This window comes from Helianthus annuus, chromosome 8 (genome assembly GCF_002127325.2).
Source record: "Helianthus annuus cultivar XRQ/B chromosome 8, HanXRQr2.0-SUNRISE, whole genome shotgun sequence".
Taxonomy (NCBI): domain Eukaryota; kingdom Viridiplantae; phylum Streptophyta; class Magnoliopsida; order Asterales; family Asteraceae; genus Helianthus; species Helianthus annuus.
In genome coordinates, this window is record NC_035440.2 from 79,052,572 (window position 1) to 79,124,660 (window position 72,089).

The window sequence follows — 72,089 nt, forward strand, 5'->3', positions numbered from 1 at the left end:
GTTAAAAAAATGTAATCTCAAAAAATACAAGTTAAAATGAACGTCGTACAATCCAAACTCAATATGAAATAATAATAAAGTAAAATGGTTAACAAATCAAAAACCAAAGAGAGGCAAAAATCTTGATTTATTTGCAATAGTTAAAAACCCGATAACCAAACATTTCGGTCCAGCTAGCACCCAAAACCAATCGAATACACCTCTAGTTTAACCATATAAATTATCATATTACAACAGTTAAAACAAATGTAAAGAATTCTACTATGACAACATGACCTTATCCTACTGAAATCACACAATATAAATGTAATCGCATAGTGTAGAGCTGTCAATGACCATACTGATTTTGTCCAGAAAATTAACTCCGGCATTATTCTCCATGAGTGGTTAGTCGCATGTTGGTCTCATGAAAAATGTCAATTCAGCATCATAAGAAATAATCTGGTGTCCTACGCGTCAATTGTGTCACCTAAAATTAACCTTAAACAAAAACCAACTTATAAACAGATGTATATGACTGAAAATCATTACTCACAGTGGGATGAAGTCCAGAATGAGGCGGGTTCCACAATGACAACATTATTAAAATGATGCATCTTTCAATCTTCAGCATCTAGTGATTTGTCTACAGGTGCACCTGTTTCTTCTTTATTACCAATATTGCCATCTGGTTCCTTTATTAAGTACTCTTTTAGTAGAGATCCTTTCATATCCTCAGCCTATTGCAAAATACCCAAAACTGTTTAGAAAATATATCAAAGTATGTTCAATATAATAAAATTTTATAGTTTACGATTTATTATGTTTCAAAAAGGAGTTTGATTTAAATATAATAAAAAACCAGTTAAAAAAGCAAATGATATATATAAAAAAATAAACAACACTTGAGAGATTCGAACTCTTGCGGGGAAACACCATGTACTTAGCAGGCACAAGCCTTAACCACTCGGCCAAAGCGTTGTTGTTATCAAATAATAAATAATACATATATCACATGATTCTGTGTTATTTATCTTTACGTCAAACATATTACAGTATTAAATCAGCCTAATTATTTCATTATGGATAAATATAGATAGTTCCTTATTTGGGGGAAATGTACCGGGTTCGTGTGGCCTACCTCGGTTGAGGACCACATTGGGACTTAAGGATGTTGACTGGTTTGGTTTCATGTCGATTGCGTTTTGAGCAATCAAATAGCAGAACCATATAAGATTTTTGTGTCGATTATGTTTCGGGTTTAATGGAGTTTCTAACATGGGCCAGAGGCCCATAACACATTTTTACTTAATGGGCCTATACATTTTTGCTCTATGAGCCTCAAAGATTTTTACCGGTAACCTGCAGTAGTTAATGCATCTAGATCTACGTAACAATTTGATTTCCGAAACTATACCTATAAACTTCGGGAAGCTTCGGATGCTCAGCCGTGCTTTATTGTCCGGAAACCGGATCTACGGTCAGATTCCATACACGATATCCTACATCTTCCGTCTCTTAGATCTAGATCTCTCGTTAAACCGGATCTCCAGTCCAATTCCTGAATCTCTCGGTAAAATGGCGGTTTTAGCGACATTAAACCTTGACGGAAACAGAATTTTCAATAAATTACCGGTGACATGAAAATTACATGATAATCTTGAAGACCAACTGGAAAAAGAAACAAAAACTATTACATAGAAGCATCAAAAAGCATACCTTGCCTACAAGTTTATCAATATCGGGGCATATATCTTCTAGCGTCTGGCACATGTTGGTAACCCAAGTTGTAACACCCCCAAAATTCCACCTTCGGAAACCCCGCGAGGCGTGTTACGCATCAGAGTTCGAGCCACCAATCACATTGAACCAATGGTAAATATTTAAATAAATCATGACATTAATTTACTCACATAAGTTGTCAACATAATATTAATTCTCAAAAGTTGTGTAGCGGAAGCATGTATTAAGTTGTTTAGCAATCGTTTCATAATAACGTTTAAAACCAAAGTATCACATGTATTTTAATCCAAAAGCCTCGATCCATGACCACCCCAGCACTCCCAGATAGCAAGCTTCCCAATTCCAGAATACCTAACGACCTGCGAGCATGTAACACGTGTATCAGACAAAGCTGGCGAGTTCACAGTTTTAGAAAATGTTTATTACCCGTTGTGTGTAAAACCGTTCAATAACCACTGCAAGTAATATTGTTAATATCTCATTCCAAACACGGACGGCTCACGGACTGCCCTTCCCACGTACTCCTATCTAGTACTGGGCCAGACTGGGTCATTAGTTCACCTCCGTCCTCTACAGGCACGGGGTGAGGGTGCCAAACCTAAGTAGCGCTACTAACTAATACCCGATGAGGGACTTACAAAAGATGACAGGTGAGAATATTAACCAATATACCCGTTTTTACCCAAAGACTTATCCCCCCATGGGATACCCACTGACTGTCCCCAACCACTGGGACGCATGCTCGAATGTAGTGAACTCACCTCGGTTTTGCTCGGTTAGGCTAAAAGCTCGAGTCACAGTTGATTAACCAAGTCCTATCGTGGTTAAAAGAGTCGGTCAATTTTCATGAATTCATCATACACGTATCGAGTTACACATAATATTCGAACACAAGTTAGCCAATCACATTTTATCACGTATGTCGTAGTAAGCATTTGAGTTATAGCACATTCACGTCAACAATTCACAAAACAATCTATATAATAGACTTATGCATAAATCCACCAGACCCAATTATTTGTCACGATTTCATATTGTCAAATGTTAGCAGTTTGTGTTTATTACACGCAATTCACCCAACAGTCCAACCGGCCCAACATACCATTGTATGTTGGTACGATCCGACAGAAATAACCCAAATCAACTCGCCAATGGTGTTTCCCAGCCCACATATAACTTAGTCGAGTTGCTTGATTCACGAGGCCCACTAATTAGGCTGTTTTGTTTATCATTCTACGTATCCCGAACCGAGTACGTCAATGTGTGCGGCCCCACTGGATTCCAGGCCCAATTATTAAGTGAAATCGATTAGGACTTCCAGTCCAGTTTAGTATGTATGTATTACCCACTACGCAGCCCCAAATATTTGACATAACATCCCCAATCGTTCAATCATGGTTTAACCAGGAATTAAAAGAATATCTAAACAATCTCTTTGACTCCCTTATAACTCGGCCCACTATTCCAGGACAATATACTATCTAAACAACCTGTGTTAATTATCATTGGACATGGTTATCTTTATTCATAATTCATGAGTTCAAGTATTGTAACTATGTACATGTAATCACCCCCTACTGTTGATCGAGCCCATATTTGTTCCAGGTTCAGGTTCAAACAAATTAAACAACATACTTTAGCTAATTTACCCACATTTATATCATCACGACTCCAAACGCATAACACGTCCAGTCCGTTTCTTACTGGCCGATTAATATGTATTGACCTATGTTTCATAAGACAATCCTATATGCATAATTGATAACATACATCACACTCCTAAATAATTCACAATTCACAGCAACATATATCAATGGCACATTTGTCGCTAACATTTAGTCGATCTCGCGTACGGACTTTAATATACAAGAACAAATAACCAACAATAACGGATTGCTACCATAACAGTTTATCCACACAACTTCCACAACAATAACCCTAGGTCACATATACATTTTCTAATCGGTTGATCATGCGAGCATCTAAACGAGAATAAGCCATGAAAAACCTATCACACTGAAACAAGATTTCATAATGAATGTCATATACTAACCGGAATCTTGGTGAATTACTTTGCTATTCCGATCAGAGGGGATATAACTTCTGCCGTCGCAATATGTTGAGAAAATAGGGTTTAATGTGATATGTATTTTCTTTGGTGATAATACACTACGTTCCTGGGGTTATAAAATAAACACATGTGGGCCAATACAAGACATCTAATAACACCTAAGAGGGCCGAGTGACTAAGGTTTTGGGCCAAGATTCTGTGAGTCTGCATTAGCCCATGCGCATACCAAAGAACTGGGCCACTCACATTGCTAGACGGTCAATGCTTTGGGCCGATCTGGGCCGCTTATGATTGCTGATCTAAACGGTCATTTGGGCCGGTTGTTTATTGATGTTGCACGCCAAGATTGGGACAAGTCCGATCACTTACGTCAACGGGTTTCTAATTCAACGAGTATATTCATATCGCGGTCCGATTATACGCTACACACACACGCATCACACAACTACCAAGCATATACTAGTACGCTAAACAGGATCACGGGTTGAATGAATAGATTTAAAACAAGAACGGAATCGAAAACACTGACCTTGAATTTCGGGTTGTCACATCATCCCCAACTTGAAAGAAATTTCGTCCCGAAATTTGGCAAGCAGGTACAAGAGAGTGAAGTGACAATTCAAGATTGTTGCGGATTTTCCTCAGGTGTTACATCATCCCCAACTTGAAGAGGAATTTCGTCCCGAAATTCACCAGTGGTAACCATGGTTGGTTCAACCTCTTGAACCATTGAGGATATTAAAGTTTCAACAGATCCCTACATTCCTATGCAAACTCCAGTCCACGTATTGAGGTTTAACAAATTCACACGATTGTTATACAACTTATGCTAGCGAACCTTGACTCTTTAGTCCGTGTTTTCGCTAGGTTCCCTGATAAATACAACTGTTCCGATGACTTCAGGTTCCGACAAGGGTATCATAAGTGTTTCATCAGACAACACGGTCTTACATCCATGGCGTACATACCATTACGACAGTTATCCCACTCCGTTAATTAGTCCGAGTTTGTGAGCCATGTCACCGTTTCATCCTAGTAATTTGAACGTTCCCACGCGTCGAAAACTAAGATTACCATGTTTACTATAGCGTACCGCACCCCCCCCTTAGGGTGATACTTTCGATTATGACACGTTCGTCCACAACAAACTCTCAGAGTTTCCTAAGCTCATCAGTTTTCCTAGCAGTTACGCGTTGCCATCAAACAATTTCCGGTCTAAACAATCTTCAAGAGTTTGGAGCTCAAGTCCTGGACCTGTGATTAGATTATCACCCCATCTTAATTCAACAGGGAGATTAGCGTTACCGTCCAAACGATGCCTCAAACAAGGTTATATGCATACTAATACGGTAACAGCTGCTGTAGAACTCACCCAAGGATAAGCGTCCTTCCAGTTCTACTAAAGTTAACCATACACATGCTCACAGCATGTCTTCGTGTGCAAGGATGGTTCGTTTACTCTGATCGTTTGCCCCACAGTGATACGAAATGCCCATGCCTAGACGTAAGCCGAGAATATCGTGTATTGCCTGTCATAAATCAGGTATAGCTCCAATATCAGAAGTAACAGAAGTTGGCACCTCGTGCCTGAGACCGCCTCTCTCAGAAGAACATCCACAGCTTGTGAAGACTCGCTAGTTTTCTTGATTGTAAGAGAGTGAGATGGTTTCGTGAGGCAATATACGATCACCAGGTGATATCGGTTCCGTTCTGAGTTTTAAGTAAACCAATGACAATTTCATGGTGTTTGTTTTCGTTCCCATATGGGTGTTTCCGGTTACTGTTCAAACAAGTAGGTTTCCGGTGTTCCACCCTGACTCTCGCACATGTCCGACATCAGTTATATGTAGTATTATGGGGCCTTCATGCCCGGTTATTCATACGAGACTTAAAATCCTAATATCCCCTATCAAGTCCAGACTACCGGAACATCGGAGTCGGTGTGCTTCGCTCAGTATGAGTTCCATACGGTTGCTGTATAGTGGGATCCACATTTGTTCCATGAGGTAGCGAATGCCGTCCGTCCTGCCAATAGTTGCTTCTCCATGCCTCGCATGAACCCATCTTGTGAATCCTCTTCCAACAGGTCTTCACTTCGAACAAGGTGAGTCTGGTCAGGTGTGTCAGAGTGGATAGCGAACTGCAAGGTCGTGCACGTTCAGGTCTCACGGTCGTAATCATCCAAAAGTTCCATCCAGCGTTCTCATCAACTGATAAAGCTTCTTTCGTGGCCAGGGTACACGGGAGGCCCTTGTGATCGGTCTAAGTAACGCGTTCGGTACCGTCCAAGTAATGCCTCCAAGTGAATCCAAAGGCCACGATTTCTTCCACCGGTTGTGTGTCGTGATGTTCTTCTTTGTAACTCCATTACGTAAGTCGTCACTTTCTTGTGTTGCGTCGGCGTGTATCTGGGTCTCCGATTCAAACATGATGATATACCACTGTATTACCCACACCCTTGGGTAAAACGATGCTCAGCGTCTGGCAGAGTTAAAATTCGAAAGTTGGAAAGGCGTCCTCCTGTTCTGTCCTTCGCAATCTCATTACTCGGCTGTACTAGAGCGGTCTAAGCTACGCGACCTCCGGAATCCCTGTGATTAATCTGCGAGTATATTAAGCGGAACCAAGTAATCGTTGTATCCTCGAGGAATTCTTCAGTGTCGATCAGTTCCAACCGAAACGAGTCTTAGCGAGATTCATGTGCATCCCTGCTTCGTTGATTGTATGACTCACCAAGGACATCTCTCGAACCCATAAGTTACATTTATCGAGACTTCGCACGGTATGGCTCCTCCCTCAGGGTCCTTCTAAGGTAAGAATGCCTGTGATGTTCTTCTCCTTTGGGACAGATTCGGTACGTCATCGAAAATCATGGTTGGTTCACGTGATACGTAAAGCTGCGGGTGTGATGACTACTCCCAAGGTCATGGGTACAAAGTCGCATGTCTGAATTGCGTCTGATGTGTCGCCTTAACAATCTTTTCCCTTGAACTTTCATCTGATAAAGCTCATTCCTGGCAACTAGTCGTTGGGTCGTCAATACACGGTCATAGAGAACGGTTCCTTGTCTGTCACCTTGATGAGTTCCCGATAATCAGTGCACACATCAAAAAGTTCATCCTCCCGGATTTATCTGGGCTTTCCAAAGCGAAAACTAGGTCTGACAACCTTCTTGTCGAACAGTTCTCATAGTGGCTTATACTGCTCTTGCACCCATCCTGATGCAAAACAGTAAGAGTACGAGTATCCGGAGCTTCCTCTGATCGTGAGATCAACGAGTTTCTGACTAATAGTTGTGGCGATATGTCTAAAAGTTCTTCAAGTTGTACATTGGGATTAGTCACAGCAATTGATGGATCCTCGATCCTATCGCCCCTAGTCTGATCACTAGAATTAGTTGCTGCTACAGCGAGATCATCCTTTCATAGACGCTTTCGGGGCTATTATTACTTTCATGATGCTAACCTTCTCACCACTCTGGTACTTCAATGCATAAGGTGACGCTAAATTTCTTCTCACAGGGTGCGTCTAAGTGATTTGTCTAGTTAATGAACCATTACTGACTACTGCATCGTAATCACCAAGGGTAGTAGAAGTGAGACCGGTGTCGAATGCCCGTCTCTCGTAGGGTCGAGTTTGCGTCCCAACTAACATGTGCGGTCGCAGTTGACTTGCCATCAGCCGGTTCCATAACATGTTTGGTTTTTTTTTTTTTTTGCGAATCATCAAGTTTAAACAGAATTAGGGCGAAGCGATTTACTACCCAACCAAACCACTATGTTGTTATTTTCCTAACTTCCTTTCCGTGAGCACCACTGCCGATGCAATCGTTACAGTCAGGCGGATTCCTCCCGTATTGACCTCGCTCTCGTGATTGTGGTCGTTTTTGACTTATCAACGTCCAATACGTGCCGAAGGCACCTCCTTTTCCATACAGTAGGCTACTATTACAAGTACCTGGTTGTCACGAATACTGTTGCTCTAATGCTTGGGCTTGAAGCCGATCGCCACATTCTTTCACCACAATGTTCCTCTCTTCACACTTCGTGCCGAGTTCCAAGGTGTTACTCGTGGTGCTGGAAGTTACACATTCCACACTAAAATCTGTTATCACTTCTAAAGTCCAGATTGGTTTGTAACAGTTGACTCCCACGAGTCGCTGACCAGAGTTAAGTTTTAGATTGAAGTCAGTTCGCTGGTGTCCGTTGCTGGCAATCGGGGTCGTCCAAATACTGAACTCGGTAGGATACTACACTCATCCTTTTGTTCATCATTCCAGCAAGTGATTCGAATTATCCCCAGTGTGTTTCAAGAGTGTTGCAAAAGCGATCGCACTTCGAGGTTTAGAGCGTTAGTGTGTTGGGTCCAAACAAATGAAGACAAGTGAGGAAGGTAATAACCATTCATTCAACGCTATCACATCCAACTCAGGAACGTTCGCACAAGCACCTAGCATTCTACACAGTTTGCTAGGCGTTCTGATGAGTGTTCAAGCACTGTTTGTTAACATCGAGGTTCGTAAAAGTTTGCTGAGAAGTGAAAAAGTGCGTGTTTCAAAAAGTTTGTGTTCATGCAAGAGTCACTCACTGCCATGCCTCCTATAGGCTGTTGTGTGTCACATTAATCAAATAATAGGAGTGGAAAGCCGTGTACACATTATAAGTGAAAAACCTCGCTGGGACTCGCATTATGGAAGTGAAAAGTCGTGTACACAATACGGGGGTAAGGATGCTTGGTACATTCCGTACCAGCTTGATAGGCTGCTAAAGCCTCAGCCACGCGGGTGTTGATTAGGTCAGTCAACTCAGCCTGTGTCGTGGTGATGTTGCCTCGTCCGCGTCCTCGTTCACTCATGTTTCTATAGTTGGGAATTAACCGGTTTAGAAGTTGAAACGAGATGAGAGTCAAGTATCATACTGATATTTACGTACTACCAAGTTCACACATAGTAGGGCAGAACCCTCCTTACGCTCGATAAGTCTCACTGGGACTTGCATGCACCCCGCGTTATTATTAAGTGTGCACCCATAATAATAAGGCAATTTGCATGCTTATCTCAGTGCTTCTTAGCTCGCGCTCAAAGTTTCCCCCCGTTCAAACAACACAACAGATGATATCACAGTTCTATGGTTTACATGAGTCGGAGAGTAGTGTCACACTATCAAGTCACTATGGTGTTAAATGTTTCAGTTCACACATGTTGAGAGTGTGTGACTGCTAAGCAAGTAATGTATAAAGTGAGAGAGGAACGAACCTTGCAATCTGGAGCTGAGTGTCGTGATCGAGGTTCGAAGTTGTTCGGTTATAGTCTGGTTTTACTAAACGTTTTAAAACTCAGTTCACTATAACCAGTGGCTCTGATACCAACTGTAACACCCCCAAAATTCCACCTTCGGAAACCCCGCGAGGCGTGTTACGCATCAGAGTTCGAGCCACCAATCACATTGAACCAATGGTAAATATTTAAATAAATCATGACATTAATTTACTCACATAAGTTGTCAACATAATATTAATTCTCAAAAGTTGTGTAGCGGAAGCATGTATTAAGTTGTTTAGCAATCGTTTCATAATAACGTTTAAAACCAAAGTATCACATGTATTTTAATCCAAAAGCCTCGATCCATGACCACCCCAGCACTCCCAGATAGCAAGCTTCCCAATTCCAGAATACCTAACGACCTGCGAGCATGTAACACGTGTATCAGACAAAGCTGGCGAGTTCACAGTTTTAGAAAATGTTTATTACCCGTTGTGTGTAAAACCGTTCAATAACCACTGCAAGTAATATTGTTAATATCTCATTCCAAACACGGACGGCTCACGGACTGCCCTTCCCACGTACTCCTATCTAGTACTGGGCCAGACTGGGTCATTAGTTCACCTCCGTCCTCTACAGGCACGGGGTGAGGGTGCCAAACCTAAGTAGCGCTACTAACTAATACCCGATGAGGGACTTACAAAAGATGACAGGTGAGAATATTAACCAATATACCCGTTTTTACCCAAAGACTTATCCCCCCATGGGATACCCACTGACTGTCCCCAACCACTGGGACGCATGCTCGAATGTAGTGAACTCACCTCGGTTTTGCTCGGTTAGGCTAAAAGCTCGAGTCACAGTTGATTAACCAAGTCCTATCGTGGTTAAAAGAGTCGGTCAATTTTCATGAATTCATCATACACGTATCGAGTTACACATAATATTCGAACACAAGTTAGCCAATCACATTTTATCACGTATGTCGTAGTAAGCATTTGAGTTATAGCACATTCACGTCAACAGTTCACAAAACAATCTATATAATAGACTTATGCATAAATCCACCAGACCCAATTATTTGTCACGATTTCATATTGTCAAATGTTAGCAGTTTGTGTTTATTACACGCAATTCACCCAACAGTCCAACCGGCCCAACATACCATTGTATGTTGGTACGATCCGACAGAAATAACCCAAATCAACTCGCCAATGGTGTTTCCCAGCCCACATATAACTTAGTCGAGTTGCTTGATTCACGAGGCCCACTAATTAGGCTGTTTTGTTTATCATTCTACGTATCCCGAACCGAGTACGTCAATGTGTGCGGCCCCACTGGATTCCAGGCCCAATTATTAAGTGAAATCGATTAGGACTTCCAGTCCAGTTTAGTATGTATGTATTACCCACTACGCAGCCCCAAATATTTGACATAACATCCCCAATCGTTCAATCATGGTTTAACCAGGAATTAAAAGAATATCTAAACAATCTCTTTGACTCCCTTATAACTCGGCCCACTATTCCAGGACAATATACTATCTAAACAACCTGTGTTAATTATCATTGGACATGGTTATCTTTATTCATAATTCATGAGTTCAAGTATTGTAACTATGTACATGTAATCACCCCCTACTGTTGATCGAGCCCATATTTGTTCCAGGTTCAGGTTCAAACAAATTAAACAACATACTTTAGCTAATTTACCCACATTTATATCATCACGACTCCAAACGCATAACACGTCCAGTCCGTTTCTTACTGGCCGATTAATATGTATTGACCTATGTTTCATAAGACAATCCTATATGCATAATTGATAACATACATCACACTCCTAAATAATTCACAATTCACAGCAACATATATCAATGGCACATTTGTCGCTAACATTTAGTCGATCTCGCGTACGGACTTTAATATACAAGAACAAATAACCAACAATAACGGATTGCTAGCATAACAGTTTATCCACACAACTTCCACAACAATAACCCTAGGTCACATATACATTTTCTAATCGGTTGATCATGCGAGCATCTAAACGAGAATAAGCCATGAAAAACCTATCACACTGAAACAAGATTTCATAATGAATGTCATATACTAACCGGAATCTTGGTGAATTACTTTGCTATTCCGATCAGAGGGGATATAACTTCTGCCGTCGCAATATGTTGAGAAAATAGGGTTTAATGTGATATGTATTTTCTTTGGTGATAATACACTACGTTCCTGGGGTTATAAAATAAACACATGTGGGCCAATACAAGACATCTAATAACACCTAAGAGGGCCGAGTGACTAAGGTTTTGGGCCAAGATTCTGTGAGTCTGCATTAGCCCATGCGCATACCAAAGAACTGGGCCACTCACATTGCTAGACGGTCAATGCTTTGGGCCGATCTGGGCCGCTTATGATTGCTGATCTAAACGGTCATTTGGGCCGGTTGTTTATTGATGTTGCACGCCAAGATTGGGACAAGTCCGATCACTTACGTCAACGGGTTTCTAATTCAACGAGTATATTCATATCGCGGTCCGATTATACGCTACACACACACGCATCACACAACTACCAAGCATATACTAGTACGCTAAACAGGATCACGGGTTGAATGAATAGATTTAAAACAAGAACGGAATCGAAAACACTGACCTTGAATTTCGGGTTGTCACATCATCCCCAACTTGAAAGAAATTTCGTCCCGAAATTTGGCAAGCAGGTACAAGAGAGTGAAGTGACAATTCAAGATTGTTGCGGATTTTCCTCAGGTGTTACACAAGTTGTATTGCTCCTGTTCATCATGAATGTTAACTACTTACAGGAATGGAAATCAAGAAAGCTTGTAATCAAAACTCAGCCATTCAATCAACATATAATACTATTATCAATGGTGATTAAAGAAAAATCAAAGCAGCAGATATGATCTTCTAGAAATATCTCATAGGTTTAACCAAAACTCAGCCACAATTCAGCACATTCATATAAACATTAATCACATAATAATCTTCTGTCAAAATACTTTTTCTAGTCAAACTTCACATACAATGCTTGGTGGTGACTCGTTTAAATAGAATCACATTCAGATTGAAAAAAACCCTTATTCCCAATTTGGGGCTTTAATAAAACACATACACAACCAGCAACCTACTTAAACAAAACAGCTGTATACGTTTCAAAATTTTGATGTATTACAATAAATAGAAACAAATTAAATTCAGAGAAATTGATTAAAAACCTAATTTAAAAACTACCAATTCAATTTCAAATTACCTCTAGAACTCTTCAATGGTGGTGATTGAGACCGGTGGTGGAGAAGCGGTGGTGGCGACAATTTTTCCCCGTATACAATTTTTACCAAAATGAACTCTTCGGGTAGGAAAAGCTTCCAATAGCATTCCATCTTTACCAACATGAACCCGTATACAATTTTTCCCCAAATTAACTCATTATTTGAAGAACGGGTCATGATTGCACCAATAACCAAAAGCAAACACGCAAACACCATTTATCAATTGGGCCCAATAGAAGCTTCCCGTCCATATCAACCGGAAGAACCAATTTCTGATGTGAATTCATTAGCTGACCCCCCTCATTTCCACCACCATTCATCAAAGATTCCTACAAATCACAAAATCAAGAACCCTCAAAAATCTTTTTCCTTAATATTATCAAACACTGAGTTTAAACAAATCAAGTTACCCTGAAAGAACACGAAGATCCCGAACTGATCAAATGCGGGTGGTACAAACCTTGAATATAAATTCATCCCGTTCCTCATAGTTAACATCTAAGTATCAATTAAAATATTTAATTATCTATAAACATTTAATCAAAATGTACAATAGATTTCTTGATTTTGAGAACTGCAAAACCTGTACTCTGAGCTGAAGTTGCTTCATATATTCAATTGCTTCATCCAATTTTGATGCCTTATCAGTCTACAAAAACAAAACAAAAAAAAACCATAATTATGCACAGCAGGATACAAATTCACCGAGAGAGAGAAGGTCGGAAGAATTACACACAAACACTATCTTTGAGGAACCTAACACGTATCTGAAAGTATTACACACAAACAAAAAAGGTACCGTACCAGTACTGAACCGGTATATTCGGTACTGGTACCGGTACCCACTTTCTCCGTTTTTCGGTACCGTATCGTTACTGAACCGGTATATTCGGTACCGGGCTCATCCCTACCCAAATATTAACACCACTCAAGAAGCTTCGACCGAGTAATAAACAAAATCATGCCCTAAAACCTTGATAACAATCAATTTTTTGACATCAACATGATATGAATGAGGTTGGATGATCAAGGAAATCAAAGAAAAAGGAATTCTACTTAGTCTACAACAGTTCTTTTGAAGTTTTAAGGGTACCAGTTACAGTTAGAAATTAAATTACAGGTCTTATTGAGCCCCATAAAAATAAAATAAAATAACCAAAACATGCAAAAAGAAATCTACAATATTAAAACTCGACTAATATGTATAAAGCCTTGGTCTGAAGCCTGCTCCATTGCCTATAGATATAGAATGCACGTCTAAATAAAGCAAAAACCGACCCGATTTTAAGTAAACATGTCGAAATTGCTACGTCTAATGAACATCTGTTACCTTCTCAAGGCCAAAAACATAAGATCTGGAATGCACACTTGCAATATCTTCAAATAGCAGTTCTAAAATCTTGAAGTTGAATGATCTCAGATCCTCGAAACTGCAAGCATAAAAAAATGCATATCATTATAATGAAATTTCATTCTATCATGCATGTTCCGAATCCAGTTATATAGAAATTAAATAAAGTGTAAAAAAATGATTCTCGGAAACTACCTTAGGTGTGAGCTCCACCTTCTCGAGAGCAGTCACAATTGCAGGAACCCGTAAACTGCATTCTGGATGTGCCTCCTGTTACCAATATCATGCATGACTGTTGTGAGTGAAATTCGTTTGGAGCACCAGCTATGCTACAATACGGAGATCCATAGAGAAAAACACGATAAGCATGATTTGTCCATTGTACATATACAGAATGATAAACAATAATACATCACTAACTAAAGATCAACATCTGTACGGACTCGATTTCCAGTTCTAACAAAAACCAGAGCAACAAAACTCATTTCCCCTGAAAATTTATCACAAAACCTAATTCGCACAAAAAAATCAAACTAAAAAAGATCCAATTTGTTCAAAAATTAACAAAAACTCAATTCAATTAAACAGATACTTCACTAACTAAAGATCAACATCTGTACGGACTCGATTTACTCAAAAACCTACCAACATTGGTTCGATTTTAGGGTTTTAAACAAGGAAAAACACCAAATCGGAAGCAGGAGAACCACAATCAAAGTAAAATAGAGTAAGAATTATAGAAAAAAAACATGAGATATTACCTGAATTGAAGCGAAAATGCGGCGACTAAGGTGTCTCTAACATGTTACATCAGGAGGAAGGTGTCTGAAATAGTCATCCCCATCCCCCACCATGTTAACCATCTGAGAGAAGGTGTCTCGAATAGCGATGGAGTACTGGCTTATGGTGAACGCAAGGCAAAGACAAAGCACATCCAGATCCAAAATCGGAGAGAGAATGAAAAGGGAAGGGAGCTGTGGATTTGAATTTTGAAATGAGATTTGGGGATTGTAAGAAAGCAGGGATTGTATGACAGCTTTCAAAAGTGAATGCGCGGATCATGATCCGTGTGGAGTTAATGGACGGTAGGATAGGATCATAAAAGTGATGGACGGTAGGATCATTATCTTTGTGTTTTTGTTTGAGTTAATAAGGGTATAAGTGGAAAGTGATATTTTATAGTGTTTAAAAGACTTGTACTGCATGCTTTAGGGGTGTTTTAAGGGAATTTTTATGGACTTTAAGAAGTCCTTCCTATATGCTTTATAAAGTAGTAATATATATATATATATATATATATATATATATATACTAGTCACTTACCCGCGCGATGCGGCGGGAGTGGCGATTTACAATAGGATACTCGTTTACCGTTAGTTTATCCGTCGTCTCGTGATATATCGTATAGCACTTAAGTTAGTTTTCTTATTCGTGATCTTCTACAAGAATAGTACAAAACAAGGAAGTAGATGTAATTAAAAACAAGAAGAGTTCAAAACAGTCAAGTAGCTGGACAAAACAATAAAAACAAAATGCGGGGAGTCTCTTGTATCTCTTCCTGTTTTACCAATACATCCGTTCGCTTATGACTTTCTTGTATCTTCTCCTCTCCTGTACCAGATTTCGACACATAAAAAAATGTTACACGCTTACAGGTGCTTTAAAATAGTAATTAAAAAGTAATTTCTGGAAGCAAATAAGGCACAAAATCTACTAACTTACCTTCATTTTGATACGGATGCGATTAATTAATCACGCAACACTTCCTGGTAGACAACATTTGATGTGTAAACTCCGCGTTGTTTGAATTCTTTGGCGAGATGTACCAACACCTTCGTACTTTGTCTTGAAATCCCTCTTGATAACGCGACATAAAGTTGTCCATGTGAAAATACAGAATCCGGTAGATAAATACCAACGTTCGGAATTGTTTGACCTTGAGCTTTATTAATCGTCATGGAAAAGCTAAGTCGAATTGGAAATTGTTTTCTTTTCAGCTTGAATGGGAACATGTCATCTTCAGAAAGGGTTAGAGGGATTCTTGGCAAAAAAACTCTTTTTCCGGCATGTTGACCGACTGCAATTTCCGCATCAATAACATTTCGCATGAAACCCTTACATATCAACCGCGTGCCATTACACAGGCCATGTGATGGATCGATATTACGTAACAATATTATTGGGCATCCAATTTTTAAATGAAGCTTATGAGGCGGCAAACCACTAACATTTAGCGAATTTAAGAACTCGACCGGATAGAAGTTGCGCTGATCGTCTTCAGCTTCATCAAAACTGTAATAAACTTTTTCCTCCCCTTGAAAAATTTCAATCATTTGATTATTAATCTCGTCAACACTATCATTTTTAGTGGACAATATTGCTCTAGAGATTATATAATCTGAAGAATATACATTATCTTCAATTGATGGAAAGATGGCATGGATCAATTCTTTTATAGCGTTTTCTCTGTTGTTGCACTGAATTGTCATGTCATCGGGTATGCGGATATAGTTTCCTTCGATTGGTTCTTCAGTTCCATCGCCGACTCTTAAAAGAAATTTAGAAAACCATGGATCTTTCAGCGCTCTCATATTTATGGTCAACCGCATCTTCTTAGTCAAAGACCAAAGAGGTGACATTCGTACGCTGGAGTCTACAATCTGTGCTCGAGTGCCACGTTTAATAACCGGCAACACCTGTCTGAAGTCACCTCCCATAACCATTATCTTTCCACCAAATGGGAGACTAACACCTATAATGTCTTGGAATGTACCATCGACTGCCTCTATCGCTTGTCGTTTAGCCATCGACGCTTCATCCCATATGATTATTTTGGAAGAGCGAATCAGTTTAGCGGCCCCACTCTGTTTTTTAATATTGCACATTGAATTATTTTCAAGATTAAGAGGAATCTTGAATCTCGAGTGAGCCGTTCTACCTCCTGGCATATTATTAGCCGCTGCACCTGATGAAGCTGTTGCGAGAGCAATAAGACCACGTGACCGAATTTCAGCAAGCAAGGCAATGTACAAAAATGTTTTTCCAGTTCCACCTGGACCATCAATAAAGAACACGCCTGGAAGATCATTATCAACATGCATCATGATCTCATCAAACACGTTTTTTGGTCCGGATTAAGTGAATGTTTGGCACTCAAGTGTTCAGGTTCCAAAACAATCCCATACTCTTCTTGTAACTCACGATAACCTGCATCTTGTAAGTTAACATCGTCTGTTATCTTAGGAAGGTCGAATTCATTGAAATTTTTACCCATGGATTGTACCAAGACACTTATTTCGGTAAGAACCATATTTTGAACTCGTTCTATACTTTGACAGTGTAACCGATGATCTTCAGATAGTGAATGAAAGTGGTCATTCCATAACTTTCGAATATCTCCAGGTTGGCAAAAAATCATTATGGTCGCAAATAACCTTCTAAGAGCATTGGGAAACTGAAACGTAGAGGCTTCTTCGAGACATTGTGATAGATATTCATCGTCTTCTATTAAGCCTAACTCAAGAGCTGCTTTCCGAAATGTCGCACACCGTTGACCATTAACTGTGCAAAGATGTTCAAAAGAAGTAGGCCCTCTGACATTTGACAAAAGTAGGCGTAAGTAGTACCTTTCTCCTTCGGCTGGATTAGCGGAAACGATACGACCTCTTTGTTTTTTACCGAAACGACGACTCCAACGGCGTGTGCTTCCATTCCAAGTAAAGTGTTTTGGAAAATCTTTATACAAATGTACCCTTGCTGTTTCATCGTTTCTATTCTGATCAAAAAATGCTGTTAGCATGGTTCTCTTATCCCTTTCCCTATCAACAATATTAGGCATCAAGTCATCATCTCTAAATCTAACCATCTGATTATTTGGGAGATGAAGTTGTAAGGCTAGAACAGCAGGAAAGATTTGAGAAAGAGAGAAGGAAAAAATGCGCCACATAGCCTCTGGGGGCGATATGTAGCGTGCATCTTGAAATCTTTTTATCTCATTAATAACAACCCCTGGCTCACTTTGATCGACTTGAATAACCTGTTTGTCATGTCCTTTATAAACATATTTGAAAAGATATTTCACAGATTTTATACTTGAGCAAACTTCAACATTCATGTGGCAGTTAAACATCATCAAAAGCCTTGGGTTATATGGGACCACCCATCTATTATCAAGTGTTTGTCCTCGTAGGTCCACTTCTATCCCGGTGTCTCTCCTTCGATACAACGGATACGGATCTTCTCGTTGTGTCGTCTGTTCGTTAAATTGTCTAGGATAGCGAAAACGACAAATTTTAGGATCACCCTGCATACAAGGACTGCTTGATCGTAAATTGCCGCAAGGACCGTGAATCATGTGCTTGACAACCATCTCATGCAATCTGGGATGTGTTAGTTTGTTAGGAATTTCAGCACACACAACCTTATCATAATGGTCCGCGTTATTGATCTTGTGTTGCGGGTACATGATTAGGAGAAAATGTGCGTGCGGCAAACCCCGCTTTTGAAATTCAATGACATAGACGTATGCCTTAACTTCCCCGAGGACATGTTTCTTGAAGAGTTGATCCTTAAGATCTTCTAATTTAGCCCGGAACACTCTTGAAACAAGGTCTGGACGATCTGTAGCAGTTTGACCAACATGTAAGTTATCACATATCTCAGGCCACTTAGGATTACATGTCATTGTAAGGAATACATCAGGCTTGCCGTCGTCTTGAACTAACGTCATCGCATCTAGAAACCGACGTCGCATGTCGCGAGGCCCCCCGATGAAAGATGCAGGCAACACAATTCTTTTCCCGACTCTGTTTGCATGAACCTCGCCAGTATTGACGCAATCCACAATACCTTGGTACAATTCGGCCCGAATCTTATCCTGGTTTCTCTCACAAAATTCTAAGCGTGACGTCTCAATTTTGATGTAAACATCAACCACAAACTGCTGTAGCAGCCTACCACCGAACAAAAGCACATTATCGGTAGATCGAATCTGGAACTTGTAACAGTAGTACTCTCGCATAGCCACGGTTGTTCTACCACTTCGTGTGTTAGCCTCTGAACGATGAAGATGTATTAAAAACAAACAGTTAATAAAAATAAAACGCATTACGCTATTTTTATGATCTTCACTTAAAAAGGATAACAAATTGTTGGTACCTTCCATTTCTCCTTCGATGTTGTCATTGTTGCGAACCTCATTGATTGATACTCCTTGACGTGGTATGTTAGCATGCCAACCCGACTCACCATTAGGAAAAAATAGAGGATACGACAATGGATCGTAACAACTGAAGTACGGCTGAATAGTTTGTCTATATTCAAACCTACCGTACACTACAATACTTCGTTTATACGAAGTGATATTGTCATTACCTTCAACCCAAATACCAGCAACCTATATAATTGTGAACTATAAGTAAGTAAAATAAGCAATACTATTAAATAATTGCAATTAATATAATATTATATATACCTCCGATGTCATTGGTCGGTTGTACACCCTTTGGTCAAGTTCAACCGAAGTATTCAAAGTGACTCTATAGTTGTCCAGAGGTCCTAGTTCCGCAAGTCTTCTAAATGTATCGACGTATGGGTTTGTAGAAAGAACGCGTGTTAAAATCTGAGTAATACGCCGATCAAGATTTGGCCATCGGAGTCTGTGATCTAACTCAGTATCAGGATCGTAAAAATACAACTGCAAGTACCTAGGAGTCCCATCCCTCGGAACTAATTGGTCGATTCTGTGATATATTCCTTTATGTGCACGAAAAGTATATACGCCGTCTCTCATATTATTCAATGTATCATCCAATGTCACACCCATTGAGGCAAAAGAAAAATTGGTGTTAAAGCACGGATGTTTTGCCTAAACATATCTCCAATTTCATCTTGAGACGTGAAAAGTCGGTACAATTCCTCTGGAATTTCTAAGTTTGCTAACACGGTTTTCCCACTCATACAACAAAAGGTATCAAATTCAAATTGAAATCGTTTTGCTCCACAATTAGGACATGCGCCTCGTTCCTATAAAACACGATGCTCTCCAGGTACACCATTGTAAACAAAATTATAAGGATCATCTTCTACGCTCCCATGTTGGAAGGAAGGTTGATCAACTACTTCAGCAAATTGGGGTAATAAAGTACGCGGATGAATTTGAATACCTAAAAAAATTGGTGTATTAAGTAATGAAGGTTGTAAAAGATGTCAAGTTCGAAAAAGAAATCATTGTTAAATAAATAGAAACCTCGTGATGTTCTATGTCTGACTACGTCAATTACAGATGGGAATGTGGTTGTCGGCGTAACATCATCTATCGGGGTTTGCTTGACTTGACTGCCATTTGAAATACGCATTCCATTATCGTTTGGTGTATTAGAACATCCTTTATTGTACTCCTTGCATTTTGTAGTAGAAACACTTGAGGCGTTCTCATTTGTTGTTTGTGGAAATTGAGTAATATTAGTTTGTAAACTTCTTAACGGTGTCCTTTCTGTTGACCTATTATTCATTAAAGATATTGATAAAGCACTTTGGGGGGCATCACCACTCCCAAATTTAGATACTTTGTTATTTTCTTTGCGTGCAGCATAGTATCTTTTTTGATACTCTTTTCGTTTTTCAGCTTTAGTAGATGCACTCGAGCTAGAAGCATGATTTCGAGGGTTTGAGAGTCCATTAGTCATTGTAAATTGATAAAATGACAAATACCTTGCAAATTAAATAAAAGAGAGTTATCATAGATGATGAAATTCTCAAATCATAACAACATTCCAACACATAACTTAGAGAAAAACAAACCGAATGATAACATTGAAATACATAATGATAACATTAAAATACATGACTTAAACGGAATATCATGACTTAGAGAAAAAAAAACACAAATCCTTAAAACATTTACATGCATAATGATAACATTAAGTGAAAGCCAATCTAAATACTTGGTGAAATAATGGTCTGTACAAACACCGCACCCTTAAAACCTCGAAACCAAGAAACGGGATAAAAACATTTGAAGGGCTTCATATCCATTTCAATTGTAAACAACTTCCCTAATTTAGCCATCACAAACCAATTACCATTTGTCACATAATGTGTTATATCGCACCACAATGACAATGATATCGGGGGGATCGGAGGACATGATAAGACCTTAATCCAGTAATCCCCTTGTAGTGTCCATAGGTCAATTGTCATCTCAAACATGCCAGTGCTAGCAAACATGTGAAGCACATTTTTTACATTAACTAAAACACCTTGAACCATTCCTATAGAAGGAACGGGTGGAAAGCTTATCTCCTTGAACTGCTCCCAATTAACATCAAAACAAATCACCCTTTTCGTACCTCCAAGCCAACATTCGCAAACAGTGAAATATAGAGTACCACCACAAAATGTGCCAGCTGACCAATTGAAATGAGGGCTTAGGTACTCTTGTCTTGTTATGAAAGGAATATTTCTCCAAGAGTCTACTTCCCTAGAATAAATATAGACACCAAGTACACCACTCCTACGCTTTATATGCAAGACCTTGTAATCATCGTCAGCGTCAACGTACAAACCAACGGCATCAAGGTTATTTATATAGAATCCATGAGAATCAGGAGTTGACAAACGCTTGAAAGCAGTAGTTGTTGGATTCCAAAGAAGCAGCTCGTATGTATGATTCAAGCAAACACACAACAATCCATTCAAATGTGAAAGTATTGAGACATCATTATTTTGGTGATGGAATGGAAATGTAACTATGGAGCTTGGCCCATAGTCATTGGATTTAGAGATGATCGGACGAACAGAGCACGTTAGGTCGTCAATTAGTAGAACTCTCTGGTTAGATGAAACTAATGAGCGAGAACAATGTATCCTTACGAAATCTTGTGTTGACAATAACGCATACCATTGCTTACATACACTCTTAGAACGACCTACATCCTTTGCTGGCAGCCTCGTTAATATCTCAAACACGATTGTATGAATAGGAAGGTCAGCCATGGTTATACCTTCGTTTAAGACATATAATGATTATTTAGTTGTCCAATCTAAGAAGATTATACTTTGGTGAAAAATAGGTGTAACCATTACATGTAAATCAAGTAATATAACATACTTGTAATAACAAAGTAAAGTATACTTCTACAATTACATCAATATGAGGGAAACAAAAAGCAAAACACGAAACACCAAGAGAGACTTTAATATTCAACAACTAAACAAATAACAACACCAAATGTTTCTAACTTAAACACAAACTTGGATAACGATCCATAATTTACATATCCCGTGCCTCGACCATATCCGGTTCGTACGTAATCGTACTCAACTCCGTAGACTTCAAAATATTAACTGAAATAACAAATAAAATATAACTTTTATTAAACTACATGAGCCATTAAATCTAACTAATTATTAGAATGTTCATGTGTAAAGCGTAACATACTATCTGGTAGATGAACCAACTTGAGACGTGATACATATATGATAGACCTTTGTTGCACGGCTCGAATGGAACGTATAACATCGGAAGGCTTCAGGGCAGACAAAAACAATTGTATTGTGTGACCACTGTATATTACGATTTTGGGTTAAAGTTCTTCTAATAATAATATTTTCTTACATATAACGTAAATATTATGTTTGTAATATGTTAATAATAAATAATAACGTACGTCTTATCTTGAAGAGAAAGTTCAAAACAACATCGATCACGTTTGCCTTCTATTATTCTCCCAACCACATCTAAAACCAAATCAGTCAAATTGTATAGACCATATATAAAGTTTTATATATTTAATAAAAATTATAGATAGAGAATTAATATGTACCAACAATATCCATTTGAGGTCTCCTGTCATGCTTCAATTCTATAATGGAAGGGACTAATGGATATAAAGAAGCACCCCTTGGAATCGTAAGCATAAGTGAAGAAAGCTTTGTATATTCGTTGATGACAATTTTTTTCTCGGACCAAACTAACACGTAATTCTGGTACTTTGGGTACTCAAGATAGTTGAGATTCTCAATTTGGAAATGATTCAACGAAAGAAAACCACCCATCAATGACGCGTCATTATACTTGTGTATCAAATGTTGTGGGACGAACGCAACAATTTTTTGTCTCTAAAATGAAAAGAAATTTAGTGGTGGAAAAACGCTTACTCGTATAACACAAAGTAAATTAAAATAATGTTCTTACGTGTTGCTCAAGAAATATAACCACTAATCTCTTTCCATCGACGTCATGCCAAATAAACTCCACCTTAACAAAGATTATATTATACCATGCTCTATCATTTCTCAATGATGAAAATTCTTCAACGGAAAAATGATCAGACATATCCTATTAAGTGTTCAATATTAGTTAACTAAAAAAGTAAAAACTCCAGAAATAAAATTTAAACTAAAACATGATTAAAATTAAACAACAACAAATTTAAATTTAAACTAATACATAATTAAAAGTTACATAATTAAGATTCAAACTAATTCGAGAAAAAAAAAACTACAGTCATCATAAAAGTTGTTCTAAGGTTCCCAAACCATTTTTTCATCCAATGGTGGTTCGTAAACCGCCCCAGGGTCAGTTTCGCACCCTTTAGCCTAGGTCGGTAGTTCTTGTGTTTGACTATAGTTTTCCACATAAGGGGGGTTTGAAGGTGGAGGATGCATAGGCAGTATAGGAGTGTTTGGCACCGGACGATGGCACCCCTCAATTTGTAGTCCACCAAATTGTAGTTGAGCGAAGGTATAGTCATACGCCCAATTCAACTCTTCATCCATCCAACCAAATGGATCATCATGTTCAGGGTTTGCCACTGGAGGTGGGGTTGAAACCGAAGGTGGGGTTAAAACCGGAGGTGGGGTTGACACCGGAGGTGGGTTTGCCACCGGAGGTGGGTTTGAAGTTAGAGGGTTTGAATCAGGAAGGTTTAAATGGCGATGGGATGATCGTCCATGGTTTGTTGATCCTAGTGATTCAACGGGAATTGGATAACCACCGCCCATACCTCTCAATTGATATGTGTTTGGAGTGATTTGTAAACTGAAAAATACAAAAAGACAAATAGATAATACTTGAATTTAGAGTATCCAATTTATTTGACTACTTACTTTTTAGACTTATATGGTTAGAAACTAATGTTGTTAACGGAAGATTATGTTGTACCGCTAACTATTCTATCGCTTTGTACTATAAGAAAAAACCCCTATAGGGACGACACCTATAGGGATAATACAACTTGTCCAAAACCATTTTCTGAAATTTCTAGGCATGTAGAGTGCAGAAAGCTTTAAAAAAATAAACCATATCTTGTAATAGTAATATAACTTTAAAAAAAATAAACCATATCTTGCGTGTTATTAATCCTTAATTAACTTTAAAAAAACTCATGTAACAGTAATATAATATATTAATTTTAGTAAATCTTTTCTCTTTATTTGATGTGATGTTTTTTCCTTTATAAATTATGAGGTGTAAAGTTGTTATCTGATCATATAAAATTGTAATCTTTGAAAATTGTGAAGATGACATATGATTATATCTCATGCGAAAACGTGTGACTGAAAATGTAGATTTTTAGAAAACTTAAATAGTTTTTTTTCATTATTATTAGAGTTTAAATAATAAATTTTTGTGTTGTTCGAATCGAAATGTTTGTAGGTTGATTAATTAAAAGTGGATGTACATTTGAACTGGAACTGAAATTCGGTTCATGTTTGGGTCGATCAAATAAACCGAATTTTGTAAGAATTGTTACATATTCTGTTTTAGATACTACACATGATGAATGATACTTTTAAATCTTATAAATGGGGTTGGCTAAAGGCACCTCCTTTTTTACTTTCCATACCTCTTTCTAAAAAGGGGTAGGCTAAATGCACCCCCCTTTTTACTTTTCATACCTCCCTTATCAAATATATTAGTTTGAAACTTGTCAAGTTTCACCCCCTTAGAATCCCTATTTTTATAATAGATGCGGAAGTTAGGGCCAAGAAGTTCATACTAAAATTATATTATTTTAAAATAAAATATTGTATACATATAATATAAAATACATAGCTATTCACGTCGCTATATTTTTACAACAAATATATATGTATAATACTCAACTAATACAAGATCTTAAAATTCTGCTAAATCATAAAAAAATTATTGTTTACTGTGAGAAGCCATTGTTATACCTTAATTATCTAAAATTTATGATCTTCATTATGATTAAGGATTAGGAAAAGGGAAAAACCTGTAGTCATACAATCTTTTAAAATGAGAAAAGCAAATGTGTAAAACGAAAAGAAGTAGCGAACATCTATTTCTTGGTGGTGGATTGATGGTACAATTTTTTTTACGATATTCAATGATTCAAATTGTATTTTGAAACTAAAATGTTTAATATAGACTCTAAATTTTAATGCCAACAATTAATATATTTTTTACAGTAACTTTCTGGATGAATATATATGCTCTATATATTTGCATCAACTATTCTGGTCATGGTTGATTTAATAGATTTTTTTTTTCTTTTTGGAATTAATATGTAAATGACAACCTGAAGTTATCGACCAGAACAACAAAATTGTTTACACATAACTATTCTGGTCATGGTTGATTTAATAGATTATCTTTTTTTAATTGAGATAGATAATGATCACCTAAAATTTGGAATAGAATAATAAATTCTAAGATCGTTTACAAAGAAATAGAAAGGAGGTTTTCTGTTTGTAACAAACAACAAAAACCTACGTTATATAGGGGACTCGACCGAAATAATCCTTATATATTCAAAATTCAAGTTATTGAAAGTGGATAAACCCCTAAAAAGCTTGAGATGTTTACAAATATAATTTTATAAGTTCAAGTTATTGAAAGTGGATAAACCCCTAAAAAGCTTGAGATGTTTACAAATATAATTTTATAAGAATTAGAAAATAAAAGGTCTTACTGTATTTTTTTTTTTTTAACTTTGAGGGGGGAGTATAAACAGTAAAAATAGAAACAATGGAGGTACATTTAGCAACACCCTTCTAAAAATATGAAATCTAATGTTAACCTGGTATGTAACAATACTCAATTTATATATGTATTTTATTTCATCAAATATCATTTCTAATAAAATAGGGATATAAATTACCCACATGACTATAACTACATTTGAAGAACAATGAATAGATTCGACAAACATATATACACATCGCTTAAACTTCTACAAAAACTTGATGTGTATTAATAACCAACTGAACTTCGAACAAAAAATTGATGCGTATTCATGATATACTATGAGTTTCCGTAATGAATAACATATACAAACAACATGATTATTTTTTATTTGATGGTATCACATCAGTGTAAGTTTCATATTATTACAACTGTGTAACGGTTTTTATTTTTTTTAAATGCAAATCTGGATCTAAAACTAATTTTCAATAGGAGATATAATCATGGGATAATATCAATTACAAAAGGTTAAACAAATACGAATTCAGTTTGTATAGAATTTTCGATAAACACACATTCAGTTTGTATCAAATCTGGATCTAAAACTATTAGCTCGACTTTTTAATAAAAAAAAGAGGCAGTTAAACAATACAGATCCAAAAACCCCAGTTATTTCAACATTTACAACCTTCTAAAGTTAAAAGCTACAGTTAAAAGTTACAAAAAAACCAAGAAATTTGAAAGAACTTACAACAATGCAAGAGGGAGATGTGAAAAGCCGACAAAAAATTTAAAACCTTGATGTGAGAGCCGAGAAACAACGCAAGATCCAGATGCAAAGAGTCGATATATTCTGAAATCGAAGTAAATAGAAGTTGTTAGGTTGATGTTTTGAAAGTAGGATTAGTTCAACTGAGATAAACTTACAATTTCAGTTGAGTGTAGTTGAGGGTTTGTAAAGTGTTTGTAGAGTGTTGATACATCTGAATTATTTATAGAGACTGAAGCAAGCATGCTGTCTTTCAAACAGTGTTTGTAGAGTGTTGATACATTATAGAGACTGCAGCAAGCAAGCTGTCTTTCACACAGTAGTAAAATGTTGCTTTTTCAGCTGTAGATTGTACTTCCCTGCTGTGGGCCCACCGGAACAACCAGTTATTTTGGCATCCATTTTTGTCTGTAGCATATGTCAAATGGGTTAAAATATTTATAAAAAAAAATTTAAAAATATGTCAGAAAAGATATAAAGTTGCTCAAAAGAGCTCAAAATCTTACAATCTGTTGAATCTTTTTATTTAAGACGAATTATTATATAAGTAATTCAAAAATGTACAAGAGTTGACCGGTCAACCTAACACCAGCATGACCCATTCGCCCATTTTAGTTCATGACCAACACAAAGCATCAAGTTTTATATCATATCAAAACACAAAATATAGTCAAGTTTATATTCTCTCAGTAGCATAGCATGTTAAAAATTAATATTCAAGGTTTAGAAATTACCAAAAAAGAGCGAAAAACCGACTGAATTCGAATCGCAGCCCATTCTTGCCTAACAAACAAGAAATCTTTAGGCGGAACTCTAACCACAGTAGCCACAGCAGCCGAAAACGAAACCTCATCCGAACGTGACGCATCCGAAGTCGACAACCGTCCCACGCCTTTCATCGCCTTAGAAGATGAACTCGTCGAAGAAGACGAACACCCGGCTGACGGGCTCCTCCACAGCTTCCATGTTCTGCTCTTGTTACCCCCAGGCTAAAATCGTAAGATCGACGCCCAACCTCTTTCCAGTACTTTGACACTAATGCTCCGTTAGTTCTCGCAAAGTCAACCATCATAAAATGCATTTCAGAAATCAAGTATTAGAAGAAAACATAAACGCGTAAATTTATATAATTTAGGTCAAATCATTAAACTTTTATAAACACATATGACAACTTGATAACGACAATAGCAAAAAAAACACTAAAATAAAAATAAAACTTACATTGGGAGTGTCTTTAATTTGAACACCCACAAAGTGCAACTTCAAACGGTAGATCCGGCCACCAAACGGTAGATCTGTGTCATCGCCACCATCTTCCACCCACAACCACCAGGTAATCTGAAATATTACACAGATCCGATTCAAATAACATGATAACATGACATGATACAACAAGTCTAACAATCATTAAAACATATACTAAAAAAATTTACTAAAACAAACAATTTACTAAAAAAATCAATTTACTAACATGACATGATAACATGACACAGATCCGATTTTTTTACAAAAAAAATACTAAAACAAACAATTTACTAACATGACATGATAACATGACACATATCCGATTTTTTTACATATATACATTTTTTGGATTAAAACAAACAATTTACTAAAAAAATCACTTAAAACTTATAAAAACCAGTTTTATTTAAACTGTAAAAAACCAGTTCTTTTTAAATATGATATTTAACCAAATACAATTATAATATCATCTCTAAATCTTTGCATAAAATGAGAATTTACTGTAACAAATATGAAAATGTTGGTAAATATGATATTGTTATCATTATGATGCAAGTGATATATGAATTTATTCCGCTAAACAAACCGCAACTTAACACATACACTATGCGAAGTGCACTCGAAAGGGAGCTTCTTGTGAACGATAATAGGATGGTGAAGTTACTCGTTTGTTTACCTTTCGCCTCTTGAACTTTCTTTCTCTGCCGTCTAAATACATGAAAGACGACATTTGCCCATCAACACCATCCTCCAGAGGTAAAGATTTGATATCATCCTCAAAACCATAAGCTAAACCATGCAGCCTGAATACAAAATCACTTTAAAAAAAAAAAATTTCACATAGAAGACTGCATTTACAAAAGGAAAATAGAGGCTGACCCGTTACTTGATTCGCACACGTGTTTCAACCGCTTTTTATCCATTCTTGTAAGAGGTGCTCGGGTGAAGAGCGCCTCTTCTCTCCTTGCTCGTTCTTCCACACAAACTGGTATGTTTTATATAGAAATCTGTACATGGACACAAATCAGACAAAAAAAAGTTCTAATCTCAACAGAGTAACATAATCAACATAATCATTTAATGAAGTCTATAAAAGTAAACATGCAAAAGATTTCAAGAATTTCATAATCTCAACAGAGTAACATAAACTTGAAACTGGATCAATTTGTGTGTTTACCTTCATCTGAAACATGATTCCAGAGAGATTCATGGACAGACAGTCACCTGATTCCGGCCATTCTCCAGCAAATCTGTGGATCCCTTGTTCAAATCTGTGGATCCCTTGGTGCCTTCGACATCTGAAAAGCATATAGAAACTACCGTCAAACATCATAACTTGCCAGATATATTCATTAAACGGTATCAGTTCTTACCAAGTTGCCAGATAAAGCTTGTGATAGATCTCATGAAACCCTAGATCTGCTCATCAAACGGATCTGGTGATAGATTCAAACGGATCTGGTGATAGATCTCATGAAACCCTAGATCGCCGAGAGAGAGAGAGAAGAGAGAGAGAAGATCTGATGTTATTTTGTGAGATGTGTGAGGAATGAGAGAGAAAGCAATTGGTGATCCGTGTGAAGTCAAATGGACGGTCCAGATGATGATCCGTGTGAAAAAGTTAAAAAAATGGACGGTTGAAGATGATCCGTGTAAAGGGTAAATGGTTTGTGTTTTCTTGTGCCTTAAGACTTGTACATTGTGCATTAAGTGTTTTTTCAACACCTTGTTGAATTACCATCTTGTCCTTCATATATGCTTATTAAAGTAGTATATATATATATATATATATATATATATATATATATATATATATATATATATATATATATATATATTGGTCATATTTTAATTGTTAATATTTTGTTGACCAAAATTGCCCAAACATACTTTTGGTTATGTTGAATATGTAAATCGGGCCCGACCTTGTGGTTGTGTTTATATTTGGTTTTGTTCATGGTTTTGGCCCGTTTTGCGGCTCAAAGTTGTAATAGATTAGTTTATGGTTTTGGCCCGTTTTGTGGTTCAAAGTTGTAATAGATAAGGTTCTTTGTCTTTGTTATATTTACTTGTTAAATATTGTTGATACGAAGACCCGAAGCAAAACCGATGGCCAAGAGGAGTCTTGGAGTTAGTGGGAGTCGCTCAAGGCAACAAGATGCACTCAAGTCCATCCTTGTGGTTGTTTTGTGTTTTGTGACCGTGACCCCTTTGATCTTGCTACTTGGCTCTAGCAAGATCATAATCATGCCCATATGATTTACATATTCATTTTTGCTATTATGGTTGCATTTTAATAAATGTTATCATACTTCAACCTAATACCAAAAACGCATTCTTAAAAAGTTTTTTTTTTTTTAAATGAAATCGACAAAAAGCAAGTTCTAGAAACTTGCATATTTTTATAACCACTAGAGTTTTATAACATGTTTTTTCTCACATCTTTAAAACTCATAAACTTAATAGTATTCACTATTAACTTTAATTGGTTATTCCAAGTCGCGACAAACTTAGTTTTGTAGGTTATCTAAAACTAATTGTCCCGAGAGGTGAAAGGGTCTTTTTGGTTATGTCGCAAATTTAATATTTAAATTAAAACCGACTATAACGACGCTATTTGGTAAAAATTAAAATCAATGGTCTATGCCAACCTACTACTAGTAACACTTGGAGCATAATGCGAACCATCAGTGCTGGAGCCACAGCACGACACTTGGTGACTAGTTTATCCTTCCAAGGTGCAAGGGTTCCGTCGACCCATCCGGCCCTTCCACATGTGAACGTTTTAGGACGACTATTACTTTTCTTCTCGTGTTGCATGCCCCAGCCGTCTCGAGAACAAAAGTGGCATAGATGAGGCCAAACGTATCAATGCAAGGACAAAGGTTGTCCTCGCAGCCTCATAAACCCCAGGAGTTGTGCTTCTTTCACAATTGACAATCGTTGTCAGTCTGCTTAAACCTCTCACTAATGTTGCATACCCCAGCTGCCTTTAGAAAGAGCTTCTAACCGGACTCTCGTTCCTTATCGTCCCACCTCACTAAATAAGGAAATACATTAAAAATACTAATTAAATAATTTTTGGCTTAACAGATATCATCTGAAAACAACTCCTCTTTTGCTCTCAAGTCCATACTTGAGAAAGATAAACTAAATAACACCAATTTTCTTGAGTGGCACCGTAACTTGAGAATCGTTCTCAAGATGGCAAAAAGGCTTTATGTTTTGGAAACCCCAATCCCAACCGCACCCGAGAACAACACTGTGGTTGCGAAGAAGACTTTCGACAAACATAAAGAAGATGCCATGGAAGTTGCTTGCCTCATGCAAGCCACCATGTCTCCAGATCTTCAGAAGAATATGGAAGACATGAATGCCTTCGACATGATTGAACAACTCAAGGGCATGTTTCAGAAACAAGCCCTTCAGGAATGCTATGACACCATGAAACAGCTCATAAGCTGTAAAATGCAAGAGGGCTCCTCAGTTAGTGCTCATGTCCTCAAGATGAAAGGCTACATCGACCAATTAAACAAACTTGGTTATCCTCTCCAAGATGAGATGGCTGTTGACTTCATTCTCAACTCTCTTTCCAGTCACTATGATCAATTTGTTATGAACTTTAACATGAATGACTGGGTAAAGACAGTGCCAGAGCTACATGGGATGCTCAAAACGGCAGAGATGAACATTTCCAACAAAGTAAGTCAAGTGTTAATGGTTCGATCAGGTGGTGTTAAAAAGCCTAAAACAAAGAAGAAGAGTTATAACAGCAAAAACAAAGGAAAGGCTCCTGTTGCTGCCAAACCTGCCACCAACAAGAGCAAGCAAGCTGTGAAAGCCCCTCCTCCAGAAGAGCGGAAATGCTATGAGTGTAACAAGATGGGGCATTGGAAACGTAACTGCCCCGAGTATCTTGCCAAGCTCCAAGTGAAGAAGGCTAATGGAGAAGGCACTTCTTCAGGTATTCTAATATATGTTATCGAACTTTTCACAGTTTCAAGCAACACATGGGTATTTTATACCGGATGTGGTTATCACATCATTAATGTCTTGCAGGAGCCTGAGAAGTGGAAGAAACTGAAGCCGGGAGACATGGAGCTCATTGTTGGCGATGGGAAAAGAGTCCCAGTTCTGGCAACTGGCACATTTAATCTTACAAGTCCTTCTGGTCTTGTTGTTGTTTTGAACAATTGTCTTTTATGCACCTGGTTTAAGCAGGAACATCATTTCAGTTTCGTTGCTTTTTGAACAAGGATTTAGATATGTTTTTAATGGTGTTGCTATTTCTGCTTATCGAAATGGTATTTACTATTTTGAGGCTAAACCTCGAAACGGTATCTATGAAATTAATGTTCAGCCTAGCAGTAACATATATCACCTTTCTAAATGTCAGAAAAATGGTGCTAGTGATTCATTCCTATGGCATTGTAGACTTGGCCATATAAGCAAGGCACACGTAAAATGGCTCCAATCCGAGGGGATTCTTGAATACACCGGAACGGACTCATTTGATGATTGCGAGTCTTGCTTAGCTGGAAAACTCACCAAGGATCCTTTCACCCATGTTGGTGAACGAGCTAGTGATCTACTAGGACTCATACACTCAGATGTATGTGGTCCTTTTAGAACCATGACTAGGAATCATGAGAGATACTTCGTTACGTTCATCGACGACTATAGTCGATATGCTTATGTATATCTCATGAAGCATAAGCATGAAACTTTTGAAAAGTTCAAAGAGTTTCAAAATGAAGTTGAAAACCAACTTAATAGAAAGATTAAAATGCTTCACTCAGATCGAGGCGGTGAATACCGCAGCTTGGAAAATAGTTTCACAACCCACTCCACCAGGCACACACCAACTTAATGGCGTGTGTGAAAGGAGAAATCGAACCTTGCTAAATATGATTCGATCGATGATGTGTAGAGCAAATTTACCTCACTCCTTTTAGGGCTTTGGTCTTATGACTGCTGCTCGACTTGTAAATCTAGCGCCGACCAAAAAGGTAAACAAAACTCCATATGAGATATGGCATGGGCATAAGCCAAATCTGAGTTACCTAAGAGTATGGGGGTGTGATGCTTACATCATAAGTGACTCTTATGACAAGCTCGACCCTAGAGGCGAAAAGGTTGTTTTCGTCGGATACTATAACCAATGCGATTATTACTTCTACCATCCTGATGGAAATACAATTTCCATTAAAAGGAAGGCTAAAAGGTTCCTTGAAGATGAACTTCTTAGTCGAGGAACTGGAAGTAACTTAGTAGATCTTGAAGAAGTTCAAGGACTAAACAACCGTTGACGAGGTCGGAACGTCTTTACCACAACAAATTGTTGATACCGAATCAGACCCGAACACAAGCCTTCGCAGGAGCATCAGGACTCGAAAAGAACCCGATAGATACCTTTGGCATGTTGAGGGTTCTGAAGTCCTGACAGTAGCCGAGTCTGATGACGAGCCTACTAGTTATAAATCTGCTATTTCAAACCCAGATTCTGCGAAATGGCTAGAGGCCATGAATGTAACGCCCAGCGTCCCTAAACTTAAGGCTTTTGGCAGAATTAGTCCATGAACTTTTATCAATTGTCAGTAGTAGTCCCTGTAGTTATATGGTGTTGATGCTTTGATACTTTTGGTGTGAATCTTGTTGATACTTGATGTTTAACACTATGATGCTTGATTCTTTATTCTAGATACTTGATTCATGATACTTAAACTACGAGACTTGATGCTTAATCTAGACATTTGATTCTTAATGATAAAACTAGATACTTGATTCTTTATACTATGTAAGCTAGATTCTTATTGTGGATTCCTGATACTTTATACTTGGACTCTTGATTCTTGAAACTTGAGAAACTATGATCCTTGACTCTTGAAACTTATTTGGTGCTTGACTCCTTAGACTCGTGAAACTTAATTCTTGGTTGAACGAGAGACTGGAGCCTTGTCACTGGCGGAATCTATGAAACTTTGAGACTTTGGTGTTCATGGTGTAATCTAGTTATGAGATACTTGTACCCAAACTAAACGCAATGCAATGCTTAATTTAACTCGCAAAACGAATCAAAAACAGGAAACGTGGAAAGTTTGGATTGGCTAGAATGGCAATCCAATCGGACTGCCATCCGACCCGTGCACACTTAACTCCTTCGCACACACTCTCACCCTATAAATAGACCTGTCACATCACCATTTTCAGTGATGTGACAGCTCTGCTCGACCAGACGCGCTACTCTCCTCTTTTCTTCATTTTCTTGCTGATTTCGGTACGTTTTGCATGAGATCTTTGTACTTTCTCGCTCTACACATCATCCTCTACGTGATTCTCACTTGAAATCACACTTTTCACCATGAAATCTCTCAGATCTGAGTTCTTGAGGGTGATGTCATCATGGAGGTTTGTACAAACTGCCATGTGATGTCATTCTGAGCAAGATCTAGCTCAGACCTAAGATGTTTCATGCGTTTTCACACTAAATCTAAGCTAAATCTAGACTTTTTCCTATAAAACTTGAATAACTTCATCTTTTTCTCAAACTTTTACTTTAATCGGTGGAAACCGGGTCTAAACTAACTGTACATCTGATAAATAGTCTAGAGTTGGTGATTGATCTGAACCCCTTACTGGAAAAGACGAGCAAAGCACGGATTCCGACATAAACCCGTCAGAGACATACGACTGATCCGACAGGGGTGGTTCCCACCGATCAGAACGGTTGTAAGCTGATAGGTTTACCGTTGTCTCAATACTTGTCGTACCGTCACCATTAAACTAGAAACTTAGAATGATGAACAAGAACAAGGGTCGCCCAATCGAGCGGCAACCCGATCGGACAGCCATCCGATCGGACAGCCACCCTATCAGGTGACACTTGCCTTTTTATCTTGAAACTTGAAGCTTTTCAAATACTTAAAAACTTATTCAGGGGCTTGAAAACATTGGGAACTTTGATCAAGTGGCAACCCGATCAGACAGCTGTCCGATCGAGGTGCCACCCGATTGAGATGACCAAGTCACTTCGCACCCGGATCGAGTGGCAACCCGATCGGATAGCCACCCGATCGGGCAGCCACCCTATCCCCCTCACTTGGATCTTTAAGCAATTGGCAACCCGACCAGATGGCCATCCGATCAGGCAGCCGTCTGCCGCCTCACAACACCTGTGTCACCCGACCGACTGATAATCCGATTGGATAGCCATCCGATCGGACAACCATCCGATCCAGTGACCAACTTGACACTTATGCAACCTCGTTATTCTGCCCGACTCTTATCCTACTGTAATCTAATCAGGCTAATTCTAGAAAGAGCTCCCTTTGATCCAATAACAGTTGCGACTGTTAAGCAATCACTGTGAGTATACTCGATCCCCTTTTTACTTTAAACTTTTGGGGTGTAACATGTATTCTACGAAACTTAAACCTGATTCTTTTGAAACTTAAAGTCTATCCTATGTAAACATGAAACTTGTGATTCTTGATTCTTGATTCTTTGTGCTATGTGATGTTTAATCCAGAGTGTGTAGTTCCACCTTAACAATAGTAGCGCTATAGGAGTAATGCACCTCCCCGTTAGTCTTTGGGGTATTGTTAGGAGGAGACATATAACCTCCCGCTAAACTTATATATGAAGCTTTACTCTATGTGCAATCTAAAACGTAAATTCTAATTTTAGATCAAACTAAATTTATGAAGCTTTACTCTATGTGCAATCTATGTGATAATACGATTGTAAGACACTAGATGTAACATGGCATGGAATACGATGGGAAAGTGACGTGTTCGAAGCATGGTGGATACGCCTCTGGTACTTCCTTTATATAAGTGTTTCTGGCATGTTACCAACTTTCGTACAAAGTGCCATGCGAAATTTAGTGTCTGATATGGGATTCTAAAGCTATAGAAGGTTTATTTGTGTATTCTATGAGAAACTTAAGTGAAATCTATCGTGTACTCTAGTGAAATCTATGTGTAAGCTACGTATGTGCGATGGAGAAACAAAATACGAAATGTAACCTAGCGCCGAAGACGAGGGGGAAAATGGCATGTCCGAAGCGTTGTGGATACGCCGTTGGTACTTCCTAAATATAAGCGTTTTTGGCATGCTACCAAACCTTCCGACCACGCACTAAGTGAAATTCGTAGTTTGTAGGTTTGGGTTTGAGTGATTGAATCTACCTTGTTGAGTTATGTGGTTGAATCTATCTGCTTAATCTATGTTTTGAGAAGTGGTGGAATCGAAAGCGATGGTTAACGAGGCATGACACCGACGACGAGACGGACGTGCCATGATTGAAGCATGGTGGATACGCCGCTGGTACTTCCTATATATAAGTGCTTCCGTCATGTTGTCGAACTTTCGTAACACATGCCATGCGGGGTTTCGTTGTTTGTGCATTGTTAGCACGAATCTATGTGAAACTATGTGAATCTATTTAAGTCTATTTAATCTATTGAATCTATTGGAAGTCTATTGAATCGATTGAATCTATGGAAGCCTATTGAATCTGTTGGGATTGAACCCTACCAGAGGAACAGATAATATAAAGCCAAAACCTGATCACAACAGTGGATTCACAATAAGCAGATGTTTACACTAAGCTCTCCCCTTGACAGTGGTTACCTATCTGCTGATACACTCTAAACACTGCTCAGAAGAACAAATGATGAACCAAACACTGATGAAACAACTAAAGACTACTAAAAGGCAAACGCTGAGCTCTATCTACTGTTGTCTCTTAAGTACTGCTGAAGATCCAAGCACTGCCCATTCAAAGACTGGTCACCTTTTGAAGAAAGCACTGATGTTCAAGTAATCAGTGCTTAGGCTACAACAGTGGAACGTGAACAGTGTTAGACTTGTTTTGTATTGTATTATCAATCAGTTGTTAGACATCAGTAGTTTTGTATAGATCAGTGCTTATAGGTTGTTAAGCTGTTAGATGTCACTATCATGGTGACGTCAGCTGAGGTACATCAGTAGTTTGGTTTGCCTATAACTATGACAGTACCCTGTACTGTTATATTGGATTCGTGTTGAGTGAGTTCTTCTCCTCAATTCAATCCTTTCATCTTGTGCAACCAACCCTGGAGTATCAGGCTGAGGGGGTGTTTTAGTCTGTAAGCTTGCATTGTAACCTTTTGCTTTTAATGTAATCTTTCGACTCTATGAAAAAGCAATTGTTTATCAAACTATATTCTCCTTTAATTGTGTTTACAAAGTTTGTTATCCATTTCCGCTGAACTTAACATCATTTCATATACTCTGAATGTTCAATTCATACAAACAAGCACAATCATGACAGCCTCCGATCCTAACAATTGGTATCAGAGCTTGGATAGTCAAATTTGATCTAATAATCAATTTGACATAACAGTTCGGCTCAAAATTCATTGATACTAAGGATGGTTGTATTCAGTTGAAAAACAGAGTAACGAGTGAATCATGATCAAAATGGTTATTCAGAAACTCTGTAAATCAACCAAGATGTCATATGACACACAAATTTCACGCAACAAGTGATATCATGCACAAGTCACTTATAGTTTTCAGGTCTGTAAAATATCTGATAAATTATGGGATCGTTCGATATTTTCAAAATTGATTTCAATTGTTTTTTTTTTATATTTGTGATGTTTTCACTAAATGCTAAAGTATGAACCTCAGATTAACAAAAACCTATGTTCTTAAAACATTAGTGTTTTTGATAACATAAAAGAGGGAAATTAAAACTTTAGTCATTCAGATCTTATGTGTTGAAAACAGGTTGAGTTCCTCAAAAGGACAAAATCAACTATGTTAAAATACATTAAGAAAATCAGGAGTCAAAAATGTCCAGATCATAGGTAATGAGAAGGTTGGCATAAGCATGTGCAGAAATGACCAAATCTCTCAAAACATTACTGCAAAATGATTCTGGAACAAGTATTTCTTCAATAAATACCCCACAGTAAGTATTTCAATACTTATGATTGGGAAGGGTAAAAAGGGAAGAAGAAAATTCACAAAATCTCAGAAGTGTGTTTATCTCAAAACTTTTCAAATCAAAAGAAAAGAGTATAAACATAAAACACTTATGAGTCATAGTTTAGAGTAATAATAATCATTAAGCAACTGTGTGCATCCATTTGCTCAGGAAAATGTTTTGATTCCGGTGAATGAACTCCAAAGAGGACTTGAAAATTTTTTTTTCTCATCCATGTGTCCTCATGTTTGCAATCAACTGACAAAGAAAATGGTACCATACAGTGATCAGAATGTTCTACCAACTATTGCCAAACCACTGACCATTTTGTTAAACTTAAGAATGATATGATCACGTATCTTATTGAAAAGTTTACCAGATCCTCTTTTATGCTGTTTTCAGAAAATCCTTTAATTTTTTTTCTTCAAAGGATTTTCTCAAATAACCAGGATATACTGTTCAATTTTTTAGAATAACGTATTTTAAACTTTTGCTTGTTTTTGTTGGCAATAGTTTCTGTTACCTGTCAGGATATAACACTTTATTTTTGTTGGTATTATTGTCCTCATAAATGGGTCAAGAGGAAAAGGTTCATATGTCAAGGTCATGTCATTTTCAGAGTTGTTTTAAACATCAAAGGTTGATTGCTAAACAGTGCTTAAACTACTGAGGTATTTATGTTTTAATTTGAATATTAAACGATAATGAGATGCCTTAGTAAAAAGTTTTCATCATCAGGGGTACTTAACCACTGATCTTCAAAATTGACATGTGGCAAAAACCTTGAATGAAAATTCTCAAAACAGTTGCTGAAGTATTTGTTCTTCAAATCTGTATCATTTACCCTAATCACTGTTTTGTTCAAACATCTGATCACCAAATACTATCCACTACTGAAAGTCAACCACTGATTCCTCATTTTGCTAAGACAAGCACTGATGCTCAAAATCAGTGTCTTATCCACTGATATACTATCCACTGATAGTAAAAATCTTCCACTGTTGTAACCACTGATGCTTGATTCATCAGTAGCTCTTAAAACAACTGTTCTCCACCCTTCATCCATTTCATCAGTGTTTGACACGTGGTCAGTTTTTAGCCTTCAGATCAAAATAACCGCTGCCACATCAGCGATCACTTTTTCCCTAAATAAAACCCTGCCCTAAACCCCCAAACAGGGTTTTACACTGTCGAATTGAATTCCAAAGTTCTCTTCTCAAAGCAGTTTCCAACCCTTCTTCTCAAAACATTCTCCGATTCTTCTTCATCAAAATGACGAAGTCAAATACAAAATCAAAATCTAAACCAAAATCACCATCATCTTCTAAAGTGGTCGCTCAAACGACCGAAGAAACCATTGAAATCCCATACAAATCACCTCATAACTACGTGGGTCTCCTCACAAAACCTACCGATAACCACACCTTCGACTCCATCATTGATACACTATCTGCATCAAAGTATAAAACTTTGTTGACAGTAGATGCTCCCATTTACTTGCAAACCCAGAGAGAGTTTTGGAAAAAAGCAAATCTTGAAAAACAAGACGGAAAAGTAGTAGCCATTAACTCCACGATACAGGGTAAAGCATTTCAAATCACCCCACAATCAATCTCAGAGGTCTTCAAACTCGATGATCTGAAAGGTAAAACTTCTTTTGATAAAACCGAGTTAAAAGCTGATTTTCTGAAAAGAGGGTATGCAGAACAATCAAAGGTAGATACCTTACAAAAAGGTTATTTTCCATCTGCACCCAGATTTTTATTCCACACACTTTTAAGTTGTGTTTCTAATAAAACAACAGCGTTTAATGAAATACCATTGAAGATTCAATGCCTGGGATATGCTATTCTAAACAATAAAGATTACAACTATTCCCAGGAGATTTTCAATGACATGGTAAAGAATGTTGACAGCAAATCATTTCTTCTTTTTCCAAGATTTCTGAGCTATTACTTTAAACAAAAATTTGAAAAAGAGGATGAGAATTTGCCCAAACAAGGTGTCCATTTTCAAATAAAAAGTTTAACAATTGAAACATTTTCAAGAATGATGGCACCAATAAAATTAAAAGCAAAGGTGCCTGAGTAGACTTTAGAAACTGCCACTGATCCTCAGGCAACTTCTGATGTCACAACCTCCAAAGCCTCACAGAAGAAAAAGAGAAACAACACAGGCTACTGATGAAAAGTATGATCCTGTTGCTGCTAAATATCCATTGGAATTAGAAGCTGTGAAAAATGAGATGAAACAGTTTTACACTGAAGATGATCCTACAAAAAGGAAATTTCCTTCTCTCATAGGTTTCATAATTCCAGAAAACGTGGATGAATATCTCGAAATGAAAGCAAGACAAGCAAGGATAAGAGCCAATGTTGAATGCAAGGATCAAGGTGATGAAGCCATTTTGGAAAGAAGGAAATTCCTGCTCAACAAAGTCAAACAAATAGAAGAATATGCAAGTGATCTGAACAAAGAAATGTCAAGTTTATTCCCTGAAGCAGAACAACTAAATGAATTGAGAAAAGAATATCTTGCATACATAATGAAAGAAAAGTTCTATCCTGCTGAAGAAACAGAATTCAAAGACTGGCCAATCGTTGCACTAAAGCATGAGGCTAACAGAATTGAAAAGATTAAACTTGATCCACGGAAGAAAAAGACAGCTCCAAATTGGAACAAATACAACAAATTCATAGCTGATCTTATTTCCGAGCATAAAAGAAAGAAGCAGGAGTTGGCGGATGGAAAGGTGGATACTGCGGATGCCATAGCAAAATGGTCAAAGCAGCAAACTGATGAAGCTTATGAAAGGCTTGAGAAGCAGAGGTTGAAAGTCTCTGACATTCCTAAAAAGTCTAACTACAAAAAGATACAGGAGCAAGTCAAGACCTTTGAAACACAGATCAGCACAGCAGAAGCCTTTGTCACAAAATTGAGAAAAGAAAGGAAGGAAATGCTGTCTGCTGGAGAAGAAAAGAATAAAGAAGCTGATCAGATTGAAGAAGCTATCAAGAAAATAGCTTCAGATAAAGAAAGATTAGCAAAACAACAAGACCTTGCCAAAAGGGTCAAAGTAGTAAGCCAAAAGTCATCAGCAGATGTCACAAACAGTGAGCTGTCTGAAGTTGAAGCAGACATAGCTACAGCTAATGAGATTATTGAAAAAGCATTCACACGAGTGTCTGAAGCTCATGATACTGCTCTACACTTCTTCTCTAGGCCAAACACTTTAAGTTCATCAGTCAATAAACCTCTCCCAAGAAACCCATTTGGTTTAAAAATACTAAAGTGGCTCTCTGATCAAAAGACCCACGTATTGACTCTGATCAGAACCAATGGAGAAGTGAGGCATATATCAAGGAATCAAGCACTAGGCCTAAGTGTTGAAGATCTACAAGATCTCCTTGAGCTTACACTGTGCAGGGATGAGGCTGATTTAAGTTCCAAAGAGTTTGAAGAAGAATTTAAAAGAAAAGCAAAGGAACTTCTGATGAAGAATAAAATCCAGAATAATGACTGGCATTATCTGTTCCAGGGGGAGATTGTTGGGATTGAACCCTACCAGAGGAACATATAATATAAAGCCAAAACCTGATCACAACAGCGGATTCACAATAAGCAGATGTTTACACTAAGCTCTCCCCTTGACAGTGGTTACCTATCTGCTGATACACTCTAAACACTGCTTAGAAGAACAACTGATGAAACAACTAAAGACTGCTAAAAGGCAAACGCTGAGCTCTATCTACTGCTGTCTCTTAAGTACTGCTGAAGATCCAAGCACTGCTCATTCAAAGACTGATCACCTTTTGAAGAAAGCACTGATGTTCAAGTAATCAGTGCTTAGGCTACAACAGTGGAACGTGAACAGTGTTAGACTTGTTTTGTATTGTATTATCAATCAGTTGTTAGACATCAGTAGTTTTGTATAGATCAGTGCTTATAGGTTGTTAAGCTGTTAGATGTCACTATTGTTTTGGTCAAAAATCACACAAGGATAATGCAACCAAACTCTTATGTAAACGGGGAATGATGCTTGGTATGTTGAACAAACTAAAGGATCACTTTGATGTAAAATACGCAAATGACACAAGGATTTATACGAGGAAAAAGCCCTTGATCAATGAATGATCTCCGGCATAAAAAACCTCGGGTGATGGCAACTACCGATCACCAAGCTTCAATATAACAAACAATATTTTTACAACTTCGGATGGTAACGAGCTAAGTACAAGGATCACTATAGTATCGTGTGTCAAAGCGTGTAAGAAATGTGTTGTGTCTTCCGAATGTGGAAGAGTGCTATTTATACAAGTGTGAGTGGTCGTATTTTAGGTAAATAACCTAACTATTAGCTCGTTGCCCCTTTAGGAATAGAAGTAATCTAGCCTAAATTATCGCCCTTAAATTATGCCGAGTTTCCATATCGTCCACAAAGTCCATCTTTGATTATGCATATGCCAAAGTTGTAGTGACGAGTTCCTTGTTTATGTTGCTAAGAGCGGATCCTACTCGAAATTCCTGCAAGATAACATTAAATCCAAGGAGAACAACTGTTAGTATAAGGATCCCTAGGATGGTCCGTGATCCTGATCTTGGAACTCTTCTGAGGATCACTTATCTGCCAAAGAATCAAGGATCACTGGTTAGGATCACATGTAAGGATCATAAGTCATAAAAATCCAGCCCTAACAATTGCCCCCAAAATATAAGGAGTAATATTGTAAATAAACGAGTTGTATTTTGTTTGATCTTATCCGCAACAAGTTAACGGATAACTAGCCGTTGGAGACGGACTAGCCGTTGCAAACCTTACGTCACAGAAGTGACAGCCCTGCAAATCATCATTATAAATAGGAGTTAGAGATAGGATCAATTTGCATTTAAATTCAAGAGAGACTCCCTTTATATTCTCGTCCGAAGATCAATCAGGTATCTCTTTTCCTCTTTCTTCCTTCTCTTACTCTGTTTTTCTATCTCTTTCCATCATTCTGCAAAGATGTTGCTCCGGAACTCCCCGCATAAGGATCCTAAGAAGAACAGCCCCTTGAAGGGTCAAGGGATCATCAAGGATTCTCCCACTGAGAGGTGTTGTTTTACCGACTCTCAGATCGACAGAATCCGTCATTGTTTTCCGGCGAACACCATCTTCAAGTCTTTTACTCCCACTGCTTTGAGTGATTTTATTTCTGATACTTGGGTAGCTTTTCCTGTTACTCCGTTCTTGATAGGATATTCGTATCCTTTCCCACAGTTCAGTCAATCCTTCTTCTCTCTTACCGGCATCTGCTATATCCAAGCCATGCCCATGATCTGGAGGGTGTTATATACCCTTGAGAGGATCATTGAACAAGAGGGGATTGACCTCGGTATGGCGGAGCTGGCTGAGATGTATGATCTTACCACTTTCGGATCCCATCGTTATTTGTTTAAGCGAAAAGCTGGAGAGGATCATCCTGTCTTCAAAGTCACCAAGAACGATACAAACTGGAAACGTCGGTTCTTTTTTGTTAGGAGAGATACCATCCCTGATGGGAAGGATCTGCCCAAAGAGTGGGCTACTCATGGTAGGATAGAGGATCCTGGAAGGATCATAAGATTTGTTCCTTAGGGTGAGGATCACTAATATTTTCTTGTTTTTTGTGCAGCCATATCCGTTGCTCATCTTAAGTTAACTCCTGCTGCAAAAGAGAGACTTTTGGCCTTCAAGAAGCTTGATCCGGAGACAAGAACTTTCCAGGTTGCTACCCAGGATTCCCAAGAAGTATCCTCTGCCTCTGTCACAATGTCAAGTAAGTATCCTCATTTAGAAAGTAATTCTATGTAGGATTTTCAAGTTTAATTAGAAAAATTATCTTATTTTGGTTGTGTAGGTGCTGGAAAATCTTCTAAGTCTGCCTCAAAGTTTGGCATTGATGATCTTGCTAATGTCAAATCTGCAAGGAAGAAGACTCCTGCTGCTAGCCCAACTGCTTCAGCCCCTAAAGCACCTATTAGGGGTAAAGGAAAGAAGAGAAAGGCCTCTGAGGATTTACAAGGCCTGCCCCTGCTCCGCCAACAGTTTTTGGACTACTTCAACGAGGTAAGGATCACTGCCCCTGTTTGTTGTCCTGACAGTTTTGAGGATCACTTGTTTCTGACGTTATGCCTTGTTTTCCTTGCAGAAATTTGCTGAAATAGAGACTTATGTTGGCCACGTCGAGGATCAAGATCGCCAAATTGCTGACCTCCAACAGATGGGTGTGCTGAAGGATCTCAAGATTGCTGATCTTGAGAAGGAGCTCCGGGCTACCAAGGATGAAGCTGCCAAAATGCTGATCAACTTTGATTATGAGAAGCATGATATCACCCAGGATGCCAAGGTCTCTGCTGCGATAACCATGTATAAGATCCAGCTGCAGATGGCTGCGGAGGCTCAGGATCCTGCCTTTGACAAGAGCACATGGGACGTGGAGGGCTGGAAGGCGAGGCTGGCAGAGTTGGAGGATGATGAGGAGGCTGAGGAGATCCCGATGCTTGAAGGTGGTGATACTGGCAAGGATCAGGGTGGAGAGGCAAGTGGAGCTGGTGGTGATGGTGCAGCGAAGGCTTGAGCTGCAGGATTGGGCGATGAAGGAAACTTCTAGACATAGCCGGAGCCCAATTTTTTTTTGTGGTTGTTGATGTTTTTAAACAATTATGGTCTGTAACTTTGAACAATAGTTTTAGGATTAAGGATCCAGGATCCTTCAGACAATAGGTAGGATTGCAAATGGTGGAGGGATCCTCTGTTTGGGGGATGAAGCCATTGTGATCCTGCCGCCTTTTATTTACCTGCATGCTATGACCGCACAAACAATGGACACCCTTTGCCAACCCATGTGGACGGGCCACGTTTTGCTGGTAGAAACGTGGGTTGGCAATTTAGACAACTTTTGAAGGGTTTCAAACCTTTGTTAATAAAATAACTCTAATCTTTTTGGCTTATCTCGTCTTGTTATCCTTTTAATTTCCAATTGTTTTGATACATGTTTGTTTGAGTAAGAAAAGTTGAGCAAATTATGTTTAAGAAATTTAGGATATGATCCTGGATCAAATATCCTATAATCGAAAATTTTCAAAGCAGTTTATTTTAAGGATCATAGGTTCAGTTGTCAAGGTCTAAGGGTTATTCAAATGAATGATGAATGAAATTAAAAATAGTTAAGGATCATACCTGAGGATCCAAGTTAGGATCCTAACCTTTAATCAGGATAACCATAAGTAAAACTTTAATGGATAATAAAGATTAAGGATCCTTAATTGTTTAACTTCGAAAACCTGAAAAAATGGAATATAACTTGGGACTAAGCCAATATAAAAGATAAGTTAGTAACTGGGGACAAGCCCGAAGGATAAATGGGGACAAGCCCGAAGGATAACTGGGGACAAGCCCAAGGATAACTGGGGACAAGCCCGAAGGATAACTGGGGACAAGCCCAAGGATCGTATGTAAACTGGAGTATGGCCCTTACTGGCGACTATCCATACTTAGTGACATGAAAATGCCAAAACCTTAGCTAACGTGAAAACGTTAGAAACCTTAGGAACGGATGTATGGTACGTCTACCATTATACGTAGGATCCTAGGCATAGCCAGTACGATGAGGTTATCAGCCCCTGGAGTGGGTACTGGTCCCAAAGACATGAACTATACCAGGATCATCGTGCGCTACAGGCGAAAACTGGGGACAAGCCCAAGGATAACAGGGGTTGAACCCAAGGATCTGAGATGCTTTTGAAGACTATCAATAATATGTTGAGGATACTCGGACTATCAGAACTCAAATTCTCGTGAGAGGAGGATGAAGGATACATGATCCTTATCCTTAGGTAAAAATAAGAAAATGGAAATATTACCAGAGTAAGGATCATTGACATCATCGGGATCCTTCGAGGATGCTTTCAATGTAAGGATCATATGTGCCAGGAGGATCCTGTTCACATGAAATATTTCTTTAAGTGAACAGCATTCCAGGCTCTAGGTAACAAATTTCCTTCCATGGTTAGCAATCTATATGCCCCCTTTCCTGCTTCAGCTTCAATCAAGTAAGGGCCTTCCCACTTTGGTGCTAATTTCCCGTCAGCAGGATTGATGGTATTTTGGAATGCTTTTCTCAATACCATATCCCCCACTTGGAATTTCCTTATTCTGACATTTTTGTTGTAAGCACCAGCCATTCTTTGTTGGTAGCTCGCCATCCTTATCCTAGCCAGATCCCTGATTTCCTCAATAGTATCCAAGTCCTGAGCCAAGTTTGCAGCATTTCCTTCAGGATCACGAGTACTTGTTCTAGCAGTTGGAACCACCATTTCTGTTGGGATCACTGCTTCTGCCCCAAACACTAAAGAGAAGGGTGTTTGACCAGTAGCATTCTTGGGAGTTGTCCTATCAGCCCAAAGCACATAAGGCAATTCCTCTGCCCATTTCCCCTTCTTGGATCCAAGTTTCTTCTTCAGATTATTGATGATGATCTTGTTGGATGATTCTGCTTGACCATTGGCTTGTGGGTGGACTGGTGTTGATGTTATCATCTTAATCCCCCAACTGTCACAAAAGTTAGTAGTCCTGCTCCCAATAAATTGGGAACCATTATCACATACAATTTCAGAGGGAATGCCAAATCTAGTTATAATGTTTCTCTTAATAAAGGATATAACTTCTTTCTCTCTGACTTGGGCAAAAGCTTCAGCCTATATCCACTTGGAGAAGTAGTCAGTCATAGCAAGCATAAATACTTTTCCACCAGGTGCTTTAGGGAGCTTGCCAACTATATCCATTCCCCATCTCATGAATGGCCAAGAGGATGGTATAGGATGTAGAAATTCTGCCGGCTGATGAAGGATATTGCTGTGTCTTTGACAAGGATCACACTTCTTAGCATACTCCACAGCATCCCTTTTCATAGTTGGCCAGTAGTATCCTGTCCTTAGAATCCTTGAGAACAATGCCCTGCCCCCAGTGTGGTTTCCACAATCTCCTTCATGGAAGTCTTTTAACACTTCTTGAACTTCAGGATCCTCGATACATCTTAAATATGGTCCTGCAAGAGATCGCTTATATAACACATTATTCAAGATTGTGAATTGAGATACCTTAATCCTGAAAGCCCTAGGATTTTCTCCCATAGGAATCTCCCCGTGTCGTAAGTATCTCATGATTGGTGAGATCCATGATCCTGAATAAGGTTGAGTATCCTCACTAGGGATCATTGCAGTATCTTCTTCTATTTCCATGGCCACCTGAGTTTCAATAGCGGGAGCCTGGATATGGATGATGGGGATACTTATATCCTCTGGGATCTTCAAAGATGATCCTAGATTGGCCAATGCATCAGCTTCTGTATTTTCCTCCCTTGGTACCTGTGTCAAACTGAAGGAAACAAAGGAGAGTGCCAATTCTTTGACTATCTCTAAATATTTGGTTAGTTTTTCACCTTTAACAGCATAGGATCCATTAAAGTGATTAGTGATTAATAATGAATCCACGTATACCTCAAGATACCTGATCCACATATGTTTAGCAATTTGCAAACCAGCGATTAAGGCTTCATATTCAGCCTCATTATTAGTGGCTTGGAATTCACAAGCTATGGAATGGGGTATTATGTCCCCCTGTGGCGATTTTAGTAGTATGCCGAGCCCTGTGCCTTTGACATTTGAGGATCCATCAGTAGGTAGTATCCAAGGATCCTTAGTTTCATCCAGCTGCTGGACTTCCAATTCAGCTTCCTTTTGTAAATCACTACTGAAATCAGCCACAAAGTCTGCTAATGCTTGGGATTTGATGGTTGTTCTAGGCTCATATCTTATATCATGGGCACTAAGCTTTACTGCCCACTTAGCCATTCTTCTGGACATCTCTGGTTTCCTGAGGACATTCTTAATTGGGAAATTAGTTCTAACAACAATAACATGGGTTTCAAAATAATGTCTTAGTTTAGTGGATGCCATAATCAGTGCAAGGATAAGTTTTTCAAGGTGTGAATACCTGGATTCAGCATCAAGTAAACTCTTACTTACATAATCGACAGGATATTGTGTACCATCATGATCCTTAACAAGGACTGCACTTACTGCTTGTTAGGGCTGGATTTCTATGACTTATGATCCTTACATGTGATCCTAACCAGTGATCCTTGATTCTTTGGCAGATAGTGATCCTCAGAAGAATTCCAGGATCAGGATCACGGACCATTCTAGGGATCCTCATACTAACAGCTGTTCTCCTTGGATTTAATGTTATCTTGCAGGGATTTTAAGTAGGATCCGCTCTTAGCAACGTAAACAAGGAACTCGTCACAACAACTTTGGCATTTGCATAATCAAAGATGGACGTTGAGGACGATATGGAAACTCAGCATAATTTAAGGGCGATAATTTAGGCTAGATTTACTTCTATTCCTAAAAGGGTAACGAGCTAATAGTTAGGTTATTTACCTAAAATACGACCACTCACACTTGTATAAATAGCACTCTTCCACATTCGGAAGACACAACACACTTCCCTCACGCTTTGACACACGATACTATAGTGATCCTCGTACTTAGCTCGTTACCATCCGAAGTTGTAACCTTTATTTGTTATATTGAAGTTTGGTGATCGGTAGTTTCCATCACCCGAGGTTTTTTATGCCGGAGATCATTCATTGATCAAGGGCTTTTTCCTCGTATAAATCCTTGTGTCACTTGTGCATTTTACATTTAAGTGATCCTTCACTTTGTTCATCATACCAAGCATCATTCCCCGTTTACATAAAGTTTGGTTGCATTATCTTTAAGTGATTTTTGACCAAAACAGTTTGGCGCCCACCGTGGGGCAATTGGTGCTTCATTCATAAAAAAGTTTTTCTGTTGGTGATCATTCCGGAGTGTTGCATGGCTTCGTCGTTGAAGAATACCTCCACAGCGATGTCGGCAGTCAATTCATCTACTGGCATTCCACCTTTGCCTCCACCACCAGCTGGATCTCAGAAAAATGCTGAGAAGAGACCAACTTCTATCTCCTCTAAACCATCATCTTCTGCTCTAACTTCTTCTGATCCCAGTACTAGTGATATATTTACTTTGATTTTGCAGATGAGGGATCGTATGCAGCAACAGGATGAAACTAATGACAGGATCCTCAGAGAAATCGGAGATCTCAAAAGGCAAAAGAAAACGGCAGAGGATCATTCCCCACTGATGCCCAAATCTTTGAATTTTGATACTCCAATAATTACTTCTCAGCCGTCAGAGGTCCCAGACATTCAATATATGGGTGGATCAAGAGGAGTGCATTTCGGCCCAGCAACAATGACTCAGGCATCAGGATCATATTTCCAACCGGTGGAATCCTACACCCAGCATTTGGGATCCTTCATGAGCTTAGGATCCTCCTTTGTTCCAGAAATCATCCCAGGTTCAAGGATCCTCCTTCGTTCCAGGATCATCCCAGGTTCAAGGATCCTCCTTTGTTCCAGGACCATCCCAGGTTCAAGGATCCTCCTTCGTTCCAGGATCATCCCAGGTTCAAGGATCCTCCTTTGTTCTAGGATCATCCCAGGTTCAAGGATCCTCCTTCGTCCCAGGATCATCCCAGGTTCAAGGATCCCTACAGATACCAGGATCCTTGAAGAATTTGCAAACAAGAAGTCTAGATGTCCATCAAGGAGATTTTATTCCAATGCAGACCATTGCTTCCACTGGTCCATCCATTATCCCAGAATCCCAGCAATATGGATTCACACCCAATGTTCCTAACTTGAACCCAATGGGAGGTAACACTTTTAATAATTCTCTTACCACTAACCATGGATTCATGCAGGATACAGGTATCAATCATGCTATGGCCAAAGAACTACAAAAACTGAAGGATATGATATCAAGTGTTCCAGGGGTAGTCAAACCTATCCCGGAGATTGCAGATGGAAGCCATAAGGTATCTCGTTTTGCACCACCAATTTGTGATGCTGAGATACCCAAAAGGTTCCATATCCCAACTATGAAGCTGTATGATGGTACAACGGATCCTGAGGAACACATAGCACAATACAGGGAGAGGATGGAGATCAATCCCATTCCAGAAAAGTTAAAGGAAGCATGCTTATGCAAAGGATTTGGATCCACTCTTACTGGATCAGCTCTTAAATGGTTGCTAAGTCTTCCCCCTTACTCTATTACTTCATTTGCTAATTTAGTTAATTTATTCAATAATCAATTCTCTTGTAGTAGAAAATTTGAAAGATTGACTAGTGATTTATATAGGGTAACTCAGGGTCATAATGAATCGTTAAGGGATTACATAACCAAGTTTAGTAAAGAATCCTTGGACATTCCTAACTTGGATATGGCCACAGCTGTTGAAGCCTTCAAGATGGGATTGCTTAAGGATTCATTGTTCTATGATGATCTTGTTATGACACCATGCAGGAACCTAGATGAAGTAAGAACTCGGGCACTCAGGTTCATCCGGCTAGAGGATGACAAGAGGATCCAGGAGAGACAAGCAGGATCCTCAAAGCAAGAAAAGCAAGGATCCTCTTTCAAAAGCAGCAGATTCAAATCCTACAATAGGAATGACAACCAGAACGCGCATGCCATTGACCAAGAAGACGATGATGAGGATTATCCTCCAATTTCAGAATATTGTTTTTCCGTTGATAATCATGAACTAATCCTTGCAATGCAGAATCTAGGAGAAAAAGCCAGATGGCCCAGAAAAAACGACAAACCAACTGGAACTAAAGACAAGTCAAAGTGGTGTGCATACCACGAGGATTTCGGGCATTTAACTGAAGAATGCATCGCATTAAGAAAGGAAATTGGATATCTGCTAAGCAAGGGGCATCTAAAAGAGTTGTTGGGAAGAAAAAAGCAAAGGACTCAGGATCCTGAAAGGATCCCTGAGAAAGCCCCAGCTCCTCCGGCAAATGCACAAGTAATCAACTTTATTTCTGGAGGATCAGACATCTGTGGTACATCCTTTTCAGCAGCCAAAAGGCATGCAAAGGAAGCTAAAATGGATAACGGAGAAAGGCCCATTCGAACATCAAGTGTCTCGGAAGGAAAAGTTATAACCTTCGATGAGGATGATAGGATTAACATCCAGGATCCTCATCATGATAGTCTAGTCATCACTCTCTTTATCTCTAACCATTTTGTCCGCAGGATCCTTATCGACGGAGGAAGCTCAGTAAACATTATCCAGCTTGATGTTCTGAAGAAGATGGGTATCCCCGAATCAGATATAACACCAAGATCCTCCGTACTTGTGGGATTCAGTGGCGAAACTAAGAAAACCCTGGGGGACATCAAACTCCCAATATATGTGGAAGGATTATATAATTATCAAAAATTTTGTGTTATTGACTGTTTGTCTTGTTGTAATGTTATCCTTGGCAGACCCTGGATTCATGATATGAAGGCAGTCCCATCCACCTACCATCAATGTGTGAAGCTCCCTAGCCCATGGGGAATAATCAAGATCGACAGTGATCAGCAGGAGGCTAAGGATTGTTACACCTCATCAGTGAAACCAGCCTCGAAGCCAAGGGAGCAATAGCAATTACAGTATCCTCCAAGGAATGTCTTGGAGGTGAGAGAACAGGATGTGGACGAAATCCTTTTGGATCCTAATGATCCTGAATCAAAAATCTATATCGGATCAGGGATCCTTGGCAAGATGAAAGAAGACATAATATCCTTCCTCAAAAGAAGAAAGTCTACCTTTGCATGGAAACACGAGGATATGACAGGTATATCTAAGGATATTATAACTCATAAACTTGGCATTGACAGGTCAATCAAACCAATCCACCAAAAGAGGAGGAAGTTTGCACCGGAAAGAAATGCCATTATCCAGGAAGAAGTAGAAAGATTACTTCGAGCAGGTATGATTAGAGAGGTAAAGTATCCAAAATGGCTAGCCAATGTGGTCGTTGTTCAAAAGAAAAACGGAAAGTGGAGGGTGTGTGTCGATTTCACTGACTTGAATAAGGCATGTCCCAAGGATCCTTTCCCATTACCCCACATTGACTCCATGGTGGATGCAACGGCGGGGCATGAACTGTTAACCTTTATGGATGCATCATCTGGATTCCAACAAATTCAGATGGAGCCATCTGACCAAGAGGATACCGCTTTTATGACCCCAACCGGTTTATATTGTTATATTGCCATGCCTTTTGGATTAAGAAATGTAGGTGCAACGTATCAAAGACTGGTAAACATGATGTTCAAAGATCAAATTGGACAAACTATGGAAGTATACATAGACGATATGGTTGTAAAATCCAAGAAAGCTGAGGATCACCTAAGGGACTTGAAGGAAGCATTTGATATCCTTGATAATTATAACATGAAGCTTAATCCTTCAAAATGTCACTTTGGTGTTAAAGCAGGCAAATTCTTAGGATATATGGTAACCCAGAGGGGCATTGAAGCAAGCCCGGAACAAATCAAAGCTTTGGTGAATATCAAATCCCCTGCCAACGCTAAGGACGTGCAAAGGCTAACAGGCAGGATAGCAGCTTTAAACAGATTTATATCCAAATCCTCAGAAAGATGTAAAGAATTCTATGATATCCTAAGAAAGAATAAAAAATTCGAGTGGACTGAAAAGCATGAGAATGCCTTACAAGCCCTAAAAGAATACATGTCCTCAGCCCCAGCATTGATGAAGCCAGAAAAAGGAGATGTGTTATCCTTATACCTTGTGGTATCCTCAAAAGCAGTAAGTGCAGTCCTTGTTAAGGATCATGAAGGTACACAATATCCTGTCTATTATGTAAGTAAGAGTTTACTTGATGCTGAATCCAGGTATTCACACCTTGAAAAACTTATCCTTGCACTGATTATGGCATCCACTAAACTAAGACATTATTTTGAAACCCATGTTATTGTTGTTAGAACTAATTTCCCAATTAAGAATGTCCTCAGGAAACCAGAGATGTCCGGAAGAATGGCTAAGTGGGCAGTAAAGCTTAGTGCCCATGATATAAGATATGAGCCTAGAACAGCCATTAAATCTCAAGCACTAGCAGACTTTGTGGCTGATTTCAGTAGTGATCTACAAAAGGAAGCAGAATTGGAGGTCCAGCAGCTGGATGAGACCAAGGATCCTTGGATACTACATACTGACGGATCCTCAAATGTCAAAGGCACGGGCTTGGTATACTACTAAAATCGCCACAGGGGGACATATTACCCCATTCCATAGCTTGTGAGTTCCAAGCCACTAATAATGAGGCTGAATATGAAGCCTTAATCGCTGGCTTACAAATTGCTAAGCATATGGGGATCAGGTATCTTGAGGTATACGTAGATTCATTGTTAATCACTAATCACTTTAATGGATCCTATGCTGTGAAAGGTGAAAAACTAACCAAATATTTAGAGATAGTCAAAGAATTGGCACTCTCCTTTGTTTCCTTCAGTTTGACACAGGTACCAAGGGAAGAAAATACAGAAGCTGATGCATTGGCCAATCTAGGATCTTCTTTAAAGATCCCAGAGGATATAAGTATCCCCATCATCCATATCCTGGCTCCTGCTATCGAAAAACAGGTGGCCATGGAAATAGAAGAGGATACTGCAATGATCCCTAGTGAGGATACTCAATCTTATTCAAGATCATGGATCTCACCAATCATGAGATACTTACAACACGGGGAGATTCCTATGGGAGAAAATCCTAGGGCTTTCAGGATTAAGGTATCTCAATTCACAATCTTGAATAATGTGCTATATAAGCGATCTCTTGCAGGACCATATTTAAGATGTATCGAGGATCCTGAAATTCAAGAAGTGTTAAAAGACTTCCATGAAGGAGATTGTGGAAACCACACTGGGGGCAGGGCATTGTTCTCAAGGATCCTTAGGACAGGATACTACTGGCCAACTATGAAAAGGGATGCTGTGGAGTATGCTAAGAAGTGTGATCCTTGTCAAAGACACAGCAATATCCTTCATCAGCCGGCCGAATTTCTACATCCTATACCATCCTCTTGGCCATTCATGAGATGGGGGATGGATATAGTTGGCAAGCTCCCTAAGGCACCTGGTGGAAAAGTATTCATGCTTGCTATGACTGACTACTTCTCCAAATGGATAGAGGCTGAAGCTTTTGCCCAAGTCAGAGAAAAGGAAGTTATATCCTTTATTAAAAGAAACATCATAACTAGATTTGGCATTCCTTCTGAAATTGTATGTGATAATGGTTCCCAATTTATTGGGAGCAGGACTACTAACTTTTGTGACAGTTGGGGGATTAAGATGATAACATCAACACCAGTCCACCCACAAGCCAATGGCCAAGCAGAATCATCCAACAAGATTATCATCAACAATCTGAAGAAGAAACTTGGATCCAAGAAGGGGAAATGGGCAGAGGAATTGCCTTATGTGCTCTGGGCTGATAGGACAACCCCCAAGAATGCTACTGGTCAAACACCCTTCTCTTTGGTGTTTGGGGCAGAAGCAGTGATCCCAACAGAAATGGTGGTTCCAACTGCTAGAACAAGTGCCCGTGATCCTGAGGAGAATGATGCAAACCTGGCTCAAGACTTGGATACTATTGAAGAAATCAGGGATCTGGCTAGGATAAGGATGGCTAGCTACCAACAAAGAATGGCTGGTGCTTACAACAAAAATGTCAGGATAAGGAAATTCCAAGTGGGGGATATGGTATTGAGAAAAGCATTCCAAAATACCATCAATCCTGCTGACGGGAAATTAGCACCAAAGTGGGAAGGCCCTTACTTAATTGAAGCTGAAGCAGGAAAGGGGGCATATAGATTGCTAACCATGGAAGGAAATTTGTTACCTAGAGCCTGGAATGTTGTTCACTTAAAGAAATATTTCATGTGAACAGGATCCTCCTGGCACATATGATCCTTACATTGAAAGCATCCTCGAAGGATCCCGATGATGTCAATGATCCTTACTCTGGTAATATCCTACTCCTAAACTATTCCATTTTCTTATTTTTACCTAAGGATAAGGATCATGTATCCTTCATTCTCCTCTCACGAGAATTTGAGTTCTGATAGTCCAGGTATCCTCAGCATATTATTGATAGTCTTCAAAAGCATCTCAGATCCTTGGGTTCGACCCCAGTTATCCTTGGGCTTGTCCCCAGTTTTCGCCTGTAGCGCACGATGATCCTGGTGTAGTTCATGTCTTTTGGACCAGTACCCACTCCAGGGGCTGATAACCTCATCGTACTGGCTATGCCTAGGATCCTATGTATAATGGTAGACGTACCATACATCCGTTCCTAAGGTTTCTAACGTTTTCACGTTAGCTAAGGTTTTGGCATTTTCATGCCACTAAGTGTGGATAGTCGCCAGTAAGGGCCATACTCCAGTTTACATACGATCCTTGGGCTTGTCCCCAGTTATCCTTCGGGCTTGTCCCCAGTTATCCTTTGGGCTTGTCCCTAGTTATCCTTTGGGCTTGTCCCCAGTTATCCTTGGGCTTGTCCCCAGTTACTAACTTATCTTTTATATCGGCTTAGTCCCAAGTTATATTCCATTTTTTCAGGTTTTCGAAGTTAAATAATTAAGGATCCTTAATCCTTATGATCCGTTAAAGTTTTACTTATCGTTATCCTGATTAAAGGTTAGGATCCTAACTTGGATCCTCAGGTATGATCCTTAACTATTTTTAATTTCATTCAATATTCATTTGAATAACCCTTAGACCTTGACAACTGAACCTATGATCCTTAAAATAAACTACCTTGAAAATTTTCGATTATAGGATATTTGATCCAGGATCATATCCTAAATTTCTTAAACATAATTTGCTCAACTTTTCTTACTCAAGCAAACATGTATCAAAACAGTTGGAAATAAAAAGGATAACAACACAAGATAAGCGACAAAAGTTTAAGATTTTATTTACTAACAAAAGGATTAACCCTTCAAAGGTTGTCAAAATTACCTACCCCAAGCATCTACCAGCAATACGTGGCCCGTCCGCTGGGGTAGGTAAAGGGTGTCCATGATAATAAGTTCAGAAGTAATGCAGGGATATAAAGGCGGCAGGATCACAATGGCTTCATCCCCCAAACAGAGGATCCCTCCACCATTTGCAATCCTACCTATTGTCTGAAGGATCCTGGATCCTTAATCCTAAAACTATTGTTCAAAGTTACAAACCATCATCGTTTAAAACATCAACAAACACAAAAAAAAAATTGGGCTCCGGCTATGTCTAGAAGTTTCCTTCATCGCCCAATCCAGCAGCTCAATCCTTTGCTGCACCATCACCACCAGCTCCACTAGCCTCCCCAGCATGATCCTTGCCTTCAAGCATCGGTATCTCCTCAGCCTCCTCATCATCCTCCAACTCTTCCAGCCTCGCCTTCCAGCCCTCCACGTCCCATGTGCTCTTGTCGAAGGAAGGATCCCGAGCCTCCGCAGCCATCTGCAGCTGGATCTTATACATGGTTATCGCAGCAGAGACCTTGGCATCCTGGGTGATATCATGCTTCTCATAATCAAAGTTGATTAGCATTTTGGCAGCTTCATCCTTGGTAGCCCGGAGCTCCTTCTCAAGATCAGCAATCTTGAGATCCTTCAGCACACCCATCTGTTAGAGGTCAGCAATTTGGCGATCTTGATCCTCGACGTGGCCAAAATAAGTTTCTATTTCAGCAAATTTCTGCAAGGAAAGCAAGGCATAACGTCAGAAACAAGTGATCCTCAAAACTGTCAGGATAACAAACAGGGGCAGTGATCCTTACCTCGTTGAAGTAGTCCAGAAACTGTTGACGGAGCAGGGGCAGGCCTTGTAGATCCTCAGAGGCCTTTCTCTTCTTTCCTTTACCCCTAATAGGTGCTTTAGGGGCTGAAGCAGTTGGGCTGGCAGCAGGAGTCTTCTTCCTTGCAGATTTGACATTAGTAAGATCATCAATGCCAAACTTTGAGGCAGACTTAGAAGATTTTCCAGCACCTCTCGGCGGGAGAATCTTTGATGATCCCTTGACCCTTCAAGGGACTGTTCTTCTCAGGATCCTTATGCGGGGAGTTCCGGAGCAACATCTTTGCAGAATGATGGAAAGAGAATAGAAAAACAGAGTAAGAGAAGGAAGAAAGAGGAAAAGAGATACCTGATTGATCTTCGGACGAGAATATAAAGGGAGTCTCTCTTGAATTTAAATGCAAATTGATCCTATCTCTAACTCCTATTTATAATGATGATTTGCAGGGCTGTCACTTCTGTGACGGAAGGGTTTGCAACGGCTAGTCCGTCTCCAACGGCTAGTTATCCGTTAATTTGTTGCGGATAAGATCAAACAAAATACAACTCGTTTATTTACAATATTACTCCTTATATTTTGGGGGCAATTGTTAGGGCTGGATTTCTATGACTTATGATCCTTACATGTGATCCTAACCAGTGATCCTTGATTCTTTGGCAGATAGTGATCCTCAGAAGAATTCCAGGATCAGGATCACGGACCATTCTAGGGATCCTCATACTAACAGCTGTTCTCCTTGGATTTAATGTTATCTTGCAGGGATTTCAAGTAGGATCCGCTCTTAGCAACGTAAACAAGGAACTCGTCACAACAACTTTGGCATTTGCATAATCAAAGATGGACGTTGAGGACGATATGGAAACTCGGCATAATTTAAGGGCGATAATTTAGGCTAGATTTACTTCTATTCCTAAAAGGGTAACGAGCTAATAGTTAGGTTATTTACCTAAAATACGACCACTCACACTTGTATAAATAGCACTCTTCCACATTCGGAAGACACAACACACTTCCCTCACGCTTTGACACACGATACTATAGTGATCCTCGTACTTAGCTCGTTACCATCCGAAGTTGTAACCTTTATTTGTTATATTGAAGTTTGGTGATCGGTAGTTTCCATCACCCGAGGTTTTTTATGCCGGAGATCATTCATTGATCAAGGGCTTTTTCCTCGTATAAATCCTTGTGTCACTTGTGCATTTTACATTTAAGTGATCCTTCACTTTGTTCATCATACCAAGCATCATTCCCCGTTTACATAAAGTTTGGTTGCATTATCTTTAAGTGATTTTTGACCAAAACACTGCTTTTGAGGATACCGCAAGGTATAAGGATAACACGTCTCCTTTTTCTGGTTTCATCAATGCTGGGGCTGAGGACATGTATTCTTTTAGGGCTTGTAAAGCATTCTCATGCTTTTCAGTCCATTCGAATTTCTTGTTCTTCCTTAGGATATCATAGAATTCCTTACACCTTTCTGAGGATTTGGATATGAATCTGTTTAGAGCTGCTATCCTGCCTGTTAGCCTTTGCACATCCTTAGCGTTGGCAGGGGATTTGATATTCACCAATGCTTTGATTTGTTCTGGGCTTGCTTCAATGCCCCCCTGAGTTACCATATATCCTAAGAATTTGCCTGCTTTAACACCAAAGTGACATTTTGAAGGATTAAGCTTCATGTTATAATTATCAAGGATATCAAATGCTTCCTCCAAGTCCCTTAGGTGATCCTCAGCTTTCTTGGATTTTACAACCATATCGTCTATGTATACTTCCATAGTTTGTCCAATTTGATCTTTGAACATCATGTTTACCAGTCTTTGATATGTTGCACCTGCATTTCTTAATCCAAAAGGCATAGCAATATAACAATATAAACCGGTTGGGGTCATAAAAGCTGTATCCTCTTGGTCAGATGGCTCCATCTGAATTTGTTGGAATCCAGATGATGCATCCATAAAGGTTAACAGTTCATGACCCGCCGTTGCATCCACCATGGAGTCAATGTGGGGTAATGGGAAAGGATCCTTGGGACATGCCTTATTCAAATCAGTGAAATCGACACATACCCTCCACTTTCCGTTTTTCTTTTGAACAACAACCACATTGGCCAGCCATTTTGGATACTTTACCTCTCTAATCATACCTGCTCGAAGTAATCTTTCTACTTCTTCCTGGATAATGGCATTTCTTTCCGGTGCAAACTTCCTCCTTTTTTGGTGGATTGGTTTGATTGACCTGTCAATGCCAAGTTTATGAGTTATAATATCCTTAGATATACCTGTCATATCCTCGTGTTTCCATGCAAAGGTAGTCTTTCTTCTTTTGAGGAAGGATACTATGTCTTCTTTCATCTTGCCAAGGATCCCTGATCCGATATAGATTTTTGATAGGATCATTAGGATCCAAAAGGATTTCGTCCACATCCTGTTCTCTCGCCTCCAAGACATTCCTCGGAGGATACTGTAATTGCTATTGCTCCCTTGGCTTCGAGGCTGGTTTCATTGACGAGGTGTAACAATCCTTAGCCTCCTGCTGATCACTGTCGATTTTGATTATTCCCCATGGGCTAGGGAGCTTCACACATTGATGGTAGGTGGATGGGACTGCCTTCATATCATGTATCCAGGGTCTGCCAAGGATAACATTACAACAAGACAAACAGTCAATAACACAAAATTTTTGATAATTATGTAATCCTTCCACATAAATTGGGAGTTTGATGTCCCCCAGGGTTTTCTTAGTTTCGCCACTGAATCCCACAAGTACGGAGGATCTTGGTGTGATATCTGATTCAGGGATACCCATCTTCTTCAGAACATCAAGCTGGATAATGTTTACTGAGCTTCCTCCGTCGATAAGGATCCTGCGGACAAAATGGTTAGAGATAAAGAGAGTGATGACTAGACTATCATGATGAGGATCCTGGATGTTAATTCTATCATCCTCATCGAAGGTTATAACTTTTCCTTCGGAGACACTTGATGTTCGAATAGGTCTTTCTCCGTTATCCATTTTAGCTTCCTTTGCATGCCTTTTAGCTGCCGAGAAGGATGTACCACATATGTCTGATCCTCTAGAAATAAAGTTGATCACTTGTGCATCTGCCGGAGGAGCTGGAGCTTTCTCAGGGATCCTTTCAGGATCCTGAGTCCTTTGCTTTTTTCTTCCCAGCAACTCTTTTAAATTCCCCTTGCTTAGCAGATATCCAATTTCCTTTCTTAATGCGATGCATTCTTCAGTTAAATGCCCGAAATCCTCATGGTATGCACACCACTTTGACTTGTCTTTAGTTCCAGCTGGTTTGTCACTTTTTCTGGGCCATCTGGCTTTTTCTCCTAGGTTCTGCATTGCAAGGATCAGTTCATGATTATCAACGGAAAAACAATATTCTGAAATCGGAGGATAATCCTCATCATCCTCTTCTTGGTCAACGGCATGCACGTTCTGGTTGTCACTCCTATTGTAGGATTTGAATTTGTTGCTCTTGAAAGAGGATCCTTGCTTTTCTTGTCTTGAGGATCCTACTTGTCTTTCCTGGATCCTTTTGTCATCCTCTAGCCGGATGAACCTGAGTGCACGAGTTCTTACTTCATCTAGGTTCCTGCATGGTGTCATAACAAGATCATCATAGAACAATGAATCCCTAAGCAATCCCATTTTGAAGGCCTCAACAGCTGTGGCCATATCCAAGTTGGGAATGTCCAAGGATTCTTTACTAAATTTGGTTATATAATCCCTTAACGATTCATTATGACCCTGAGTTACCCTATATAAATCACTAGTCAATCGTTCAAATTTTCTACTACAAGAAAATTGGTTATTGAATAAGTTAACTAAATTAGCAAACGAGGTAATAGAGTAAGGGGGAAGACTTAGCAGCCATTTAAGAGCTGATCCAGTAAGAGTGGATCCAAATCCTTTGTGTTAGGGCTGGATTTTTATGATATATGATCCTTACATGTGATCCTAACTAGTGATCCTTGTTTCTTTAGCAGATAGTGATCCTCAGCAGGACTTCAGGATCAGGATCATGGACTATTATAGGATCCTCATGCTAACAGTTACCTTCATTGAATTAAATGTTATTTTTGCAGGAACATCTAGCAGGATCCGCTCTTAGCATCACAATCAAAGGACGCGTCTTTACAATTATAGCATGTGCTTAATCGGAGATAGACGTTGCAAAGGATATGGAAACTTGGCATGATTTAAGGGCAACAATTTAGGCTAGATTTACTTTTATTTCTAAAGGGGTAATGAGCTGATTATTAGTCTTTTTACCTAAAATAGGTCACCTACACTTGTATATATAACACTCTTCCCCATTCGGAAGAACACACAACACAATTCTCACACGCTTAGACACACATTACGATAGTGATCCTTGTACTCAGCTCATTATCATCCAAAGTTGTAACCATATTTTGATATATTGAAGTTGGTGATCGGTAGTTGCCATCACCCGAGGTTTTTTATGCCGGAGATCATACATTGATCAAGGGCTTTTTCCTCGTATAAATCATTGTGTCTTTGCATATTTCATACTGAAGTGATCCTTTACTTTTTCAATTAACCAAGCATCATTCCCCATTTACTTAGAGTTTGGTTGCATTATCCTTGTGTGATTTTTAACCAAAACAGTTTGGCGCCCACCGTGGGGCAATTGGTGCTTCATTCATAAGAAAACCTTTTGTTCGAAATCATTTCAAAGAGTTACATGGCTTCATCATTGAAGAATACGTCCACGGCGATGTCTGCAGTCACCTCGTCCCAGAACACTCTGCCTCCACCACCGGCAGGATCCCAGAAAAATGCTGAGAAGAGACCAAATCCTACCTTCTCTAAACCTACGTCTTCTTCTGCTATGAATTCTTCTGTTCCTAGTACTAGTGATGTGTTTGCTTTAATTTTGCAGAAGAAGGATCGTATGCAGCGGCAGGATGAAACTAATGACAGGATCCTCAGGGAAATTGGAGACCTCAAAAGGCAAAAGATAGCGGCAGAGGATCATTCCCCACTGATGCCCAAATCCCTGAGCTTTGATACTCCAATGATCACTTCTCAGCCATCGGGAGTCCCAGACGTGCAAATTATGGGAGAATCAAGAGGATTGCACCTCGGATCGGCAGCAATGACTCAGGCATCGGGCTCACACTTTCAGCCGGCAGGATCCTATCCCCAGCATATGGGATCCTTCATGAATTCAGGAGCCTATCCGGGAGCACAGCAGTTTCAAGGATCCTACTCTGCTCCAGGATCCTCCCAGGGTCAGGGATCCTCCTTTGTTCCAGGATCATCCCAGGTTCAAGGATCCTTCTTTGTTCCAGGATCGTCCCAGGTTCAAGGATCCTCCTTCGTTCCAGGATCATCCCAGATACCAGGATCCTTCCAGATGCCAGGATCCCTAAAAAGTTTGCAAACAGGAAGTCTAGATGTCCATCAAGGGGACTTCATTCCAATGCAGACCATTGCTTCCACTGGTCCCTCCGTTATCCCAGAATCTCAGCAATATGGATTCACACCCAATGTTCCTAACTTGAACTCAATGGGAGGTAACACTTTAAATAATTATCTTACCACTAACCATGGATTCATGCAGGATACAGGTATCAATCATGCTATGGCCAGGGAGTTGCAGAAGCTAAAAGATATGATCTCAAGTGTTCCAGGGGTAGTCAGGCCTATCCCAGAGATTGCAGATGGGAGCCATAAGGTATCTCGCTTTGCACCACCAATTTGTGATGCAGAGGTACCCAAAAGGTTCCATATCCCTACTATGAAGTTGTATGATGGTACAACGGATCCTGAGGAGCACATAGCACAATACAGGGAGAGGATGGAGATCAATCCAATCCCGGAAAAGTTAAAGGAAGCATGCCTATGTAAAGGATTTGGATCCACTCTTACTGGATCAGCTCTTAAATGGCTGCTAAGTCTTCCCCCTTACTCTATTACTTCATTTGCTAATTTAGTTAATTTATTCAATAACTAATTCTCTTGTAGTAGAAAATTTGAAAGATTAACTAGTGATTTATATAGGGTAACTCAAAGTCATAATGAATCATTACGGGATTATATAACTAAATTCAGTAAAGAATCCTTGGACATTCCCAACTTGGATATGGCTACGGCTGTTGAAGCCTTCAAAATGGGACTGCTTAAGGATTCATTATTCTATGATGATCTTGTTATGACACCATGCAGGAATCTAGATGAAGTAAGAACTCGGGCACTCAGGTTCATCCGGCTAGAGGATGACAAGAGGATCCAGGAGAGACAAGTAGGATCCTCAAAACAGGAGAAGCAAGGATCCTCCTTCAAGAACAATAAATTCAAATCCTACCATAGAAATGACAACCAGAATGTGCATGCTGTTGACCAAGAAGAGGATGATGAAGATTATCCTCCAATCTCCGAATATTTTTTTTCCGTTGATAATCATGAACTAATCCTTGCAATGCAGAATCTAGGAGAAAAAGCTAGGTGGCCCAGGAAGAATGAAAAACCATCCGGGACTAAAGACAAGTCAAAATGGTGTGCATACCATGAGGATTTCGGGCATCTAACTGAAGAATGCATAGCTTTAAGAAAAGAAATTGGATATCTGTTAAGCAAGGGGCATCTAAAAGAATTGTTGGGAAGAAAAAAGCAAAGGACTCAGGATCCTGAAAGGATCCCTGAAAAGGCTCCAGCCCCTCCGGCAAATGCACAAGTGATCAACTTTATTTTCGGAGGATCAGACATCTGTGGTACATCCTTCTCGGCGGCCAAAAGGCATGCAAAGGAAGCAAAAATGGATAATGGAGAGAGACCTATTCGAACATCAAGTGTCTCAGAAGGAAAGACGATAACGTTTGATGAGGATGATCGCATTAACATCCAGGATCCTCATCATGACAGTTTAGTTATTACTCTCTTTATCTCTAACCATTTTGTCCGCAGGATCCTTATCGACGGAGGAAGCTCAGTGAACATTATCCAGCTTGATGTTCTGAAGAAAATGGGTATCCCAGAATCAGACATCACACCAAGATCCTCCGTGCTTGTCGGCTTCAGTGGAGAAACGAAGAAAACTCTGGGGGACATCAAACTCCCAATCTACGTGGAAGGATTACATAATTATCAAAAATTTTGTGTTATTGACTGTTTATCTTGTTGCAATGTTATCCTTGGCAGGCCCTGGATACATGATATAAAGCAGTCCCATCCACCTATCATCAATGTGTGAAACTCCCTAGCCCATGGGGGATAATCAAGATCGACAGTGATCAGCAGGAGGCTAAGGATTGTTATACCTCATCCATGAAGCCAACCTCAAAGCCAAGGGAGCAATAGCAATTACAGTATCCTCCGAGGAATGTCTTGGAGGCAAGGGAACAAGATGTGGACGAAATCCTCTTGGATCCTAGTGATCCTGAATCAAAAATCTATATCGGATCAGGGATCCTTGGCAAGATGAAAGAAGACATGATATCCTTCCTCAAAAGAAGAAAGTCTACCTTTGCATGGAAGCACGAAGATATGACAGGTATATCTAAGGATATCATAACTCATAAACTTGGCATTGACAGGTCTATCAAACCAATCCATCAAAAAAGGAGGAAGTTTGCACCAGAAAGGAATGCCATTATCCAAGAAGAAGTAGAGAGACTACTTCGAGCAGGTATGATCAGAGAAGTAAAATATCCAAAATGGTTAGCCAATGTGGTCGTTGTCCAAAAGAAAAACGGAAAGTGGAGGGTATGTGTCGATTTCACTGATCTGAATAAGGCATGTCCCAAGGATCCTTTCCCATTACCCCACATTGACTCCATCGTGGATGCAACGGCGGGGCATGAACTGCTGACCTTTATGGATGCATCATCTGGATTCCAACAAATTCAGATGGAACCATCTGACCAAGAGGATACAGCCTTTATGACCCCAACCGGTTTGTATTGTTATATTGCCATGCCTTTTGGATTAAGAAATGCAGGTGCAACATATCAAAGGCTGGTGAATATGATGTTCAAAGATCAAATTGGACAAACTATGGAAGTATACATAGATGATATGGTAGTCAAATCAAAGAAAGCTGAGGATCACCTAAGGGATTGGAAGAAGCATTTGATATCCTCGATAATTATAACATGAAGCTTAATCCTTCAAAATGCCACTTTGGTGTTAAGGCAGGTAAATTCCTAGGATATATGGTAACTCAGAGGGGCATTGAAGCAAGTCCGGAGCAAATTAAAGCACTGGTGAATATCAAATCCCCTGCCAATGCTAAGGATGTGCAAAGGCTAACAGGCAGGATAGCAGCTTTAAACAGGTTCATATCAAAATCCTCAGAAAAATGTAAAGAATTTTACGATATCCTAAGGAAGAACAAGAAGTTTGAATGGACTAAGAAACATGAGAATGCTTTACAAGCCCTTAAAGAATATATGTCCTCAGCACCAGCATTAACAAAACCCGAAAAAGGAGATGTGTTATCCTTATATCTGGCGGTATCCTCAACCGCTGTAAGTGTTGTCCTTGTTAAGGATCACGAAGGTACACAATATCCTATCTACTATGTAAGTAAGAGTTTACTTGATGCCGAATCCAGGTACTCACACCTCGAAAAACTTATTCTTGCATTAATCATGGCATCAACTAAGTTAAGGCATTATTTTGAAACCCATACTATTGTTGTTAGAACTAATTTTCCAATCAAGAATGTCCTCAGGAAACCAGAGATGTCCGGAAGAATGGCTAAGTGGGCAGTAAAGCTTAGTGCCCATGATATAAGATACGAGCCTAGAACAGCAATCAAATCCCAAGCACTAGCTGACTTTGTGGCTGATTTCAGTAGTGATCTACAAAAGGAAGCAGAATTGGAAGTCCAGCAGCTGGATGAGACCAAGGATCCTTGGATACTACACACTGACGGATCCTCAAATGTCAAGGGCACAGGGCTCGGCATACTACTAAAATCGCCACAGGGGGACATAATACCCCACTCCATAGCCTGTGAGTTCCAAGCAACTAACAATGAGGCTGAATATGAAGCCTTAACTGCTGGCTTACAAATTGCTAAGGATATGGGGGTGAAGTATCTTAAAGTATATGTAGACTCATTATTGGTCACCAATCACTTTAATGGATCCTATGCTGTTAAAGGTGAAAAACTAACCAAATATTTAGAGATAGTCAAGGAATTGGCACTCTCTTTTGTCTCTTTCAGCTTAACACAGGTACCAAGGGAGGAGAACACAGAAGCTGATGCATTGGCCAACCTAGGATCATCCTTGAAGATTCCAGAAGATATAAGTATCCCTATCATCCATATCCTGGCTCCTGCTATTGAAAATCAGGTGGCCATGGAAATAGAAGAGGATACTGCAATGATCCCTAGTGAAGAAGCTCAATCTTATTCAGGATCATGGATCTCACCAATCATGAGATACTTGCAATACGGGGAGATTCCGATGGGAGAAAATCCTAGAGCTTTCAGGATTAAGGTATCTCAATTCACAATTTTGAAAAATGTATTATATAAGCGATCTCTTGCAGGACCATATTTGAGATGTATCGAGGATCCTGAAATTGAAGAAGTGTTGAGAGACTTCCATGAAAGAGATTGTGGAAACCACACTGGGGGCAGAGCATTATTCTCAAGGATCCTTAGAACAGGATACTACTGGCCAACTATGAAAAGGGATGCTGTAGAATATGCTAAAAAGTGTGATCCTTGTCAAAGACACAGCAATATCCTCCATCAGCCAGCCGAATTGCTACATCCTATACCATCCTCTTGGCCATTCATGAGATGGGGGATGGATATAGTTGGCAAGCTCCCTAAAGCACCTGGTGGAAAAGTATTTATGCTTGCCATGACTGACTACTTCTCTAAGTGGATAGAAGCTGAAGCTTTTGCTCAAGTCAGAGAAAAGGAAGTTATATCCTTTATCAAAAGAAACATTATAACTAGATTTGGCATTCCCTCTGAAATTGTATGTGATAATGGTTCCCAATTCATTGGAAGCAGAACCACTAACTTTTGTGACAGTTGGGGAATTAAGATGATAACATCAACACCAGTTCATCCACAAGCCAATGGTCAAGCAGAATCATCCAACAAGATCATCATCAACAATCTGAAGAAGAAGCTAGGATCCAAGAAGGGGAAATGGGCAGAGGAGTTACCTTATGTGCTATGGGCTGATAGGACAACTCCCAAGAATGCCACTGGTCAAACACCTTTCTCTTTAGTATTTGGGGCAGAAGCAGTGATCCCAACAGAGATGGTGATCCCAACTGCTAGAACAAGTGCTCGTGATCCTGAAGAGAATGCTACAATCCTAGCTCAGGATTTGGATACTATTGAGGAAATCAGGGATCTGGCTAGGATAAGGATGGCAAGCTACCAACAAAGAATGGTTGGTGCTTACAACAAAAATGTTAGGATAAGGAAGTTCCAAGTCGGAGATATGGTGTTGAGAAAAGCATTCCAAAACCCTATCAATCCTGCTGACGGGAAGTTAGCACCAAAGTGGGAAGGCCCTTACTTGATTGAAGCTGAAGCAGGAAAGGGGGCATACAGATTGCTAACCATGGAAGGAAATTTGTTACCAAGAGCCTGGAATGTTGTTCACTTAAAGAAATACTTTATGTGAACATGATCCTTCAAGCATATGATCCTTACATTGAAGTATCTTCGAAGGATCCCGGTGATGTCAGTGATCCTTACTCTGGTAATGTCCTTATCTTAAAACTATTACATTTCCTTACTTTTTACCTAAGGATAAGGGTCATGTATCCTTCATCCTCTTCTCACGAACCATTTGAGTTATGATAGTTCAGGTATCTTCAGCATATCGTCGAATATCTTCAAAAGCAACGCAGATCCTTGGGTTCAACCCCAGTCATCCTTGGGATTATCCCCAGTTTCCGCCAGCAGCGCACGATGATCCTGATATAGTTCACGTCTTTGGGACCAGTACCCACTTCCGGGGCTGACAACCTCATCGTACTGGCTATATCTAGGATCCTACGTATAATGGTAGACGTACCATACATCCGTTCCTAAGGTTTCTAACGTTTTCACGTTAGCTAAGGTTTTGACATTTTCATGTCACTAAGCTTGGATAGTCGCCAGTAAGGGCCATACTCCAGTTTACATACGATCCTTTGGGCTTGTCCCCAGTTATCCTTTGGGCTTGTCCCCAGTTATCCTTTGGGCTTGTCCCCAGTGATCCTTTGGGATCATCCCCAGTTACCCTTTGGGCACATCCCCAGCTACTAACTTATCTTTTACATTGGTTTAGTCCCAAGTTATGTTTCATTTTTCAGGTTTTCAAAGTTAAACACATAAGGATCCTTAATCCTTATTATCCATTAAAATCTCATCTACGGTTATCTCGATTAAAGGTTAGGATCCTAACTTGGATCCTCAGGTATGATCCTTGACTATTCTGATTATACTGAACAACCCTTACACTTTGACAACTAAACCTATGATCCTTGAAATTGATTGCTTCAAAAATCTTCAGTGTCAGGATATTTGATCTGGGATCATATCCTAAATTTATTAAACATGGTTTGCTCAAACTCTTGTTACTCTAACAAACATATTTCTAAAAACAACTGGAAAATAAGAGGATAAATAAAGGATAACAACACGAGATAAGCCAGAAAAATTAAAGTTATATTATTGACAAAAGGATCTTAAACCCTTTCTAAAAGTTGTCAAAATTGCCAACCCACATTTCTACCAGCAAAACGTGGCCCGTCCACATGGGTTGGCAAAGGGTGTCCATTGTCTATGCGGTCTTAGCAGGTGCAGGAAATTAAAGGCGGCAGGATCACAAAGGCTTCATCCCCCAAACAGAGGATCCCTCCACCATTTGCGATCCTACCTATTGTCCAAAGGATCCAGGATCCTTAACCCTAAAAAGTATTGTTTAAGTACAGACCATAAATTGTTTCAGACATCAACAACCACAAAAAACCACTACCAAACCTAAAAAATTGGGCTCCGGCCTAGTCTCGAAATATCCATCATCGCCCAATCCAGCAGCTTAAACCTTCGCTGCTCCATCACCACCAGCTTCTCCACCCTGATCCTTGCCAGCGTCACCACCATCAAGCATAGGGATCTCCTCGGCCTCATCATCATCCTCCAACTCTGCCAGCCTTGCCTTCCAGCCTTCCACGCCCCATGTGCCTCTGTCGAAGGAAGGATCCTGAGCCTCCGCAGCCATCTGCAGCTGGATCTTATACATGGTTATCGCAGCAGAGACCTTAGCATCCTGGGTGATATCACGCTTCTCGTAGTCGAAGTGGATCAGTGCTTTGACAGCTTCATCCTTGGTAGCCCGGAGCTCCTTCTCAAGATCAGCTATCTTGAGGTCCTTCAGCACACCCATCTGTTGAAGGTTGGCAATTTGGCGATCTTGATCTTCAACGTGGTTGACATAAGTCTCTATTTCGGTAAATTTCTACAAGAAAAACAAGATATGACGTCAGATACGAGTGATCCTCAAACAGGCAGGATATACAGGCATGATATTCGAGCAGGATATTCAACAGGGGCAATGATCCTTACTTCATTAACGAAATCAAGAAACTGCTGGCGGAGCAGGGGAAATCCTTGAAGATCCTCAGGAGCCTTTCTCTTCTTTCCCTTACCCCTAATAGGAGCTTTAGGGGCTGAAGCAGAGGGACTGGCAGCAGGAGCCTTCTTCCTTGCAGATTTAACGTTTGCAAGATCATCAATACCAAACTTGGAGGCAGACTTGACAGATTTCCCAGCGCCTACACAATCAAAATAAGATAAGTACTTTAACTAATTCAAAAAATCCTACATAGAACTACTTTTTAATGAGGATACTTACTTGACATTGTGGCAGATGCGGAGGATACTTCCTGTGAATCTTGAATGGCAACTTGAAAACTTCTTGTCTCCGGATCAAGCTTCTTGAAGGCCAAAAGCCTCTCTTTTGCCGCAGGTGTCAGCTTCAGATAAGAGATGGAGATAGCTGCACAATAAACAAATAACAAAGAAAGACATTAGTGATCCTCATCATAAGAGACAAGTCTGAAGGTGATCCTTCCAGGATCCTCTATCCTACCATGAGTAGCCCACTCCTTGGGCAGATCCTTCCCATTAGGGACGGTATCCCTCCTAACAAAGAAGAATCGTCGCTTCCAATTTGTATCATTCTTGGTGACCTTAAGAACAGGGTGATCCTCCCCAGCTTTCCGTTTCAACAAGTATCGACAGGAACCAAACGTGGTAAGATCATATAGCTCAGCCAGCTCCGACATCCCTAAGTCAATCCCCTCCTGCTCGATGATCCTCTCAAGGGTATACAGAACCCTCCAGATCATTGGCATGGCTTGGATATAAGACATGCCGGTCAGGGAAAAGAAGGATTGGGTGAAAGCTGGAAAAGGATACGAATATCCTATGGTAAACGGAGTCACGGGAAAGGCTGCCCATGTGTTGGATATAAAATCGCTTAGAGCGGTGGGAGTGAACGACTTGAAGATAGAATCCGCCGGAAAACAGTGACGGATCCTATCAACATGAGCATCGGTGAAGCAGCACCTCTCAGTAGGAGAGTCTTTTATGATCCCTTGGCTTTTCAGGGGACTGCTCTTCTTGTGATCCTTGTGAGGGGAATTTCGGAGCAACATACTCATGGCAGAATAAACAGGGAGCAGAAAAACAGAGCAAAGGAAGAAAGAGAAGAGAAGAGAATACCTGATCGATCTTCGGTAGAGATTATAAAGGGAGAATATCTTGAATTTAAATGCAGATTGATCCTAACCCTATCTCCTATTTATAATCATGATTTGCAGGGATGTCACTTCAATGACGTAAAGGTTGCAACAGCTAGTCCGGTTATAACGGCTAGTTATCCGAGTCGCCCGTTGCAGATAAGATCAAAGCAAAATATAACTCGTTAATTTACAATAAACTCCTTATATTTTGGGGGCAATTGTCAGGGCTGGATTTTTATGATATATGATCCTTACATGTGATCCTAACCAGTGATCCTTCTTTCTTTAGCAGATAGTGATCCTCAGCAGGACTTCAGGATCAGGATCATGGACTATTATAGGATCCTCATGCTAACAGTTACCTTCATTGAATTAAATGTTATTTTTGCAGGAACATCTAGCAGGATCCGCTCTTAGCATCACAATCAAAGGACGCGTCTTTACAATTATAGCATGTGCTTAATCGGAGATAGACGTTGCAAAGGATATGGAAACTTGGCATGATTTAAGGGCAACAATTTAGGCTAGATTTACTTTTATTTCTAAAGGGGTAATGAGCTGATTATTAGTCTTTTTACCTAAAATAGGTCACCTACACTTGTATATATAACACTCTTCCCCATTCGGAAGAACACACAACACAATTCTCACACGCTTAGACACACATTACGATAGTGATCCTTGTACTCAGCTCATTATCATCCAAAGTTGTAACCATATTTTGATATATTGAAGTTGGTGATCGGTAGTTGCCATCACCCGAGGTTTTTTATGCCGGAGATCATACATTGATCAAGGGCTTTTTCCTCGTATAAATCATTGTGTCTTTGCATATTTCATACTGAAGTGATCCTTTACTTTTTCAATTAACCAAGCATCATTCCCCATTTACTTAGAGTTTGGTTGCATTATCCTTGTGTGATTTTTAACCAAAACACTTTGCATAGGCACGCTTCCTTTAATTTTTCTGGAATTGGATTGATCTCCATCCTTTCCCTGTATTGTGCTATGTGTTCCTCAGGATCCGTTGTACCATCATACAGCTTCATAGTAGGGATATGGAACCTTTTGGGTATCTCAGCATCACAAATTGGTGGTGCAAAACGAGATACCTTATGGCTTCCATCTGCAATTTCCGGGATAGGTTTGACTACCCCTGGAACACTTGATATCATATCCTTCAATTTTTGTAGTTCTCTGGCCATAGCATGATTGATACCTGTATCCTGCATGAATCCATGGTTAGTGGTAAGAGAATTATTAAAAGTGTTACCTCCCATCGGGTTCAAGTTAGGAACATTGGATGTGAATCCATATTGCTGGGATTCTGGGATGATGGATGGACCAGTGGAAGCAATGGTCTGCATTGGAATAAAATCTCCTTGATGGACATCTGGACTTCCTGTTTGCAAATTCTTCAAGGATCCTTGTATCTGAAGGGATCCCTGAATATGGGATGATCCTGGAACGAAGGAGGATCCTTGAACCTGGGATAATCCTGGAATGAAGGAGGATCCTTGAACCTGGGATAATCCTGGAACGAAGGAGGATCCTTGAATCTGGGATGATCCTGGAACGAAGGAGGATCCTTGAACCTGGGATGATCCTGGAACGAAGGAGGATTCTTGAACCTGGGATGATCCTGGAATGAAGGAGGATCCTGAGTTCATGAAGGATCCCATATGTTGAGTATAAGATCCTGCCGGTTGGAAATATGATCCTGATGCCTGAGTCACTACTGTTGAGCCAAAATGCACTCCTCTTGATCCCCACATGCGTTGAACGTCTGGGACCTCTGATGGCTGAGAAGTAATCATCGGAGTATCAAAATTCAAAGATTTGGGCATTAGAGGGGAATGATCCTCTGCCGTTTTCTTTTGCCTTTTGAGATCTCCGATTTCCTTGAGGATCCTGTCATTAGTTTCATCCTGCTGCT

General features: G+C 39.5%; 4 protein-coding genes, 5 long non-coding RNA genes and 1 other non-coding gene across 10 annotated transcripts; all 10 read right to left on the reverse strand.

Moving 5' to 3' along the window:
* Positions 1-112: 112 nt before the first annotated feature.
* On the reverse strand, positions 113-1,769 carry LOC110873127. Its single transcript, XR_002554952.2, has 3 exons — positions 1,699-1,769; positions 1,397-1,581; positions 113-719 (listed from the first exon to the last, which is right to left on the reverse strand). It is a non-coding gene; the product is annotated as an uncharacterized LOC110873127 (long non-coding RNA).
* On the reverse strand, positions 879-960 carry TRNAS-GCU. The gene has a single exon. It is a non-coding gene; the product is annotated as a tRNA-Ser (tRNA).
* Positions 1,770-13,355: 11,586 nt separating the features above from the next.
* On the reverse strand, positions 13,356-14,682 carry LOC110873126. The gene is made up of 3 exons (XR_004865085.1): positions 14,466-14,682; positions 13,900-14,033; positions 13,356-13,783 (listed from the first exon to the last, which is right to left on the reverse strand). It is a non-coding gene; the product is annotated as an uncharacterized LOC110873126 (long non-coding RNA).
* Positions 14,683-15,452: 770 nt separating this feature from the next.
* Positions 15,453-16,808, reverse strand: LOC110870208 (ATP-dependent DNA helicase PIF1-like). Its single transcript, XM_022119407.1, has one exon. The coding sequence runs from the start codon at positions 16,806-16,808 to the stop codon at positions 15,453-15,455; it is 1,356 nt and encodes a 451-aa protein (XP_021975099.1).
* On the reverse strand, positions 16,805-19,528 carry LOC110870209. The gene is made up of 3 exons (XM_022119408.1): positions 19,178-19,528; positions 18,862-19,099; positions 16,805-18,759 (listed from the first exon to the last, which is right to left on the reverse strand). The coding sequence occupies exons 1-3, from the start codon at positions 19,526-19,528 to the stop codon at positions 16,805-16,807; spliced, it is 2,544 nt and encodes an 847-aa protein (XP_021975100.1).
* A 1,112-nt stretch (positions 19,529-20,640) lies between these two features.
* LOC110870210 (putative F-box only protein 15) lies at positions 20,641-21,699 on the reverse strand. Its single transcript, XM_022119409.1, has one exon. The coding sequence runs from the start codon at positions 21,697-21,699 to the stop codon at positions 20,641-20,643; it is 1,059 nt and encodes a 352-aa protein (XP_021975101.1).
* Positions 21,700-22,155: 456 nt separating this feature from the next.
* Positions 22,156-22,586, reverse strand: LOC118481256. The gene is made up of 3 exons (XR_004865087.1): positions 22,530-22,586; positions 22,374-22,443; positions 22,156-22,269 (listed from the first exon to the last, which is right to left on the reverse strand). It is a non-coding gene; the product is annotated as an uncharacterized LOC118481256 (long non-coding RNA).
* Positions 22,587-26,289: 3,703 nt separating this feature from the next.
* LOC110873129 lies at positions 26,290-27,487 on the reverse strand. Its single transcript, XR_002554953.2, has 3 exons — positions 27,140-27,487; positions 26,564-26,813; positions 26,290-26,489 (listed from the first exon to the last, which is right to left on the reverse strand). It is a non-coding gene; the product is annotated as an uncharacterized LOC110873129 (long non-coding RNA).
* A 50-nt stretch (positions 27,488-27,537) lies between these two features.
* LOC110873128 lies at positions 27,538-28,579 on the reverse strand. Its single transcript, XM_022122052.2, has 3 exons — positions 28,530-28,579; positions 28,327-28,453; positions 27,538-27,743 (listed from the first exon to the last, which is right to left on the reverse strand). Exons 1-3 carry the CDS (start codon positions 28,571-28,573, stop codon positions 27,558-27,560), a joined length of 357 nt encoding a protein of 118 aa, XP_021977744.1. The 5' UTR covers positions 28,574-28,579; the 3' UTR covers positions 27,538-27,557.
* Positions 28,580-28,587: 8 nt separating this feature from the next.
* LOC110873130 lies at positions 28,588-29,083 on the reverse strand. The gene is made up of 3 exons (XR_002554954.2): positions 29,024-29,083; positions 28,828-28,948; positions 28,588-28,657 (listed from the first exon to the last, which is right to left on the reverse strand). It is a non-coding gene; the product is annotated as an uncharacterized LOC110873130 (long non-coding RNA).
* Positions 29,084-72,089: the final 43,006 nt, after the last annotated feature.

Excerpts from the sequence above, each read along its gene's own strand:
- LOC110870208 (XM_022119407.1), bottom strand. The coding sequence starts at position 16,808 with ATGATGCATGTTGATAATGATCTTCCAGGCGTGTTCTTTATTGATGGT.
- LOC110870209 (XM_022119408.1), bottom strand. The coding sequence starts at position 19,528 with ATGGGTGTGACATTGGATGATACATTGAATAATATGAGAGACGGCGTA. Across the intron at positions 19,100-19,177 it reads ACCGACCAATGACATCGGAG|GTTGCTGGTATTTGGGTTGA; the intron begins GTATATATAATA and ends ACAATTATATAG. Across the intron at positions 18,760-18,861 it reads CATCGAAGGAGAAATGGAAG|AGGCTAACACACGAAGTGGT; the intron begins GTACCAACAATT and ends TTCATCGTTCAG.
- LOC110870210 (XM_022119409.1), bottom strand. The coding sequence starts at position 21,699 with ATGGCTGACCTTCCTATTCATACAATCGTGTTTGAGATATTAACGAGG.
- LOC110873128 (XM_022122052.2), bottom strand. The coding sequence starts at position 28,573 with ATGGATAAAAAGCGGTTGAAACACGTGTGCGAATCAAGTAACGG. Across the intron at positions 28,454-28,529 it reads GTGTGCGAATCAAGTAACGG|GCTGCATGGTTTAGCTTATG; the intron begins GTCAGCCTCTAT and ends TTTTGTATTCAG. Across the intron at positions 27,744-28,326 it reads GAAAGTTCAAGAGGCGAAAG|ATTACCTGGTGGTTGTGGGT; the intron begins GTAAACAAACGA and ends GTAATATTTCAG.